Source organism: Mauremys mutica, unplaced genomic scaffold (assembly GCF_020497125.1).
Source record: "Mauremys mutica isolate MM-2020 ecotype Southern unplaced genomic scaffold, ASM2049712v1 Super-Scaffold_100316, whole genome shotgun sequence".
Taxonomy (NCBI): Eukaryota; Metazoa; Chordata; order Testudines; family Geoemydidae; genus Mauremys; species Mauremys mutica.
In genome coordinates, this window is record NW_025423312.1 from 85,745 (window position 1) to 156,816 (window position 71,072).

A 71,072-nucleotide genomic window follows, 5' to 3' on the forward strand; every position below is an offset into this window, starting at 1 on the left:
GTGGCCATAGGCGTGCGCAGCACATTTCATTAGGGTGCGCACCCAGGGAGCCCCCCCTAGCCCCACCCCATCCACTGCCTCCCACTTCCTGCCCCCTGGCTGCCCCCCTCAGAACCCCCAACCCCCCCTGCTCTTTGTCCCCTGACTGCCCCCTCCTGAACCCCCCCCACCACTGTAACTGCCTCCCTAGGACCCTACCTGTCGTCCTGACCCTTATCCACACCCCCACCCCCAGACAGACCCCCGGGACTCCCATGCCCCATCCAACCGCTCCTCGCCCCTGACAGGACCCCCAGAACTCCCGACCCATCCAACTCCCTCTGCTGCCTGCCTGCCCTGACCCCGCTCCACCCCCACCCCCCGAACCCTCAACCCATCCAACCCCCCTGCTCCTTGTTCCCTGACCGCCCCCTCCACAGGCCTCCCCAACCGCTAATCACCCCCCCCAACTATCCAACCCCCCTCCCCACCTCCTGGCAGCTCTGTCTAGTGGCTGCTCCCACCCACACACTCAAAGTGGCGGAGGAGGTTCCCTCTCCTTCGGGGGGAAGGTTGCCTAGTGGTTAAGACACAGGACTCAGGCTCAGGTGTTCTGGGTTTGAGTCTCTGCTCTGCCACAGACTCCCTGCTTAGCCTTGGGAAAGTCACTTCACCTCGTTGTGCCCTAGATCCCACCTGCCCAATGGGGCCAACACTGACCTGCCTCCTGGGCTAAATCCATCCATGGCTGGGTGATGTGGGGGGGAATGGAGATACCAACATGGGGAAATTTGGGCTGAATTTCTGCACAGCCGGAGAGTGGGCGCAAGCTCCACAGGGGGGATGGGAGCGAGAGGGGCTCAGGCCAGCTCCACACAGAGGGGGGTCAGGGCTTCAGCCCTGCAACTTTTGCCACTAAGGTGGCTGGGGCTCCCGAGCCGGGGACTTCAGCCCCACATCTTCTGCCAGGGTCCGGGGTTCTCCTCCCTGCCCCAGGGTGGCTCATCTCCCCCTCCATCCCCTGCCCCCACACCCAGGGCAGCTCCTGCTGGTATCTGGAGATTCTCCTCCCCCCACCCTCCCCCTGCCCCAGCCCAGCTGGGCTCCCAGGAGCACCCGCCGCTGCTGTGGCCGGAGCCGAGCCTGGCGGGCAGGGAGCAGCGATTCACGCGGGGGCCCTGGCAGAGCCACCAGCCCGAGCGGGGCGGGGCAGACCCAGGGGAGCGGGGGGGCTCTGCTGCTGCTGCCCCCCCCCACCGACCCCTGGGGCTGTTTGGGGGGGCTCACTCAGCCCCCCAGGAGCGGGGGGGAGCAGCTGAGCGGAGCCTGCCCAGCAAACAGCTGATCGCATCTGCGCCCAGGCCGCCCCTGGGGAAAAGCTCAGCGGAGGAGGCGCCACAAGCTGCCGGCAGCGGGTCATTCCCGGGGGGGCCGAGCACCCGCCTGCAGCCGCCGCAGCCTCCCCGCCCCTGGAGCCCCCACGGGGGGGGAGCAGCCTCTCCAGCCGGGGCTCAGGGCCAGGGCCGGCTCTAGGTTTTTTGCCGCCCCAAGCAAAAAAATTTTTGGCTGCCCCCCCCGCCCACCAGTGCCCCCCACTCACACCCCCTGTTGCCCCAGCACTGGGCTCCCCCCCAAATGTGGGATCCGCTACCAGCACACTGCAGCCGAGCCCTGGCCCAGCTGCGACTCTGTCCCCATGCGGGTGGAGCTGCTGGGCGGCGCGGAGCGGGAGTACTTCCAGGTGGCGGCGCGGCTACGGGGTGGCGCAAAGAACTCGGCCCCCTCCCTGGGCTTTGCAGCACTGCTGGTGGCCAAGGTGGATCAGTTCGCGCTCACCGCCCTCACCTCCGACATGCTGGCGGCCGAGGACCTGGAGAGCCCCCCGGACCTGCTGCTCTTCAGCCTCACGGTGCCCTGGCCCAGCCCTGGCAGGAGGGAAGGCGAGGATCTCCGGCTGCGGGGCTACCTGCTCAGCACCGACGAACCCAGCCGGCCGCTCACCTCCTCACACACTCCAGGAGCCCCTCGCCGCCATCGCAGCCCGGGCTCGGCTCCAGGAGACCCCGTTTCCCTCCCTCCCCGGCTCCTCACACACACTGGGTAGGGCCGCCCAGAGGATTCAGGGGGCCTGGGGCAAAGCAATTTTGGGGGCCCCTTCCATAAAAAAAAGTTGCAATACTATAGTAACATGTATTTGGAAATGTAAAAAATAACTAGTGAAAATTACTTTGTAATAATTTGAAAATACACCAAATACATTATTTAAAAACATTAAATGCTTTACTGGTCTGTATACATTTGCAATTACATAATGGGCTGTTGCTGGGTGATGGTGACGGTTGGTGCCAATGGGCTGTCACTGCCTGGAGGTGGTGCTGCTGTTGCCCAGGGCTGGGTGGGGAGCTGGGCTCTGGGGGGGTGCCCGGCTCACAGGGGCTGGGCTCAGGACTGTGGGGAGATGGGGTCGGAGGTTGTCTGGCTCAGAGGGGCTCGCCTCAGAGCTGGGGGTCTGGGGTGGGGGGGATGGGGTCGGAGGGTGCCCAGCTCAAAGGGGCTGGGCTTGGAGATGAGGGTCAGGGCTGTGGGGGATGGGGTCGGGGGGTGCCCGGCTCAACGGGGGCTGGGCTCGGAGCTGGGGGTCTGGGGTGAGGGAGATGGTGTCGGGGGGTGTCCACCTCAGAGCAGCTGGGCTCAGAGCTGGGGGTCAGGGCTGTGGGGGATGGGGTCAGGGGTGCCCACCTCAGAGCGGCTGGGCTCAGAGCTGGGGGTCAGGGCTGTGGGGGGAATGGGGTCAGGGGGGTGTCCAGCTCAGAGGGGCTGGGCTCAGAGCTGGGGGTCAGGGCTGTGGGGGGAATGGGGTGAGGGGGGTGTCCGGATCAGAAGGGCTGGGCTCGGAGCTGGGGGTCAGGGCTGTGGGGGGAATGGGGTGAGGGGGGTGTCCGGATCAGAGGGGCTGGGCTCAGAGCTGGGGGTCAGGGCTGTGAGAGGGATGGGGCCAGGGGGGTGCCCAGGTCCGAGGGGCTGGGCTCAGAGCTGGGGGTCAGGGCTGTGGGGGCAATGGGGTCAGGGGGGTGTCTGGATCAGAGGGGCTGGGCTCAGAGCTGGGGGTCAGGGCTGTGAGAGGGATGGGGCCAGGGGGTGCCCAGGTCCTAGGGGCTGGGCTTGGAGCTGGGGGTCAGGGCTGTGAGGGGGATGGGGCCAGGGGGGTGCCCAGGTCCGAGGGGCTGGGCTTGGAGCTGGGGGTCAGGGCTGGGCCTGGGGGGTAATGGGGTCGGGGGGGGCCTGACAAACACCTCCCTGAGACCCCCCCAATCCAACCACCCCCTTCCCTGGCCCCTGACCGACCCCCCCAGAACCTGTGCCCCCTCCCTGCCCCCTGAGTGTCCCCGGGACTCCCTGCCCCTTAGCCAACCCCCCGGCCCCGGCCGCTTACCCCCGGCTCGCCGCGCGCCTCAAAGAGCGGCCCCACACAGCGCTGCAGCCACATGGCTCCTGGAGGGGGCTGAGCTCTTCCCCGCTCAGAGCCGCGTGGTCAGGGGAGAAGCCACTCAGCCCGGAGCTCCCAGCCTCGCCCCCTGACCACGCGGCTCGGAGCGGGGCGGAGCTCAGGCCCCCCGCCCCCCCTCCGAGCCAGGCGGCTGCCGGGCTGTTTAGGACCCGGGCGCGAACAAGCGGAGGAGGAGCGGCCCGTCTTCTGCAGCCAGGCGGGGCCGCGCTACTGGTCAGGGGCCAGCCCTCTCCCCCAAGCGGAGCTGGGAGCGCGGCCCTGACCCGGCTGCAGGGGACGGGCCGCTCCTCCGCTCGCAGCGGCGGGATGAGCTGGGGCCCCAGCCTTATGCCACCCCTTACATTTTGCCGCCCTAGGCACCAGCTTGTTTAGCTGGTGCCTAGAGCCGCCCCTGCTCAGGGCATTGGGGTGCCGGGGCTCCCCCCATGCGCACGCCTGGGCCCGGGACACTCACACACACACTCTGTCCCGGGGCCCCCCTGGTGCCCAGAGACCGATCAACCCCCCGCCTGCCCCACCGCCCTTCCCCGCCTGCAGCCAGAGCCCCGCCCCTAGGAGCTGCCCCGCCCCCGGGCTGTGCCAGAGCCCCGCCCCCAGGAGCTGTCTCCCCCTAGGATTTGTTCTCCTGTTTCCTTCTTCCCAGCACCTGCCGCTCCCTTCCTGTGTCTGCAAACACCCCCCCCGGGAGGGCTGCAGCGCTCGCTGGGGCTGTCTCCAGTGGCTGAAGTTGCCTCCATCTCTAATCACCTGGGGGCGGGGGTGGAGGGAACGAAGGGAGGAGATGGGCCCAGGGTGTGAAAGCAGAATTAGGTTGCAGGAAAAGAAGGACTGTTTGGAAAGGTGGAAAGGAAAGGCTCCTGGGTGATCCCTCTTTCAAGTAGGGATAATAATGATCCGCTCCTACCTACCTCACGGTGCGTGGAGGCAGGGCCAGCTCTAGGTTTTTTGCCGTCCCAAGCAAAAAAAATTTTGGCTGCCCCCACCCAAGCCCTGGGCTCCCCACTGCACCTCCCTGCCACCCCAGCCCTGGGCTCTGCCCCCCACATACCCTATGCTGCCCCAGCTCTTGGCTCCGCCCTTTCCCCCCTACTGCTCCCCCACCGACACCCCCACCACCACCCCAGCCCTGGGCTCTGCCCCTCCACCTGCACCCCCTGCCACCCCAGGAGGTGTGTGTGTGTGTGGGGAAATTCCAGATCTTTCCACCTTATTCCAAATTCCTACTAAGGCGCCACTTTGGGGGAATGTGCTCAGTGGGGGAGCAGCAGCCCCCCCTGCTCCTCCCTAGCTACGCTCCTGCTTGTGGGGGCCCCTGCAAGACCCAGGGCCTGGGGCAAATTGCCCCACTTGCCCCCGCCTCTGGGCGGCCCTGCTAGCAGCTCTTCTGGGAGCGCAGGGGAGGAATGACTCCCCCTTCTCTAGCTTCTCCCCGTGGGGCTCTGGGGAGCAGGGAGGGTTGTGTGATAAATTCCATCCAACTCCCGCTTTGATCCAAGCCGAGGGGCGTCTCAGCCTCCACGATCCCCTTGGCAGGGCCAAACAAGGGATGTTTTCCACTGCCCAGGAGACCCAGCCAGGGACTCAAGGCAGCCCCAGACTTTCCCTTTCTCCCTTCTGGGAAATCAAGTTCAAGTTCTACAAGGAGCTAAAGAAGCCTCAACCCCACATCTGAATTAATGTCAGTTTCTCACTGCCCGTCAGAAACAAATGTCATTTCAATCCCAGGTGAGTCCATGTCAGTCATTCCTCAGCCCGATTCCTTCACCCTCCTGCCTTAGCTTAGGGCATTGCGCTACCCTGTGGGCGTTTCATGTCCCTCCTCAGTTTCACACAGAGACACAATTTCCTTTGCATGGATCCATGAACAGCAAAACCTCCCTGTGTCTCTTGTCTGAGCCAGGGCATTCGATTGTATTGACACCTTCTCTCCTGCAATGGCAACGGTCAGACAGAGGGGATGTGGCCACCTTCAGCCCTGGCAGTGAGATATTCACTCTCCTCTTTCTTCATGCTTATGTTGTTATTCCATAAAACATGAACCATGGAATAAAAAGCTGAGTTGGAAAAGAGAAGACTAAGGTTGGAAAAGAGAAGACTAAGGGGGGATATGATAGAGGTATATAAAATCATGAGTGATGTTGAGAAAGTGGATAAGGAAAAGTTATTTACTTATTCCCATAATACAAGAACTAGGGGTCACCAAATGAAATTAATAGGCAGCAGGTTTAAAACAAATAAAAGGAAGTTCTTCTTCACGCAGCGCACAGTCAATTGTGGAACTCCTTACCTGAGGAGGTTGTGAAGGCTAGGACTATAACAATGTTTAAAAGGGAACTGGATAAATTCATGGTGGCTAAGTCCATAAATGGCTATTAGCGAGGATGGGTAAGAATGGTGTCCCTAGCCTCTGTTCGTCAGAGGATGGAGATGGATGGCAGGAGAGAGATCACTTGATCATTGCCTGTTAGGTTCACTCCCTCTGGGGCACCTGGCATTGGCCACTGTCGGTAGACAGATACTGGGCTAGATGGACCTTTGGTCTGACCCGGTACGGCCTTTCTTATGTTCTTATGTTAAGGGCGTTTTGAATTCCAGTCCTGTGCTCCAAAGTGCTTGGTGTCAGTTGCACATTTTAGAACGATACTCTCCTTACCTGGGCTGGAGAGGACGGAGGCGCCCCGGGGCAGGCTGGGAGTTGTAGTTCCTGGCTCGTCTCAGAGCGGAAGTGACGAACCGGTTGCTCAGGCAACGCGCCCCCTCCCTGTGCACACTGGGAAGCGTAGTTCTCTCTCACACGCGGCCTCTATTGGAGGAGGGGCCGTAACTCGTCACTTCGCCGAGCCCCTCCCCGCTCCCTGATTGGCGGAGAGAGCGCGGGACAGAGACTCGGCGCGGGGGGGGGGGGTGGGAGGCCCCGGTTCCCTCGCCCCGAGGCTTCGCTGCCCCCCGCCTCTGGGCGCACGCTGCGGCTGTTGGGATTTGAATCCCGCGTGGGATCCGGGCTGGGGGGGGCACAGGGCAGAGGCAGCGCGGAGTGAAAGGGCTTCACTACCCTCCCCCAGCTAGGCCTGGGGGGCAGCAGCGGGGGGGGGGCTGAGCTGCCTGGTATCAGCCCCACAAGCGGCAGCCTGGGGCCGCGGGGCCCCTCATCACCCCCCCCAACCTGCCCCTGCAGTGTCCCCCCCCCGCTGTGACCCTCCCGCCAGCCCCATGCCCAGTGTCTCCTCCTTTCCCTTTGCCCCCCCGCCCTCCTCCTCCCCCCCGTCCTCAGCGCCCCACCCCCCCTGCTCCTCCTCTCCCCATCCTTGTCCTCAACACCCCACCATCCTCCTCCCCCTCAGCGCCCTGCCCCTAATTGATTCCAACCCATTCCTCCATTGCTGGGCCCCACTTTCCCATCCCCCCACTCCCCCAGTCCATCCCCAGGGTGTGAGGTTCCTCATCTCCCATCTCTGCTACCCCCCAACCTGCCGGGTTCCCCTTTTCAGCCACTGTGGGGTCCTCCAACCCGCCCCCACCCATCCACTCTGGGCTCTCTAAATCCCACATTCCCACAGTGCACCTTGGTAACCCCACCCTCCTCTATCCCTAATCCCCCTAGTCCCTTCCCTGGGGTCCTCCTGGACACCCCAACCCACAGTCCGGCCCCCACATACATCCCAGTCACTCATTCACACGCTGAGCTAGTCCTTCAGGGGCCCCCACAGCCCACCAAACTCCTCCATCCATGAGCCCCCTGGACCCGTGGCTGGGAAGTGGGGGAAGCTGCCACTTTGGCTGGGCTGGGTGTGGGTGTTAATCTTTTCCTGCCTTGTGTGTGCTGAGCTCACAAAGGGTTTTTGCTCCCTCGGGGTGGGGGGTGGTTTTGGCCGAAGGTGATGTGGTTTGGTAGCCCTGTGGATGCTGTGTGGTGTCTGGAATGGGGCGTGTGTGTTCCCATCATGCCCCTTCCCCTCTGCCTGCAGAGCTGAGGACAGACAGGTCTGAGGAGCAGAGCAGGAGCTCTGGGAAGGAGAAGAGCAATACGAACATGGAGTCTAAGATGAGGCCAGGTGACTTCTGTGGAGGGAGACATGCTGGACAGCACCAAGGATTGGGGAGACAACCAGGTGTGAGCCCAGGGCTCAGATTTCTAATTGTAGCGGTGATGGCAGAATGGGAGGAGGGTTGAAGCCGGAGCCCTGGGGTGTGGGAGTAGCGAGAAGAGGAGCCTCGCCACCATTGCTTTTGTGTTGTGTTGTGTTTCATACCAAGGGAAAAGAAGTCGCGGGGACGGAGTCCAGCCCCGAGGTGAGATGGAAAGTGAGCGAGAGCAGTGACAGGGTGAATCCTGTTGATGCCAGGCAAGACCTGCCCAGCTGGGATGAGAGTAGCTGTCTCTGTCGGTGAGAGAAGTATCTGGTTTGGGAAGGGCTCTGGTCACAGCCCCCCTGGCTCCAGGCAGGGACGTCCCGTTACCTGGGTGTGGGTTTCCGGACTAGCTGTGGCTTCAAGGGAGATGATGTTGCCATTTGCGAGGGCTGATCATCTCTCTGGCCAGGAGTGGTGTGTGCTCCCTAGCAGAAGGTTGGATCCATGAGGGTGACTCCCTGTTCTGAGTTTCTTTCTTCCTCCGAGGTTTCTCTCTCTGTGTTGGCCAACTTACACTCAAACTCTCTCTCTCCTTTCATGGACACCTTGTCATGGACTCTAACCCCAATAGCGAAGTTCGTTGTCTGACCGCAGAGAGACAGGCAACACCAGCAAGGTCCGATCAAAAGCTCTTTATTGACAAGTGCACGCGTCAATTGAGAACAGCTTGTATCCGAAGAGAACCAGCCAGCCCTCTTACAACTAAGTATAGGTTATATAGACAGTTCCGTCGCGTCACAAATTATTCATTTCACACAACCCATATCCCACCCGCCTTTGGTTAGTAACAAACCCTAATAACAAAGCACATCTGTCTTTCTTTATAATGTAAGCAAGTCGTGATGCCCCAGCAACTTTCTTATCAGCATGGTTGCCAAGCACCAGAAACTGGAAGACAGGAGTTAACAACGGACCTAAGACAGAAACAGGGAATGAATACAGGGAGGCTGACTCCCTATCAGTTCTTCAAACACTGTTCATAACCCAGCGCAGTTGGTTCTATGCCAGGAATGCAATTCCCTCACTTATCTCACTTTTTCCCAAGGCTTTGTGAAACATGCTGCTTCTCAGTATTTTTCCACGCTGGGATTACCCAGAAACCTCTGTTAGCCTGACTTCAGTCAGGTTGGCATAACTGGTTTTGTGCTACATCTTTATTCAGGCCTAACAACCTGTCATGTTCAGTTGCCTGCATCCTCTTCCTCTGCTCCCCGTCCCCCAGTCTCCTATGGGCTCAGCTGGGTCTATCTGCCCACGGGCAAGGTCTGTGCCATACTGGGAAGGATGTGTCCTGCCTGCCAGGATAAGGGGGTTGCTCCTCCCACCCCCTATCTTCGGGGAGACATCATTGCTGTAACTGGGTCACAGCGTGAGTGGCCAGTCATGTCTTTGGGGTTGTGGGGTCTGAGACTGAGAGGAGTGGGCTCGCGGTCATGGCTTTGGGCACAGGATTAGAGATGCCCAGAACCCCCCTTATCACCCGCTAGCTCCATTACTGCATCACCCAAAAGCCTCACTCAGGGTCCACTATGCCTCCTTGTGCTGGGCACTGCAGGGACAATCAGAGGGACAGCAGGATGCATGAGGAAATAGATGAGTGTGTGAGGCAGATGGGTGAAGGGGGGTGTGTGGCATACATTGGGGACGGACGGGGGTTGAGAGTTGGACGGACAGCGGGACAGATGGAGAGCTGCAGGGACGGATGGTGACGTCACAGGCTGGACTTGTGATGGGTTCAGCTCATGGCCGCTGGCCCTGTCATCTCCTGCCCCCATCTGCCCGTCTGACTCTGCCCCTGTCTCTCGCAGGCAGCACTCAGCAGAGTCTGGCCCTGTTGTTACACTGGTGCCTACATCCAGCGCACACCTGTGTGTTATGTGCTCCTGGAGAGCTCAGGCAGGGACAAGCGTGCGGCTCACGGCTGCTGAACCAGCTACTCCAAAACTGCCACAGATCTCCCCCTCCTTGGGCAGCAAGACCCTGGCCGGGGGGTTCCCTGTCCCTCCTCGCTGCCAACGCATCCTGCTCAGCACAGAGACTGAGGTCACCTGGCTCCGCCCAGCCTCTAGCTGGAGCTGCTCCAGCCCCGAATTGCTGGTATCCAGCCTGGCCGGAGTTGGTGCGATGTCCTAGCGGAGTCCGTTCTTTCTCCCCGGTCGATGACGATTTTCCCCACTGCAGTTAGTTGCTCTTTCTCTGCTTCCCCATAGCCCCTCCCCAGTGATAGTGACCCCTGCTGGCCAGGCACGGGAGTGTCCTGTAGGTGCCTTCTTGTAGGAGCAGTGACTCCTGGTGGCGAGGGGCAGCAAGGCCTGGCTTGTACCCCCCTAGCATTGCTGCAGCGCCCCCTGGTGGCCACTGAGAGCAATTGCCTATGTGACCCCACCACTGCCATTGCGCCTGTGAGCGCTGGTGGGTAGTTGAGGCAGGGCCCTGTATGTATATGAGCCATTGGGGCAGTGCCCTCTGTGTATCCCACTCTCATCTCGGTGACTCGTGTTGTCCCAGTGGGGCAGCCCCCTGTGTGTATTTACTCCCCCCAACCCCTGCATTGGGCCAGTGAGCACTGGTAGCCAGAGGAGTCAGTGCCTGAGGTGTGTTCTTCACCGCCCCCAAGGTGGCAGGGTGCCTGGGTGGCCATGTCAGGCAGTGCCCTGGGTATCTTCCAACCCCTTTGTGGCAGTGAGCCCAGCTCCTGGTGTGTGTCACTCCCCCACTAGGGATGTGCACTGGTGGCCAAGTATGGCAGTGCCCTGTGTGTAGCCCCCTCTCTCCCTGCCCCCGCCCCCCAGTGTGACCAGATAGAAAGTGTGAAGAATCGGGACGGGGTGGAGGGTAATAGGCACCTACATAAGAAAAAGCCCCGAATATTGGGACTGTCCCTATAAAGTGGGGACATCTGGTCACCCTATCCCCTCTACCCCTGTGCCAGGTATGGCAGGCACTGATCCCTGGCATCTCTGTGGGGCAATACCCTCTGTATATCCCCCAATTGGGGCAGTGACCCCTGCTGGTCAGGTGGGGCAGTGCCCTGTGTGTGTGTGTCCCCTATTTAGGTAGTGACCCCTGGTGGCTAAGTGAGGCAGTGGCCTTTGATTTCCTCTTCTCTCCCCAGCCCCCTCTCTCTCTGGGGTAGGGCCCCCAGTTGGGGCACTACCCGATGTGTATCTCTACTAATTGGAGCAGTGACCTCCCCGTGGTGCCCTGGGGTGGCAGTTCCCTATTGGTATCTCCCTCCCGCTCTCCTCACACCATTGTGGTAGTGGCCACTTCAGGCAGTGGCCTGTTTATCATCCCCCCCGCCCACCCCCATTGCAGCAGTGCCCCCTGGTGGCCATGTGCAGCAGTACCCTGCATGTATCCCCCCCAACCACTGCTGCAGTGACCCCAGGTGCCCAGTTTGAGTAGTAGCCTGTGTGTACCTCACCTCTTGGGGCAGTGACTTGTGGGGCCAGCACCGTCTGTGACGTCTGGTGGCCACGTAGGGCAGTGGCCTGTATGTACCATCTCCTCTGGAGCAGTGACCACTGGTGTCTTGGTGCTAAGATGCAGCCACCTCTGGGTTACATGGTGGGGCTGTTTACAGGACAATGGGGACAGCCCCCCCCCCCATTCCAGGAAGTAGGGGAATGTCTGGTGTTCGGGGCAGAGCGTTCCACCTTCTATTGAACTGTGCTGCTCTGAGCACCTTTCCCCTGCCGGAAGAAGACCCTCTGTGGCTCCAAAGCTGGTCCAGTAACAGGTATCACCTCACCTGCCTTGTCTCCCTGGTATTCTGGCAAGTGTCCAACTTCCCCTTCGCTGTTGGTTCTCAAACCTTCTCCAAGTAACCCCCCCCACAGTCCTTTAAGCTGCCAAACCTCCCCTGGAGCCCAACCCCGGGGGGGGGGGGCAGCCCACCTGAAAACCCTACGGCACCATGGGAGTGGTCGTGTCTCCTGCTTCCATTTCCTGCCAGCCGCTGCCAGGCCCGGCCCAGACTTCCCATTTCTGGTGTGAGTCCGGAAGCAGATGCTGCCATGAGGCGGTGCTGGGAAGGGTTGTGCTGGTGTCAGGAGAAAGCAGGAGGAGTAGGTGGGGTCTGTGCTCCTGCGGGGAGGTGCTGCCCTTGCTGTGAAAAGGCCCCACCCTTAGGGGAGATGTCATCTCCCTGCCTTGCCACGCTCTGCACCAGCCCCTGCTTGTCACGGGAGCAGGGCTGGCTCCAGGCACCAGTGTAGCAAGCAGGTGCTTGGAGCGGCCAATTCAAAGGGGCGGCCCGTCCGGTATCGGGGCAGCACGGCTGGGTCTTTGGTGGAAATTCAGCGGCGGGTCCCTCATTCCTTGTCTTAGTCTTTGAGCTGCCGCCGAATTGCTGCCAAAGAGGAAGGGAGGGAGGACTCGCCGCCGAACTGCCGCAGAAGAAGCAGTGTGGTTGAGCTGCCGCCGAAAAGCCACAGCTTGTCCTTTTTTTTTTTTTTTTTTTTTCCTCCTGCTTGGGCGGCAGAAAAGCTGGAGCTGGCCCTGCACAGGAGGAGCAGGCTCCAGTCTGCAGAGCTGCAGCAGGGGACCCCGCAGCCCAATGCCTGTCAGGCACCCCCGTTCTCCATGCCCCTAATCCTTGCTGACCCCCACACCCATCAGTTATAGAACAGGAGGCAACTTAACTTCTGCTCACTGTTCCCGGTGGGGCTCTAACAGAGCGCGTCCCGGAGCAACTTAACTTCCATTCGCTGCTCCCTTTATAGACGCAGGGTCAGAACTCTCACAGGCTGGGCAGCAAGGAGCTGATGCCGTTTGTCTCACCCCAGTGGATATTGCAGCCCTTAGTATAGAGGTTTGTTCTTTAAACATGGGGTCAATCTCTGTGGGGTTGGGCCACAGGACAGCCCCATGCCCCTTCCTGTGCTTCTAACCCTGCACTGTTCACCCTGCGTCCTCCCCCATGCCCCTAACCCTGTGCCCCCCTCTGGCACCCCTAACCTCTGCACCCCTAACCCTGTGCTCCCCCCTGCACTCCCTCCAGCACCCCTAAACCCTACATCCCCAACCTCTGGCGCCCCTAACCCTGTGCCCCCCGAACCCTAAACCTGTGACCTCTGACACACCTACACCCCAACCCTGCACCCCTTCTGGCACCCCTCACCCTGCCCCCTTAACCTCTGCACCCCTAACCCTGTGCTCCCCCCTGCACTCCCTCCAGCACCCCAACCCCTACATCCCCAACCTCTGGCGCCCCTAACCCTGCACCCCCTCCAGAACCCTTACATCCCTCGCCCCTAACCCTGTGCCCCCTACACCCTTAACCCTGTACCCCCCCAAACCCTAAACCTGTGACCTCTGGCGCCCCTACACCCCAACCCTGCACCCCCCTCCTGCACTCCTCACCCTGCCCCCCAACATCTGCACCTCTAACCCCTGTGCCCTCTCCTGTCCCCCTAATCCCTGTGACCCCCGTCTGGCACCAAACCCCTGAACCCCGTCTGGTGTCCCCAAGCTCTGCACCCGAAGCTCTGCACCCCTAACCCTGTGCCCCCCTCCAGTGCCCCTAACCCCTGCACCCCTAACCCCTGCCTCCTCCCACATCCATAATCCCTGCACTGTGCCCCCTTTTTCCCTAACCCCTGCACCCCCTCCTGTGCCCACTTGGGGAAACTGACCTGGATGCACGGAGTAGCTGGCATTGCTGCTCGCTCCCCCTGCCGCCCCTGAACACTGCTCCTCCGCACATCGCTAGGGGGCTGTGAGGGGGGGAGCAAGGAGCGACATCAGGGCGCCCTGCCTCCAGGTCACCTTCCCCACCACCTGGGCTGCATAAGGGGAGGACAGAGAGCAGCAGCCCAGGTGGGGAAGGTGACCTGGATGCAGGGAGCCCTGATGTCGCTCCTTGCTCCCCCCTCACAGCCCCCTAGGGGGGCACAGAGGAACATTGGGGGGAGCAGTATCCGCTCATCACCGCTCTCTCCCCCTTCTCTTCCCCTCCCTCCCCCCATGCTCCTATGCCGGGAGGGAGCAGGGAGAAATCTGGGCACCACCCCAAGCAGCGCTCCCCTGCCAGCCGGGAGCAGTTTCTGACTTTACACCAGCAGCACACACCTCTCTGCTACCGTACAGCACCGCCCTTGACCATGGTACCCCTGGGCAATTCCCTGGTGGCACCCACCCCTAAGGCTGGCCCTGGCTATGGGCTTCAGAGGGAGTGACCAGACCAGGCGGCCATGGAGAGCTCCAGCCCCTGTTCTCCCTTCCGAGCTGCTAGCAGTCAGAGGCCAGGGACATGCTTCCATGCTGATGACAGGTACTGCTCGATAACGATCCAAAGTACATTCATAGTCCTCATCTGAGTCAGATGCCACCCACCGAAGATTGATTTTCCTGTCTAGCGGTTCAGGTTCTGTAGTGTCTGCATCAGAGTGTTGCTCTTTGAGGACTTCTGACAACGTTTCACACCTTGTCCCTCTTGGATTTTGGAAGGCTCTTCAGATTCTTAAACCTTGGGCTGAGCGCTGTAGCTGTCTCTAGAAATCTCACATTTTACCTTCTTTGCGTTTTGTCAAATTTGCAGTGAAAGTGTTCTTAAAGTGAACAACATGTGCTGGGTCATCACCCAAGACTGCCATAAAATGAAATATATGGCAGAATGCGGATAAAACCATGGAGCAGGAGACATACAGTTCTTCATCAAGGTCTTCAGTCACAAATTAACACATTTTTTTAACGAGCGTTATCAGCATGGAAGCATGTCCTCTGGAATGGTGGTTGAAGTATGAAGGCATATGGATGTTAGCATATCTGGCACGTTAATACCTTGCAACGCTGGTTACAAAAGTGCCATGAGAGAGCCTGTTCTCACTTTTAGGTGACGTATATAAGACACGGGCAGCATTATCTCCAGTAAATGTAAACAAACTTGTTTGTCTCAGCGATTGGCTGAACCCGAAGTAGGTCTGACTGGACTCTAAAGTTTTACATTGTTTTCTTTTTGAGCGCACTTATGCAACAAAAAAAATCTACATATGCAAGTTGCACTTTAATGATAAAGAGATTGCACTATAGTACTTTATATTTTACAGTGTAAATATTTGTAATAAAACTATATATAGTGAGCACTGTACACTTCGTATTCTGTGTTGTAATTGTGTCAGCAACCTGCCCAGTTGCCTCGCTGCCAGGGGATGCAGACATTTCTGTAAGGCACATAAAGGGGCTATTTGGTGTTGAAGCAAATGCGAGGAATGTGCATTTATGAGAGGGAATTTCCATCTCTTCAGTAGCTGTACATCAGGGCCCCGATGGCCTAATAGATAAGGCATTGGCTTCCGAAGCCAGCGATTGTGGGTTCAAGTCCCATCTGGGGTGAAAATCTACTTTCTTCCTGTATATTGCAAGGTAAACCTTGGCCTTATATTAAACAAGGAAGCTGGGAGATGTTTGAGCACAAAGTCCTGGATCTTGGGAACAATCACCAAGGGATATTAGAAGGCTCAGTCTGGTGACTGAATGGATGCAACCACCCCCCCGCCCCATCCCAGGGTAGTCCCATCTGAGAACCAGGATCCATGGAGCAACATTCCCCTCCTGCCCTGACAGGTGGGCTGTGCAGATTATGGTGGAGGGCAGCAGGAGAGGAGGTTGCACTAGTGCTGCCTGGGCTGTATCTGCACCAAAGATAAATGGAGGGGGTCATGCAGCCTGTGCCTGAAACTCCACAGTGCTATAGTTCACTCCCAGAACAAGTCAAATCCTGCATCAAGGATGGTGAATTCCCATGTGAGCACACAGTGCCCCTGTCCACCACACATGCTGCACACACATCAACTGCACCAAAAGAGACACAAACTGCACACTGAGGAGATAGCTGGTTTGTTTCCAGGTTGGTTTTATTTCCAAAGGTACTGAAGTGTGGGGTCTCTTCTTTTTCCGTGGGCAGAAACACAATGGAGGAGAATCTCACATCCCTTAGCTGCCAGGTGACAGTGGCAGGAAGAAAATGCACTGCAATGAAATTTAAAAAAACATAATATTTAACAATGAGAAGTAATTAAATAAAAATAATCCAATGGACGCACATGCCGGTGGCTTGTTCCCACCCCAGAGAATGAGAAGCAGGGAGTGTGTAAAAAGCGGGTGGTTAAGTCTGAGGGAGCATATTCATAGTTTGTATAAGTTAAATTATAGCAGACCGCTACAAAATACTCCATTTGGTAACATCAGTACAGATTATAGAAATCTACAAGCAATACAGCCATACACAGTTAAGACAGGGTGTCCACTTAATACCAGAGTTCCCACAGCCAAATAGCTGGAAGTCCCTTCACAGTCACTGCTAAACAAAACAACATTGTGCAGAACCAAGAGCAGCCCTGCTGTGCCATTAGGAAGGCCTGCAGGAGACGCAGCAAATCCATCTAGGATTCTGTGCTTCTGCTTAGTAGTTACCAAGTGTGATCAATGAAAGGGTGGATGGGTAGCTCCCTTTTTTGGACACCCAGCCAGTAGCTATAAAATTCCTTTGAGGCCTTGTCTACACTATGACTTTAGGTCGAATTTAGCAGCGTTACCACCATTTAACCCTAGACCCATGCACACGACAAAGCCCTTTTTTTCAACTTAAAGGGCTCTTTAAATCGATTTCTTTACTCCACCTCCGATGAGGGGATTAGCACTGAAATCAGCCTTGCTGGGTCGAATTTAGGGTAATGTGGACGCAATTTGATGGTATTGGCCTCCGGGAGCTATCCCAGAGTGCTCCATTGTGACCACTCTGGACAGCGCTTTCAACTCAGATGCACTGGCCAGGTAGACAGGAAAAGGGTCGCAAACTTTTTAATTTCATTTCCTGTTTGGCCAGTGTGGCGTGCTGATCAGCACAGGTGACCATGCAGAGCTCATGCAGAGCTCATCAGCATGATGTGCACATTGCCGGGGCACATTGCCCGGCCTGTACTCTGTGAGAAGTCTATGACCATGTCTATGTCCTCATCACTCTTGTCACCGCACTGCTGTCACCTCCTTGCCTGTTTTCGCTTTTGCAGATTCTGGTTCTGTGCTGAGAAAAGGCGTGAAACAATTGTCTGCCATTGCTCTGATGGAGGGAGGGGCGACTGACGGCATGGCTTACAGGGAATTAAAATCAACAAAAGGGGTGGCTTTGCATCAAGGAGAAACACAAACAACTGTCACACAGAATGGCCCTCTCAAGGATTGAACTCAAAAACCTGGGTTTAGCAGGCCGTTGATTTCACAAAACAAAGCAGGTAAATTTCTTGTTTTGATCCATCTAGCGTTTACATCTTAGGCTGGTAGCAAACAGTACAGTACAACTGCTAGCCATTGTCATCTCCTGGTTGCTTGGCAGAAGATGGGAATGACCTGGCTGAGTCACTCCCATGTCTGTCCATGCGCCCCAACTGACCTCAGTGAGATCAGCTAAAAGCAAGAACTATTAACACAGAATTCTGTTCAAAGCCAGAGAAGTCTTTCAGCCTCCTTCCTCTTGCTGGTTTCTCTCCTTCCTTCTGTTCAAAGACAGTTCCCTGTACACTCCTAGTTTGCACAAACCCACCCACTGACCTGTGACTAACAATCTCTCGCTGCTAACTCTTCCAGGAAAACAGGCCAAAGAAAGTGTCTGCAAGCGCTGTACCGCAACCCCAATACTCTTTTCAGTTCCTTCCCACAGAACTTTCACTCCAGACCAGTCCAGTGCCTTGCTGTTGCTTGTCTAACCACTGCCAGAGGTGAAAGTAAGCAGGTACGGGCCGGTACGGAGGACCGGTAAGGAAAGGAGGCTGGCTGAGGGAGGGAGAAGCCTGCCCCCTGCATAAGAATAGTTTAAACTCAGCTGTTCCCTGAGCTGTTCAGCCCCCGGGGTTAGGAGCGCTTTCTGGCATTCTTGTTAATTTCACTCACAGTAGCTTGGGGGAGGGAGGAGAGTGTGTTTGACCATGGCAGGGGCAGTCCTCTTCTGCCCCCGGGATGAGAGGAATCTCTCCAATACTAATATACACAACAAATACAAGCATTTGGCTGCACATCTTAAATCCAGAGCTAATAAAAGCAGGTGGAAGGGGAAAATTCACTGTACTGTACTGTCCTGTCCCCTCTCCCTCTCCCTCTCCTGCAGACAAAGCTCTGCATTCCTCCCCCCGCCCCCGCCAGCAGGGGCTCTGCTCAGTGCCAGACAGGAAGAAAGCATGGAGCCTAGTGTCTGCAGCCTCGCTGGAGGAGGAGGGAAGACACAGAGAAAAATGTGACAGTCAGTTTTCACTTTTTCAGGCTTATTCCAATAGTAAAGTTTTATTACAGACAGTACTGATAGTAGTAATAGTAGTTTTATTTTCTCTATCTATGTCATGCAATGGGAGGGATCCATGAAGTATGTAGGAGAGGTGGGTTGCTTGCGATTGGACTATATGGGTAAGAAATGTAAATTACTTTCACCCCTGCCCAAACCCCAGGACTCCCAGCCACCTCTGCAGCTGGTAGCTCCAGGGGTGATTTAAAGGGCCCGGCTCCTAGCTTCAGCCAAATCCGCAAGCCCTTTAAATCCTAATTTAAAAGCCCCGGAATTTAAAGGCCCCACCTCTTCCAACAGAGGCCACACCTCCTCTGGTTGAGGAACCATCCCCTCCACTGGACTCTGGAGTACTAGCAAGTCCTTTAAGTCACTTTTATCCCTGACCACTGCACACATATGCTACACCATACCCTGAGCTGATTCCTGACTTGTATGCTCAATACAGCCTTGCTGATCTGTGGTACAATGGATCAGCATGTTGCCGGCTCAAAGAGCCTGAGGCGGAGCAACAGCAGGGTTCGTTGCCCGGTGTGCGTAGCACTAATTGACACACCAGGTGGAGAAGCAAACCAGGTTTATTTGAGCCCAAATAAGGTGCCAGGGAGAAAAAGCATCTCAAATCCTGCACACCGCGCGCAGGCGGGGTCCCAGCATTTATACCCCCCTTGCTTGTGTAAGCCTTTTGTTAGGTTTTCCCCCTCACCCCTCCCTTCCCAACAGCAGTTACTTTAAACATTACATCTCAGCGTGTTAGAAAAGTTCCCATTCGCAAGCTTATCTCTGGCCTTCACAGCACAAACGCATACAGTTTTTCCTCCCCCCTCTCCCCCTCCTTCCCGCCGCTTCTGCTGTTTTAAACTCCTGCATTTGCAAGCGGAGACAGCTGACAGTTACACATTTTGCTTGCAGTCTGTTAGCATCTTAGGCTGGTTAAAGTTCACAGCATGGAAGACCTCTGGTTCACTCAGGCCTGCAGTCACAACTTTGGTTTACTTAGGCCTAGTGACACCAACAAGCATGTTTGTTAACGGAAAGGATGGTGGTTCAAGCCCCTCCAGGGACAGCAGTAAGCTGTGCTACTTCCTTGCTCCCTGAGGCCTGCTGGGAGCCTCAAAGGCCCCATTTTGCTTCCTCTTGGCCTCAGTGCTTTCAGCTGGTGGCCCGAAGAGCGGGCTGGATGCCATTCAGAAACCCACCTCCCAGCAGCCGTGCCGGAGGCTCAGGCTTAATCCTCAAGGCCAAGCCCAAAACCTTTCAGCCGGGAACATTTCGCACCCTTCCTGCCCCCGCCCAAGCGGCAAGGGAGAAGCGGACGAGACACGCTGGCTTGAAGACGCCTCCCTCCCACTTCCCTGTACGCTGTGCAAAGCTCTTGGCCTGCTTCATGCCTTGTCAGGAAAGTGCGGCCATGCGGCCCAAGCCTGAGTCACGTCCGCAGCCTGGCCCACCCCGGATGACGGCGCGCAGAGCCACGTGCAAGGAGCAGATAAACAATATCCAAGAAAAAGAGCTGGAATTTTTCATCTTATTTTCACCTAGTCCTTACTAAGGAAAGTAGCAAACAATTGCCCTTTGTAAAGAAACACTGCACCGTACTACAGTACAAACCCAAATGAGCACAGCAGGAGGCTATCCCGGCTATCCACATCTGGCCCTGTTTCATTACAAACTTCCTTTCTGTAATGATGTTCTGGTAATAAGGGGGCAATCAGTTGTCAAAGGTAGCTCTTGCCATGGTAGCCAGGTTGCTACTCATTCTCCCCAAGTATAAGAACATAAGAACGGCCATACCGGGTCAGACCAAAGGTCCATCTAGCCCAGTATTCTGTCTACTGACAGTGGCCAATGCCAGGTGCCCCAGAGGGAGTGAACCTAACAGGCAATGATCAAGTGATCTTCCTCCTGCCATCCATCTCCATCCTCTGACGAACAGAGGCTAGGGACACCATTTTTACCCATCCTGGCTAATAGCCATTTATGGACTTAGACACCATGAATTTATCCAGTTCCCTTTTAAACATTGTTATAGTCCTAGCCTTCACAACCTCCTCAGGTAAGGAGTTCCACAAGTTGACTGTACGCTGCGTGAAGAAGAACTTCCTTTTATTTGTTTTAAACCTGCTGCCTATTAATTTCATTTGGTGACCCCTAGTTCTTGTATTATGGGAATAAGTAAATAACTTCTCCTTATCCACTTTCTCAACATCACTCATGATTTTATATACCTCTATCATATTCCCCCTTAGTCTCCTCTTTTCCAAGCTGAAGAGTACTAGCCTCTTTAATCTTTCCTCGTATGAGACCTTCTCCAAACGCCTAATCATTTTAGTTGCCCTTTTCTGAACCTTTCACGGAAACTGATGGACTACAAGACATCAGGAACAGTATCCCCGATAATGTCATGGCAAACCTGGTGGCTGAACTTCGTGACTTTGTCCTCACCCACAACTAGTTCACATTTGGGGACAATATATACCTTCAAGTCAGCAGCACTGCTATGGGTACCCGCATGGCCCCACAGTATGCCAACATCTTTATGGCTAACTTAGAGCAATGCTTCCTCAGCTCTCGTCCCCTAACGCCTCTACTCTACTTGTGCTACATTGATGACATCTTCATCATCTGGACCCAGAGAAAAGAGCCCTTGAAGAATTCCACCATGATTTCAACTATTTCCATCCCACCATCAACCTCAGCCTCGACCAATCCACACAAGAGATCCACTTCCTGGACACTACAGTGCTAATAAGCGATGGTCACATAAACTCCACCCTATACCGGAAACCTACTGACCACTATACTTACCTACATGCCTCCAGCTTTCATCCAGGACACACCACACAATCCACTGTCTACAGCTAAGCTCTAAGATACAACCGCATTTGCTCCAATCCCTCAAACAGAGACAAACACCTACAAGCATAGGCGCCGACTCCGTGGGTGCTCTGGGGCTGGAGCACCTACGAGGAAAAATTGATAGGTGCTCTGCACCCACCAGCAGCTCCCTGCCCCGTCCCCACATCCCAGCTCACCTCCGCCTCTGCTCTGCCTCCTCCCCAGAGCATGCCTCCACGTCCTGCTTCTCCCCACTCCCTTCCAGTGCTTGCACCATGAAACAGCTGTTTCGCGTGGCAAGCGCTGGGAGGGAGTGGGGAGGAGGAGGAATGCGGCGTGCTTGGGGAAGAGGCGGGGCTGGGGCGGGGATTTGGGGAGGGGTCCAATGGGGGCGGGGCTGGGGGCAGGGTTTGGGAGGTGCAAGCAACAAAAAGTTGGTGCTGTGCCTACAAGATCTCCATCAAGCATTCTTAAAAGTACAATACCCACCTGCTGAAGTGACAAAAATGGATTGACAGAGCCAGAAGAGTACCCTGAAGTCACCTACCACAGGACAGGCCCAACAAAGAAAATAACAGAACGCCACTAGCCGTCACCTTCAGCCCCCAACTAAAACCTCTCCAGCGCATCATCAAGGATCTACAACCTATCCTGAAGGATGATCCCTCACTCTCACAGACCTTGGGAGACAGGACAGTCCTCGCTTACAGTCAGCCCCCCCAACCTGAAGCAAGCACACACCACACAACAACAATAATAACCAAGGAACCTATCCTTGCAACAAAGCCAGTTGCCAACTCAGTCCACATATCTATTCAGGGGACACCATCATAGGACCTAATCACATCAGCCACACCATCAGGGGCCCGTTCACCTGCACTTCTACCAACGTGATATATGCCATCATGTGCCAGCAATGCCCCTCTGCCATATACATTGGCCAACCCAGACAGTCTCTACAGAAAACAATAAAAGGACACAAATCAGACGTCAAGAATTATAACATTCAAAAACCAGTTGGAGAAAATTTCAACCTCCCTGGACACTCGATACAGACCTAAAAGTCGCAATTCTTCAACAAAATAACGTTTCCAAAAAAATTTCCCCATGCTAATTTTTCCCCTAGTGTTACTCACACCTTCTTGTCAACTATTTGCTATACCGATTATCACTACAAAAAGTTTTTTTTCTCCTGCTGATAATATCCCACCTTAATTGATTAGTCTTGTTAGAGTTGGTATGGCAACCCCCATTTTTTCATGTTCTTTGTATATATATTTTCCTACTGTATTTTCCACTGCATGCATCTGATGAAGTGGGTTTTAGCCCACGAAAGCTTATGCCCAAATAAAGTTGTTAGTCTCTAAGGGTACGTCTACACTACAAGACTATTTCGAATCTACTTAATTCGAATTTGTGGAATCGACCTTATGAAGTCGAATTTGTGTATCCACACTAAATACACTAATTCGACTGTCTGAGTCCACAGTAACGGGGCCAGCGTCGACTTTGGAAGCGGTGCACTGTGGGAAGCTATCCCACAGTTACCGCACTCCCCGCTGCCCAGTGGAATTCTGGGTAGAGCCCCCAATCCCTGCTGGGGGAAAAAATGTGTCGAGGGTGGTTTTGGGTAACTGTCATCATTGAACCGTCAATCACGCCCTCCCTCCCTCCCTCCCTCCCTGAAAGCGCCTGCGGGCAATCTGTTCGTGCACTTTTCTGCTCAGTGACAGCGCGAGCGCCACAGCACTTTGAGCACGGATCCCGCTGCAGTTATGGCCGTTGTCAACTCCTCGCACCTTATCGTCCACCTCTTCCACAGTCAGCTGCTGAGAAATTGGGATACTTTTCAATGGTGCTGCGAGCACTGGTGGACCATGGGGGACGTTTTACCAACATCAACGTCGGGTGGCCAGGCAAAGTTCATGACGTGCGTGTTTTCAGGAACTCTGGTCTGTTTAGACGCCTGCAGGAAGGTAGTTTCTTCCCGGACCACAAAATAAGTCTCGGGGATGTGCAGATGCCTATAGTGATTGTCGGGGACCCAGCCTACCCGCTAATGCCCTGGCTCGTGAAGCTCTGTGCAGGCGCCTTGCACAGCGACAAGGAACTCTTCATGTACCAGTGAGCAGCGTGACCTGTGACTGTTCAGTTTCTTTACAGAGAAGCTGAAGCTGCCCCTGTTTCTTTACCAAGTGACTGTTGACTAGCATCTGCAGTTACATACCCCGCCCACCCCGCTTCCCCAACTTCCAACACACGTTTAAAAATAAAATACATGTTCCACTGTAACTTTACAAAGGTTTCTTTATTGATGACTTTGCGTTACAGGGTTGAAACTGGGACACGGACTGTGCTGGGTAGGGTGTGCGGTGATGTAAAGACCGCCTGTAAACTCGAGGAATGACAGGCTCCTGCTCCCAGAGCGGTCTGCAGTGCCGGACTGGATGTTTCAACGGAGCCTGCCATCCCTCCTTTTTGGGACTCTGTGTGCGGGGGCTATGTGGCCTTTTGGCGGGGGAGGACGGATACAGATTCCTCTGCTGCGTGGCTCTGTGGTCCAGGACAGGGACCGTTGCATGAGATCTGTAACCCCCCTCCCCCGCTACAAAGTCACATACCCCCCCACCCACACAGAACCTGCAAACCACCTCCCATACCGACCAGGGTGCGTACTGACTGCAGTGTGTGTGTGACCTGCTGCTGATCCTGCCCCCATGTCTGTACCCTGGTAAAGGTGATTGTCCTGTCAAATTACCAACCCTCTTCCCCCCCTTCAAACACAGTCTCCTCTAAAAGAACATGACGGAAAAAGTAATTAACAGAAAAGTATTTTTTATTATCAACTAGACAGTTAGGGGATGAAACTGGGATGGGGGCTTGGGTGAGGCGGGAAGGAAAGGACTTCTCAAAATTTAGTCTATGAGAGCTTTTCGGTACTTGAGCACTCTGCTGGGGTGCAGTGACAGTTTACACGGCCTCTGGCGCCCCTCCTTCTGGTTATTTTGGGTGAGGGGGGTATGGGACTTTGTGGCGGGGGAGGGCGGTTGCAGATACACTGCGGGGGTCTCTGTCCTCCTGCCTGAGGTCCTGCAGAACATGCACAAGGCGCAGGAGCATGTCCGTTTGCTCCCTCATTAGTCCAAGCAGCGTTTGAGTCGCCTGCTTGTCTTCCTCACGCCACCTCTCCTCCCGTTCGCTGTGTGAGCGCTGGTACAGAGAGAGGGTCTCCCTCCACTGGCTCTGCTGGTCCGCCTCGTCTCGGGAGCACCCCATAACTTCAGCGAACATCTCGTCCCCTGTCTTTTTCTTTCGCTGCCTAATCTTTGCCAGCCTCTGTGAGGGGGATGCTGTGGCAGGTCTGGAGACAGTCGAAGCTGTGTGATGGGAAAAAGGGAGTGAATTCCTTGCCAAGATAAATTTTTGCGAAGAATGAACACAGTGTAGTCTGTCTCTGTGAATTCTGGGTTGAGATCCCAGTGCCTGATGGGGCAAAAACCATTTTCGCGGGTGGTTCTGGGTAAATGTCGTCAGTCATCCCTTCCTCCGGGAAAGCTACAGCAGACAATCATTTCAAGCCCGTTTTCCCTGGATTGCCCTGGCAGACGCCACAGCGTGGAAACCATGGAGCCTATTTTGCCTTTTGTGCCTGTCACCGTATGTGTACTAGATGCCGCTGACAGAGGCGGTCCAGCAGCGCTACACAGCAGCATGCTTTTGCTTTTGCATGACAGCAGAGATGGTTACCAGCCATACTGTACCATCTACCACACCATAAATTGGTAATAAGATGGGCATGGTTAGCAGTCCTTTTGCACTGCACCATTTGCTGCTGTCATAAGTGCCCCTGGCTGCTCTTAGCCAGGGGCGCAAAAGCCAAAATTGGGAATGACTCCCTGAGTCAATCCCTCCTTTTTGGTATCTAAAAATAGAATCATTCCTGCCTAGAATATGGGCAAGTGTACTAGAGAACCACTGTATCAGAGAACCAGAGAGCACAGCTGCTCTGTGTCAGATCCTGCATAGATTATGAGCTGTATGCTATTCACAGGGAGTGCTCCTGCAACAACCCCACCTGTTCATTCCATTCTTCCCCAGCCTTCCTGGGCTACCATAGCATTGTCCCCCCACTTGTGTGATGAAGTAATAAAGAATGCAGGAATAAGACACAGTGACTTGTTAGTGAGAAATGAGTGGAAGGCAGCCTCCAGTTGCTATGATAGTCCAGATAGGACATTAAGGAGTGTGGAGGAGAGGAGCCCATCATCCCGCTGCTAGTCCAGGGTCAGTTGAATCTTTTCTTTACACATGAAGGGTGGGGGCTGATGGAGCTCAGCCCCCTGTTGCTATGATGACGATGGTTATCAGCCATACTGTACCATCTACCAGGAAAAATTAGGGCCAGGCGCCCTTGATTGACCTTACCGATGCTAGTCAGCATGGTTACCAGCCCTTTTGCACTGCCCCATGTGCCAATAGGCTGATGATGAGGACGGATACCAGTCGTATTGTACCATCAGCCATCCATAGCGTGGGGGGAGCAAGGATGTTGGTGTTGAGTGCTGCACCATCGCGTCTATCTGCAGCATTCAGTAAAGATAGGGTGACATGTAAAAGAGTCAAGAGAGGATTGTTTTCCCTTTCACTTCTGGGGGTGGGTGGGGCGCTGCGTAAATTGCCTAGCTATGCCCTGACCCACCGCGGACACTGTTTTTGACCCTAGAAGCATTTGGAGCTCAGCCAAGAATGCAAATGCTTTTCGGAGACAGCAGGAACTGTGGGATACCTTGCGTCCTCAGTCCCCCCTCCCTCCATGAGCGTCCATTTGATTCTTTGGCTTTCCATTACGCTCGTCACGCAGCAGCGTGCTGAGTCTCTGCTATGCCGTCTGTCCGGAGATTTTTTAAAAATACTTTGGACCAGGCGTAACATTACAGTAATTCCCCTAATTAGATGCAGGAGTCTCCGAGCGAGATCACCCTGAGGACGGTCACTGAAGGAGATAGAGAGCGCATGCTGCGTGAAAGCCAGCACAAACCAGGGCCCTATGCAGCCGTGCTTGGGGAGGCAATGCTCCCTGAGTACCTCATGAAAGCCTGGCGCGGAAAAGTGTGCTACCACGGAGCACCCAATAAGGCAGCTCTCCCCAGGAACCTCCTGCGGAGGCTTTTCGATTACCTCCAGGAGAGGTTCGTGGAGATCTCCCAGGAGGATTTCTGTTCTATCCCCATATATAGAGAGACCTCCTTTTCACATACTTCAGATTCCTGTTATATTAAGAATAAAAGCTTACATGGTTAAAGCACTTACCGACTGCTCCTTCCCCTGATTCAGGGTCCGGGTTAATGGCCGGGGACAGTTGGTAGGGGATCTCCGTGACGGTGATGAAGAGATCCTGGCTGTCGGGGAAACCAGCGTTGTAAGCGCTGTCGCCTGCCTCGTCCTACACAAACCCTTCCTCATCTTCCCCGTCCGTGAACATCACCGAGGAACTGGCCGTTGACACTGTCCCATCGTCAGAGTCCATGGTCGCTGGTGGGGCAGTGGTGGCAGGCTCCATAGCGTCCGTTTGCCGCTTTGATTTTTTGGTAGCCTTGTCTGGGGTCCTTGATTTTCACGCGGCGCTGCGTGGCATCCCGGCTGTATCCTCTGTCTCTCATGGCTTTGGAGACCTTCTCGTAGGTCTTTGCATTCCGTTTTTTGGAGCGCAGCTCCGAAAGCACAGACTCCTCGCCCCACACACCGATCAGATCCAAGAGTTCCCGGTCAGTCTATGCTGGGTCCCTCTTTCTATTCAGAGATTACATGAACTCCTCTGCTGGAGAGCTCTTCATCGCTGCCGGTGCTGCTGAGCTCGCCCCGATGTCCAACCACGAAATGAGATTCTAACTGTCCAGACAGGAAAAGGAATTCAAATTTTCCCGGGACTTTTCCTGTGTGGCTGGTCAGAGTATCCAAGCTCGGACTGCTGTCCAGAGCGTCAACAGAGTGGTGCAGTGTGGGATAGCTCCCGGAGCTAGTAAGTTCGATTTGCATCCACACCTAGCCTAATTCGAGATAGCCATGTCGAATTTAGCGCTACTCCCCTCGTCGGGGTGGAGTACCGAATTTGAACTAAAGAGCCCTCTAGGTCGAATTAAACGGCTTCCTAGTGTGGACGGTTGAGCGGTTAATTCGAATTAATGCTGCTAAATTCGATTTAAAGTCCTAGTGTAGACCAGGCCTAAGGTGACACACGTACTACTCGTTCTATAAACTACAATAGGGCCAGGATTTCATCCCATGATATCAAAATTCATCTTAGTAAAAGTATCAATGAATCAGTTTGCAGGATTTATATCAAGCATCCTAAAGTAGTTTACATATTGCTCTAATTAAGAGATCATCTCTCTGCTGGAGAATGTTATCTTAGGATAATGGTCTCCCGCTGCCGAAGCATTTATGGAAAAAATGTTGACGTGTGATATTTATTTTCAAAACAGAAGGCACTGATCCTCTCTCAATGTTCTGTTACGATGACTTTGTTTCTGTTCAAATTATCAGAATATATATCTAATAATTTTCTCAGCTGAATGTTGAAGCAGTAAAGTAACAGATGTTTCCCAAACAGTTATTGACCTGAAGCATCGTGATTCGTTTAGAACAACTTATTGTTTGATTCAGCCAGTCAGATCAGTTCAGTTTATCCATAAAAACACATGCAGAGAAAGTTGACAATGGTGATGGTGAGAGGGTGGGTTAGAGGGGCTGAGCTGTTGTCTTAAATACTCTTTATGCATCTGATTAATTAGCACAGATTTAATTTAATATACATCTGGTTTAAAATTGGAAGAACTTTATTACTTCTCTACTTTCTCTTCATGTAAATTCAAGCATTGCACTATGCAAACTTGGGACAGCTATAATGTTTTGTTTGTTTGTTTTCTCAAAATATCAAATCAATATAAATTGTGTTACTTAAAAAACATTGCTGTCATTTAAAAAATAAAAACATCAGGCCTGATCCAAATAGAACATGAAAAGCCCACTCAGCCATTCCTGACCGATGAGTGAGTTTTCCAGGCTGAGTGTGAGGACTTAAAGCAACAATTTCTGCAGAATTTAAGATTATATTTTAAAAAATATCTTTAACTCTTGTGTATGTAAAGAACCGTCAATCTGTGACCTAAATGTAAAATGATATTGTCCTGAGTCTGCAGGCAGCTCCAGTGCCTCAGCTTCTGCTGCTCACAAATTTCCCAGGAAAAGGAAATTAAGAAGATTGGTCAGCCTCATAGTTCCTATTCAGAACATTGTGGACAACAGTGTAACATTTAGATTTCATGCTGCTGCTGGGGAAAGCTATGAGAGGCCTCAAAAGCAGGCACTATAGGCGGGCAATGTTTTAAACATTTCAGACACCTAACACTTAAAGAACCTGAATCTCTAAATAGACTCAGGGAGGGCATTCTGATAAAAATCCCAGCACCTTCCCTCTTCTGACATTTGGGGAAGAGGAGTTCTCTGGGCTTCTCCCCAGGGCATCGCTCTGATCCCACCCCCCTATATTTCATATTTACTGCTGATTGATAGATTTAACCCTCCAGTTGGTTTAGTGCCTTTAGCTGGTTTTGTCAAGCTCTGTTATTGTCTCTAATTCCTCCATCAGCACAGGGAAAATACAATGAATCAGCCTGGCTGATTCTCCTCTGTGTGTCTTTAAAAATACAGTGAATTTAAAAGACACTATTATTGTTTATTTTTTGTTTGCACAGGTTCCATTCTGGGAGCTATGTATACAAGTCATTGTTAAACCCCAGGAACATCTGAGTTCAACTCCTTTAAAATAATGTTTGAACTATAAAGAAAATTAAAAAGTGATTTCTTTTGAAATATCAAGCTATTTTGCCCTTTTTCTAAAAAAATTCTCCGTGTCAACTAAGTCCTTGGATTGTTTGAAAACAAAATGTATTTTTGCATGGGGAAAATTTTATGTTCAATACCCACATGAGTAACTCATGGGTGCTGGGAATCCTTGCAAGGGGGGACACAAGGAAGCACTCTCCCTCCTCAGTATGCAAAATGGGAAAAGACCAATGGCTGGAGTAGCTTCCACTGCTCTAATACCCTATTAAAGTCAATGATTTAGGTACATAACTATAGGCACTCAAGTATGGAAATTTTGGCCTATGTGACTTGACCAGGGCCACAGTGGGAGCCAGTGTCAACGCTAGGATTAGTCCCTTGTTCTCAACCCTGAGCCCACTACATACCATGTTGCCTCTTCTATTTGTCTGCCCCTTTTTGTGGTCAAACGTCATGCTGGATGCTCAGCAGAAGAACTTGTGATGGTCCTAGTGTATCAACGGTAGCCTGAGTGGTGCTGCCCACTCCAGCTGCAAAATGATCTGGGGCCTTCCCAAAAATCAAAGAGCTTCTGGCTGTGATTTGTCAGTCCTCAAAGGCCAGCCCGGTGACTGTAAATAACTTACAATCATTAGGAAAAATCAGTGTCAAGATTCCAACTCTAGCACTCAGACAACATTGGTTCAATTTTCAAGAGATTACTTTTTATATTCCTTGGTTCCCCCCAAATCAGGAAGGGCCTGTGACCACAGGTCCTGCAGGGTACAAAGGGCAGGTCTACATCCCTTTTCTCTTTGTGCATAGTCCTGCCTGCTACCTTTTCAGTTTCAGTTCTGCTACCACAGTACTGATCAGCACATTCTTCAGTAGCATAGGGAAGGGCAGGCACCATCACACAAGGACTATTACACAGAGACCTGCCAAATGCACACAGCAAACAAATGAAAACAAGAGATGAAAATGTTATTTTTTCATTAATCCCTTTCAGTGACAGCAACCTCCGTGGCTAATTGTAACAATAGTAGATGCAGCATTTTCTGATTGAAATGATTTTCAAGTTGCGGGTGCCCCTTTATGAACAGTAATTGCCTAGATCTGTGACACAAGTAGTCTTCAATTCCATTAAACCTGGGGTTTTGCTCAATTACACACGATATCTTGGAATTTTTCTGGCATATTCATCATCACAAACATCACCTACAAGACTCCTGCCATAACAAGGGGTTCTTTATAGGGGTTTGAAATTATTGAAGTGACCCAGCACTTTTCAATTGTAACAGCTCAGGACAAAGTAGATCTCCCTGATCCCACTTATGTAGCTATTTAAATGTAACCTAGTTTTAAGGTGGCCTAACTTACTGATATTTTTTGACACGTTTTCAAAAAGTGGCCTCTATTTAAATCCATGCAAATATCTGTATGCACACTTTCTGAGCTCTGCAAGTCTGAATCTATCACCTGTGCATGCATCTGCTGTTACCTGAAACATGCACATGCTGCTATTTGCATGAAAACTTCTACACGCCTGAATAAAGGAGGATCCTTTGAAAATGTGGCCTTTTAATTATATTTAATACTCCACAAGAGTAGCCTAAAACCAACAACGGGATATAATAAGGCCCTGGCATCAAATGAATAAGGAACAATATAAAAAAATCAGCAGCACTTTATAAAGAGAACAGGAACAAAATATACAGTAACCATAAAACCAACAGATAAAACAAAACCCAGATTTCCCCAGGTTCAATCTAACAGGACAATTTTGCATTCATAACTCTAGCAATACTCATCTATTTCAGCATGTAATGATCCTGTTTAAAGTATTCAGGAGACAATAAACTCTGGCCCCGGTGCTTGCACATGTTCACTTTGATGAGTGTGGCTCACATATCTGGACCTCCCAGCTGTTAACAGCTTCACCAACCTCCCCTCTGTCTTTGCTTCTGTGTATGTCACTTCATTCGGGCTCTGCAAGGTGTCTGAAGTCCCAAATGCCACTTGTCCTTCTGTAAACCTATCCCAGCTGTATCCCTCCTCCAACTGCCTCCTTTGGGGTTCAATTCTACACCATTGAAATCAATGGAATTTTTTCCATTGACTTCAATTAGAGCAAGATCGGGCCCTCCAGCAATTTCCACCCAGTTCTTTCTATTATGATTTGTACCAATCAGGGTTCGGGGCCTCATTGTTCTAGGCACTGTCTAACAAAACAATGGGCCTGTGCCCCAAATATTCTGCAGCATCATCCAAAAGATGCCAGAAATGCAGTCCAGTGTATTACCTTGATAACCTCTGGTGTAATCTTTCTTAATATCTGTGGTTTCTAATTCTATCAATTACTAGACAATTAAATTAAGGGGGTTAAGTTACACAGTGGTTTCTGAGAGCAACGGTTTTGAAAATCCAGTTAAAAATTTATTTCAAAGGTAAATAAATGCATAACCTTTGCCTGAAACACAAGCAATATGGATTTTTTAAAATGTGTGCTACCATCTCCAAGCCTCATCCTCTCTCCAGTGAAATCCCTCTTCAAATGCCTGCACTTTTTCATTTCCACCCATGCCCTTTCCCTTTTTGCCTTTACAGGGCTATTAAATTTGTTAGTCTCTAAGGTGCCATTCTTTATGCTTAATGATGTACTTCTAATAAAGAATTTAATTCTAATTTTTGCCTAGAGTGACTCTGACTTTCAAATTATATTTAAATATAGGAACTTATGGAATGGTTTAGGAATACAAATAAATTAACATGTACAGAAATATGAAATAGAAAAACAAATAGGACAATTTCACTGCTCTACATGGGAAAAACCCACACAGAGCTTATTTCATCTTGTGAATTTTTCTGCAGACTAAGCTAAGGGGGGGAAAAGAAAGAGTTTCTCTAATTGTTTTAAACCATGGATGAAAAGACCTTAACATGATCACCCTTGATTAACATGCTTATTATATAATATATAAACAGGGAAACCAGGGAGACAACCCTGAGCCACGAAAATAAATTAGGAAGCTTTCACGACAATCAAAACAAAGCATCATTCAGAGTCTGTAAACAACTGAGCTCGCTGATCCTAAAACTCGTATTATAGGTAGACATGTACCTCTTTCTCTCTATTTGAAATAGTTAGATAACATCCTTAATGTTTTATTATTCTTCATGTCTCCACATTAATCCTTTTTATATTGATAGTTCCCAATGTATCCTCTGCCAAGAAATGGACTTTGTGCAGAGGAAAATCCATTTTCTAGTGCCAAAGATATTGATAATTAACATTTATGTCATGAAACTTGTAATACCAGTTTGCTAAAATAAAGCTAAGCTTTTCATTATTATTTTAGAGTTTAATTTAGTCATCAAAGGTTACTCAGCTTCATGTTTATAAATTATACAGGGCAGGGATTTAACTCCTCTTGATCGACCTGTCTTGGAATTATGACTGTACAAGTAAGGAGGTTCATAACCTTGTTTGAATATCTGATCCAGCCTTGCAAGAAGGTGATTTATGGGATCGACAAACCCTCATCATTTCAAGAATCGGCATCTGAGAACAAGATTTTCCTCTATAACACAAAGAGCAGAGAAAATCAGTTAAGTCTCTACTAGAAGCTACAACTTTGTTTATGTAAGAGTCATACAAGGTTACAAGGTCTGAGAATAGTCTGACAGTAAGAGTATGGATTTTAGAACAAATAAATAGCTACATACTGCATAAAAAATTGGAAGTTTTGAAACTACTTCTCTGATAATTCAGCACTAGCCATGCTACAGCGTGTTCTAATTTACCATTTGGTATATGCTTTTTGAAAATACTGAAAGTACATGCCGGTGGTCAACTAAATCATAGAAAATTCAAGCCCTATTTTACATGATGGGTGAGACATTGAAAACTGCATGACTTAGAAATGCCAGTCCCATTAAAAGTTAATGAGACTTATGTTCCTAAATCACTTACTCTCTTTTGAAAATCTCACCCATTTTCTTTTCCAGGGCTACTGCTGCCAATCACCAATATTTTAGCAAAGCTTTTGATACAGTCTCCCACAGTATTCTTGCCAGCAAGTTAAAGAAGTCTGGGCTGGATGAATGGACGGTAAGGTGGATAGAAAACTGGCTAGATGGTCGGGCTCAACGGGTAGTGATCAATGGTTCCATGTCTAGATGGCAGCCGGTATCAAGTGGAGTGCCCCAAGGGTCGGTGCTGGGGCCGGTTTTGTTCAATATCTTCATTAACGATCTGGAGGATGGTGTGGACTGCACCCTTAGCAAGTTTGCAGAAGACACTAAACTGGGAGGAGTGGTTGATACGCTGGAGGGTAGGGATAGGATACAGAGGGACCTAGACAAATTAGAGGATTGGGCCAAAAGAAATATGATGAGGTTCAACAAGGACAAGTGCAGAGTCCTGCACTTAGGACGGAAGATTCCCATGCACTGCTACAGACTAGGGACCGAATGGCTGGGTAGCAGTTCTGCAGAAAAGGACCTAGGGGTTACGGTGGACGAAAAGCTGAATATGAGTCAACAGTGTGCCCTTGTTGCCAAGAAGGCTAATGGCATTTTGGGTTGTATAAGTAGGGGCATTTCCAGCAGATCAAGGGATGTGATCATCCCCCTCTACTCAGCACTGGTGAGGCCTCATTTGGAGTACTGTGTCCAGTTTTGGGCCCCACACTACAAGAAGGATGTGGATAAATTGGAGAGAGTCCAGCGGAGGGCAACAAAAATGATTAGGGGGCTGGAGCACATGACTTATGAGGAGAGGCTGAGGGAACTGGGATTGTTTAGCCTGCAGAAGAGAAGAATGAGGGGGGATTTGATAGCTGCTTTCAACTACCTGAAAGGGGGTTCCAAAGAGGATGGATCTAGACTGTTCTCAGTGGTAGAAGATGACAGAACAAGGAGTAATGGTCTCAAGTTGCAGAGGGGGAGGTTTAGGTTGGATATTAGGAAAAACTTTTTCACTAGTAGGGTGGTGAAGCACTGGAATGGGTTACCTAGGGAGGTAGTGGAATCTCCTTCCTTAGAGGTTTTTAAGGTCAGGCTTGACAAAGCCCTGGCTGGGATGATTTAGTTGGGTTTGGTCCTGCTTTGAGCAGGGGGTTGGACTAGATGACCTCCTGAGGTCCCTTCCAACCCTGAGATTCTATGATTCTATGATTCTAATATTTTTAAGATAGTACATTTTTTGTAATTATCTGGCATAATAAAAGCACCAAAATTGTTTCCTGGAGAAAAACAAATCCAGAAACCCTAAAATACTGCAGCACTTCTGTTTCACTTTCTGTACCAATGATGAGAGGATTCTGTGAAGACAGACTTTTTTTTACAGGATCTGAAAAATTTCTATAGTAATCCAACATATATGCCCATATTAAGCACCATAGACTACCAAATTCCAGAGAAACAGAAAACACTCTAGACTTGTGCATGGAATGACTTTTATGTGTTATTTCAAATGCCCTTCCTGAAGTTCTTATGGTGATCTGCGGAGGGAGGGGGGAAGAATTCTGAAGATAAAAGTAAATTCCAGTGCCATTTCTATGATTGTGGAACCATGGGAAGCCAGGGGCACTGAATTTATCACAGTATTTACATTACTGTTACAAATCCAAATGTTTCACCTATTTTCTAGGAATACTTCACCTTGGTTAAAAAGAACCAAGCAAAATCACGGTGCAACGGTAATACAATTAGGGCATTACCGATGCACCCAAACTTGTAGATTGTGCAAGGAATATCAGGTTGCAACCTGTATAAGTGCAGGTAACTGTGCAAAAAGGGGCTAAAACTGTTTTTCTTTAATAATTGTATTCTCTGTCATGCATTGTCTGGGATTGAAGAAAGCACATGCCCAGCTTTCATTATCTGAAGATAACCTTCCAAATGTAAACCAGTGCAGACCTGTCTTCCTGAGTCTGCAAACTGGCAGTTCCAGAGCTTCTATTCCGCCTCACAATGCTGCCAAGCACTAGCAGCTTTGGTCAGTTTCACTGCTGTTATTCAGAACCCCAGGGGTGACGGTAAAACTGAGAAAAATGGTGCCTCTTTCAGGAAAAGTAAGTTCAAGCAGAATCAGGCACTGGAGCTATTCATAGAGAAGCTCAATCCCCGCTTCCCTCCTCCCATGGAGTAGGAGGAGGGAGGGGATTTCTCCCTTTGGGTCTTGAAAAAACAAGAGTGAAAAACCCGTCCCCTGTCTCCATCCGTCCCTGCCCCCTTCGTCCCCTCCGTCCCGTCCCTGCGTCCCCCCAGCCCTGTCCTCCGTCCCATCCTGTCTGCATCCGTCCCTGCCCCCTTCGTCCCCTCCGGCCCGTCCCTGCATCCCCCCAGCCCTGTCCTCCGTCCCGTCCTGTCTCCATCCGTCCCTGCCCCCTTCGTCCCCTCCGTCCCATCCCTGCGTCCCCCCAGCCCTGTCCTCTGTCCCGTCCCCTGTCTCCATCCGTCCCCTCCAGTTCATTTGCAGCCCAGCTCAGCCCCGGTCACTTTCGCCAGGCGGGGCCGGGCAGCTCCCCTGCGCTGCGATCCACGCCCCGGGCACCGGCTTGCTCCCAGCCGCGGAGCACCGGGCAGGCTGTGCGGGGGGGGAGGGATACTCGCATTGCTGACACCTGCCTGCCTCAGGGCTTTCTCCCTGCCCGCCGCGAGGATCGCGCTGGAGGGGAGCAGCGTGCCGCTGAGAGCCGTGTCAAATTGGCCGGGTGGCTGCCTGCAGACAACACGGGGAGAGAACCAGACAGCCCTGTAACGCAGCCGCTGCTCGGGGACCGGATCCACGCTGCTGTGCCACCGAGATCCATCAAGTGCCACGGGAGCGGGGGGGACACACCCCCCACCTCATTCACGTGCCAGGGGCTGCTCGGGCTGGGAGCCCGACGGAGAGTCCAGCTGGGGAGAGGCTCAAAGGGGGGGGGCAAAAACGTTGCACCAAAAATATGAAAAAGTTGCAAGACAAAGACCCTTTAATTACAGCTCAGACGGGCCCCTCCGGAGCAGGCGGTGGCTCAGGGCCAGCCGCGGTCCCGCCGCCGGGCAGCAGCAGCAGCAGCAGCGAGGCAGCAGGAGGGGGCGGCGCGAGACGGTCCCGGGAATTCCCTGCTCGCGCCGCTGCCAGGGGGAGCCGCTGCTGCTGCTGCGAGCTGGTGCGCGGGGGGTGGAGTGGGGGGTGTCCTCGCGGGCGGGGCTCGCGCCCAGAGCGCTGACACTGTCCGTTCACTGACCCAGCGCCTCGCGCACCTGTGCCGGGGGGGAGGCGGCGGCGGATGCAGGGCAGGGACGGATGGAGATGGAGACGGGACGGGACGGAGGGGACGGAGGGGGCAGGGACGGATGGAGACGGGACGGGACAGAGGACAGGGCTGGGGGGATGCAGGGACGGGACGGAGGGGACGAAGGGGGCAGGGACGGATGCAGACAGGGGACGGGACGGAGGACAGGGCTGGGGGGATGCAGGGACAGGACGGAGGGGGCAGGGACGGATGGAGACGGGACGGGACGGAGGACAGGGCTGGGCGGATGCAGGGACAGGACGGAGGGGACGAAGGGGGCAGGGACGGATGGAGACAGGGGACGGGAGAGAGGACAGGGCTGGGGGGATGCAGGGATGGGGCTGAGGGGACGAAGGGGGCAGGTACGGATGACAGAGGGGACGGGACAGAGGACAAGGATGGAGAGACGCAGGGAAGGGAGTCTCCCATCAGGTGACGGGATGGTGAGTGATAACAAGGAGGAGAAACCCCAGCTGAGCCAATAGAACCACATGGGACATTATCAGGAAGATCGAAAGGGAATGTTTCCTGGAGTTGTGCACTCCCAGAAAAAGCAAAAGCAAAAGCCTGTGAGACTCAGCAGAGGCCAGAGGAAAACTTCAGTAGCCACACAGACCTTATTACAAGTGAGAGAATCAACTTGGAAGACACACATTACACATGCCATGAGTGTGGGAAACACTTCAATTGGAGCTCACACCTTATCACACATCATAGAATCCACACAGGAGAGAAACCTTATGGATGCTCTGAGTGTGGGAAATGCTTCACTCATAGTTCAACCCTCATTTCACATCAGAGAATCCACACAGGGGAGAAGCCCTACACATGCTTTGAGTGTGGAAAAAGCTTCAATCAGAGCTCACACCTTATCAGATATCAGAGAATCCACACAGGAGAGACGCCCTACACGTGCTCTGCGTGCGGGAAAAGCTTCACTCAGAACTCTACCCTGATCGCACCTCAGAGAATCCACTGTGGAGAGAGACCCTACACATGATCTGAGTGTAGGAAAAGCTTCAGTCAGAGCACAAACCTTATTAAACATCAGAAAATCCACATGGGAGAGAACTGTAATAAATGCCTTGATTAGGGCTGGCCAAAGGTTGAGGGGGAGTTTTTTTGTTGTTTTTATCGCATTTGCTCATTCCTGCATTGTGGTCTTTGCTCCATCTTCACTGTGGTCTCTCAGCTCCAACACATGAGTTACCTGCTTCTGCATTTTGCAGCTCACCCTTCTTTGGGGTCAGTCCTGTGATCTTTTCTATCAACTCCTTTCCTTTTGAGTCGTAGGAGTGTGTGTCCCTCCAGCCAGGAATGTTCATCAGCTCCAGGTGGGAGAGAGGTTTGATCCCAACAAGCTACACTGAGGCAAAAACTACCTGTGCCTGACATCCACTAGGGCTGTACATGGCATTGGCTGCTCAAGTTAGTGATCTTGGTGTAAAAAGACAATTATAGTTGTAGTGCAGATGCAGCCCAGGTGCAGTGGTTGGCATTAGCTTTCCCCTTGTCCTGACCTAAACTCCATCACTTTTCCTAGTCTAAACAAACCCTGAGCATCACGGTTATACTGTTCCCCCATTTCAAACCAAGTGTTAGTCATCGAGTTCCCCCTTTGGAAACCAATTGTTTCATTCCCAGTTGCTCTGATGTTGCTTCAGGTTGTGCTGGAGAGCAGATATTTTTATTATCATTTTCCTCACTTAAAATATATTGAACTATAACAAAGAGCAGGAACAGGGCAGGGATAGGGGAAAATGTCATTTCACCCTTTGTAACAACAGATTTGAAACTGTTCAGTCTGATCCATCTGGTGACAGTTGAATTCATGGAAAACATGATCTTAAGGAGGCAGAATTTTGTTCCAAACCTGGGATCTTGTCCCTTAGAATCACTGAGGACATTAGGGTTTGTCCTTTTTGTTTCATCTTTTCCTCCATCCACCCCTCCTTTCTCTTCCTCTCTTGCTTCTTTTCTCCTTTCTCCTGTTCCCCTCCCAACACCAGGGTACAAAGGGCAGGTCTACATCCCTTTTCTCTTTGTGCATAGTCCTGCCTGCTACCTTTTCAGTTTCAGTTCTGCTACCACAGTACTGATCAGCACATAAGAATAGGAAAGGGCACACACACACACCCCTCCTGGTGTTGGGAGGGGAACATAGGAATGTTATGTGCTCTTATTCAGCACATAAGAATGTTATGGCACATAGGAATGTTGTGGAATAACATAGGAATGCCTTAGGGCACATAGGAAAGGGCACGCTGGTAGCACACGGCCAGGCGGACCAGTGTGCCTCTGGCTCCCAACGGGGCTGCGCACCTGTGTCTGTCTGTCTCCCCCGCAGCTCCACCAACGTGGCCTGATAGTTCACGCTTGCGATCTGGTCACCCTCCCGCTCCGTCCATCCTTCACTCCCTTCCCTGAGTCTCTCCATCCTTGTCCTCTGTCCCGTCCCCTCTGTCCATCCGTCCCTGCCCCCTTCGTCCCCTCCGTCCCGTCCCTGCATCCCCCCAGCCCTGTCCTCTGTCCCGTCCCGTCTCCATCCGTCCCTGCCCCCTCCGTCCCCTCCGCCCCATCCCTGCATCCCTCCAGCCCTGTCCTCCGTCCCGTCCCGTCTCCATCCGTCCCTGCCCCCTCCGTCCCCTCCGCCCCATCCCTGCATCCCTCCAGCCCTGTCCTCCGTCCCGTCCCGTCTCCATCCGTCCCTGCCCCCTCCGTCCCCTCCGTCCCGTCCCTGCATCCCCCCAGCCCTGTCCTCCGTCCCGTCCCGTCTCCATCCGTCCCTGCCCCCTTCGTCCCCTCCGTCCCGTCCCTGCATCCCCCCAGCCCTGTCCTCCGTCCCGTCCCGTCTCCATCCGTCCCTGCCCCCTTCGTCCCCTCCGTCCCGTCCCTGCATCCGCCGCCGCCCCCCCTCCAGCACAGGTGCGCGAGGCGCTGGGTCGCTGCCCGCGAGCGGAGGGGCGGGGGGAGGAGCCGCCCTGCGTCGCGGACTCCTCCTCGGGGACGTCATTGCCGCGCGCTGCCAGCCAGCTGCTTTGTTTGCGTCACGGCCCATCCTTTCCCCCCTCCCTCCCCCACGTGTTCCGAGAACGTTTGTTTTGGTGGTTGCCGCGGCGACAGTGGGCGGAGCCCGGGTGACCACGATGGTTGGGCGGGGGACAGAGGGTGGTGACGTCATAAGTGGGGCGGCCCGGCCGAGCGGCGTCACAGTTCCGAACGGACAGTGTCAGCGCTCTGGCGCGAGCCCCGCCCGCGAGGACACCCCCCACTCCACCCCCCGCGCACCAGCTCGCAGCAGCAGCGGCTCCCCCTGGCAGTGGCGCGAGCAGGGAATCCCCGGGAACCGTCTCGCGCCGCCCCCTCCTGCTGCCTCGCTGCTGCTGCTGCTGCTGCTGCTGCTGCCCGGCGGCGGGACCGCGGCTGGTCCCGAGCCCCCCCTGCTCCGGAGGGGCCCGTCTGAGCTGTAATTAAAGGGTCTTTGTCTTGCAACTTTTTCATATTTTTGGTGCAACATTTTTGCCCCCCCCCTTTGAGCCTCTCCCCAGCTGGACTCTCCGTCGGGCTCCCAGCCCGAGCAGCCCCTGGCACGTGAATGAGGTGGGGTGTGTGTCCCCCCCCCCGCTCCCGTGGCACTTGATGGATCTCGGTGGCACAGCAGCGTGGATCCGGTCCCCGAGCAGCGGCTGCGTTACAGGGCTGTCTGGTTCTCTCCCCCGTGTTGTGTGCAGGCAGCCACCCGCCCAATTTGACACGGCTCTCAGCGGCACGCTGCTCCCCTCCCTCGCGATCCTCGCGGCGGGCAGGGAGAAAGCCCTGAGGCAGGCAGGTGTCAGCAATGCGAGTATCCCTCCCCCCGCTGCACAGCCTGCCCGGTGCTCCGCGGCTGGGGGCAAGCCGGTGCCCGGTGCCCGGTGCTGGATCGCTGCGCAGGGGAGCTGCCCGGCCCCGCCTGGCGAAAGTGACCGGGGCTGAGCTGGGCTGCAAATGAACTGGAGGGATGGGGTGCTGAGTGGTGGATCCTCTCTGATGTCACAATGCTACAGCTCAGCCAGCACCAGGTGGCAGCAAATGTGCAGTGTGTATGAGGGGAGGAGGGGAACAGGGTTTCCCAGGGCTCCTGTTTCCCCAAATTTCCTAAAGAAGACAACAACCTAACTACATAGAATACACGTTAATGATGATTCCACACACATGATAATTAGTCACTGAAATTTGATTCAAGTCCCGCATGGCTTTTTTAGAAACAAGGGTTCCAAAAAAGGAGAGACCTTGTAAAACAGAAAATGTTGATGCTCTGGTGTATTTGCAGTTGTGTTAAAATTGAATACAGTGACTTTACATGTTGGGCAGGGTTTCTGTACGTGCTTGCATGCTAGGTAGCTCAGTAAGGCAGAACAAAATTGGGACTTAGCAGCAGTCAATCAGCAGGTACCCAGTGAATTGTGCCTCTCTGTTATAGGCAGTAGCCTATGTTCTCTCCTTCTGATTTTGGGGTGCTTATGTACTGTTGTTCTGGTCTTAATAAACAAATTGACAAGATATTGCAAACATTCAGCAAGAGTATTTTATGTTTTCTCTAACTTGTCTGCTTGTGTGCCACAAAACATAAAAGCCACAGTCTAAAAAAAAAAATAAAAATTTGAAGCCAAAAGTCCTTTCGAAAGAAAAAAAAAAGAAAGTTTTCCAGTAGAACATTTATTTCAGCTGGGAAATATTGATTCCTTGTAATTGAGACATTCCCTGGGAACACGTCCATCTCAATGAGATGTTGTTTGGCGGGCTTTGCCACCAAAATGGAAGAGAAATACTTGAAAATGATACTTGAAATGGTGATGTGAGTTGATAAAATTGGCTGTTGGGAGACAAGCAAGTGATTTAAGGAAGAAGTGAGAAGTTAACTCTGTAGTTGCTGGAGGGAACAGCAGTTGAACTTTGTAAAAATGCTAAAGAGGAAAGTTCTTGGTGTCTTTGAAATGTTTGTAAATAAATCCAGGCAAGAAATTATTTGATTGCAATTATTTGGCTATGAACAATGTAGTCGAATTAGCTAAAGCAATGTATCATAGAATCTCAGGGTTGGAAGGGACCTCAGGAGGTCATCTAGTCCAACCCCCTGTCAAAGCAGGACCAAACCCAACTAAATCATCCCAGCCAGGGCTTTGTCAAGCCTGACCGTAAAAACCTCTAAGGAAGGAGATTCCACCACCTCCCTAGGTAACCCATTCCAGTTCTTCACCACCCTACTAGTGAAAAAGTTTTTCCTAATATCCAACCTAAACCTCCCCCTCTGCAACTTGAGACCATTACTCCTTGTTCTGTCATCTTCTACCACTGAGAACAGTCTAGATCCATCCACTTTGGAACCCTCTTTCAGGTAGTTGAAAGCAGCTATCAAATCCCCCCTCATTCTTCTCTTCTGCAGGCTAAACAATCCCAGTTCCCTCAGCCTCTCCTCATAAGTCATGTGTTCCAGCCCCCTAATCATTTTTGTTGCCCTCCGCTGGACTCTCTCCAATTTATCCACATCCTTCTTGTAGTGTGGGGCCCAAAACTGGACACAGTACTCCAAATGAGGCCTCACCAGTGCTGAGTAGAGGGGAATGATCACATCCCTCGATCTGCTGGAAATGCCCCTACTTATACAACCCAAAATGCCATTAGCCTTCTTGGCAACAAGGGCACACTGTTGACTCATATTCAGCTTTTCATCCACCGTAACCCCTAGGTCCTTTTCTGCAGAACTGCTACCCAGCCATTCGGTCCCTAGTCTGTAGCAGTGCATGGGATTCTTCCGTCCTAAGTGCAGGACTCTGCACTTGTCCTTGTAGAACCTCATCATATTTCTTTTGGCCCAATCCTCTAATTTGTCTAGGACAAATGTATATAGTGCTATGTAATTAAAACCCTATTAGGCTCTAAGGGGCCACTATAAGTAGTGATGTTTTCTTTCAGTGTTTGAAAGCAGGAGTTAAAAGTAAAAAGCAATCAAAATTCTGGTAAAGTTAATTATCTCCCTTTTAAGGTAAGAATCTTTAAGCTGTGAATAGCTTTGGATCCAGAAGCAAGCCAGAAAGGATCTCTATTAATGCAAATTATCTAACTGATAAGGTAGAAGCCACTGAAACCTGGGCTGCCTATGAAACATATACAAGAAAATACGGGGTAATTCCCCTCTTTTGCCTGAAATCAACAAGGGTATTTGTATCTTTTAAGCAATGATTGACTGCCCAGAAGGGTAGACCTCTGTTTTTTTTGTCTTTCAGATAATCAGAGAAAACTGATGCCAGCTGAACAGCAGTCAACGTACCATGCATTTACTGGCACAATAGGAATTATGTTCTGTGTTCTATGTCCTGTCTTGTGGGGTTTGTCTTGTGGCCAGAATTGTTGTGTTTAATATTTTCATCAAATAGTCTAGTTTAAAATCAAACAGGAGGGTTAAATAAAAAAAAAAGCAGATACTTGTTTTATTCAACTTGGAATACAAAGTGTTTGGATAAATCAGGAGAACGTGATATACTAAAGTCTAATACATTTACTTAAGTAAGAAAAAGAAACTTCATTGGCCAGATCTTTTAACTGGAAAAATCGTTATTAAAATTTGCATACCAACAGTCGTTGGAAGCAAGGACATGAAAAGTTAACCCACTCCCCATATTGCACATGGGATCCTTCTGGTTACCTCAGATTTCTAGCCAGAGGGCTGGGGAGGGTGGGAAGCCATTGGACACAAGAGGTTGTACTGAGTGGATTCCTCAAAGTGGGTGTGCTTGTCCTGGCTTGTTGCTCCAAAGCTCTGTAATAAAGTTATATTACTGGAAGGGTATATGTGGCATACATTGAATAATAAGACTAATGTACTGTATAGTGGCAATGTTTATGTGTTCATTGTTGGGAAAAGGTGTATGAGTGAGGAGTGGAAGTTTCCTTTGTAGGTTAAAAGAAGCCAAGAAGGGGAGAAGGAAAAAGAACAGAACGAATTAACTGGGGGAAAAAAATAGCTAGTATGCTCAGTCTAAAGATAAGACATTGGCCCCATTCAAGGACACTGCTCGCAGCTAAGACTTAGCTGACAACCAAGAAAAGGGGGGGCTTGAATGTGCCCAAGCAGCTATGAGATCTGCAAAACTCTGCCGGGCATTAATGAAATGAGTTAGGTTTCTTTTCTCACAAGTAAAGAAGCGCTGCCCAAAGACCCTAGCAGCCCTGCCACTCCTTGGAACCAGGAGCCTGGATCTATGTAAAGGTCCATCAGCGAAAGACTGCTCTGGCTCCACACTGGAAAGGCCCTTTCCGAGTCCTGTTAACCACCAACACTTCCATGAAGTGCCAAGGACTACCTGCCTGGACCCATGATTCTCACTGCAAAAAGAACCCTCCACCTTGGAAGGATTCTCCTACTGATGATTGGCCTATTTCTCCTTCTAGCTTTGCTGTGCCTTCTGGACAGCAGGGAAAAAGGACAAGGTGAAGTGCTAGTAAGCTCTCCCTTGTCCACTGGCAGACCTACTGTGCCTTTGGATTTTTCTAGAAGAAGCAAAACCATGACAGGGTGATGTGCTGGTAACCTCTCCCCTGTAGGATGCCCTACCACGATTGTTTCGGGGAAAAAGAAGGGACACTTGCTCCACCGAAATTGCCAAAGTCCAGGAATTCCTGACTAGAAAGGACATTAAGAACTCAGCCTGGTGAAGAAACAAAGAATTATACACTGGCAGAAAGAAATTTGTGGGACCCGTGCTTGGGAATGTGGTATTGATTGGATGTTGGGGTTTATTCTACAGGCCGTGCCCTGTGTTTTGGATAAATCCTTCAGCATGTATTGCCCTCCCTAATTGGATTTTAAATGACAAGTACCAAGGCACCTTGTTGCCACTGCCCCTGCCATGTCCTCCATTACACTGTTACCCCTGTAATATATCCAAATACAGACAATGCCATATATTTGATAAAACCAGTGGCCAAGGCCTTCACACTTTAGTGATTTATTTAAAGATTGTTTGGAAAAAAATATTTTTAAAGTTCAGGATATCCCATATAAGCAAACAATTGAGTGGAGAATAAATGGATCAGTGGAAATAGAAATCTATGATATCACTACAAATGAACCGCAAGAATCTGTAATTGAAACAGATGGCTTCCATAGGAAAGTAGATATGCTGGCTCTTCCTGGAGTTTGCAATGCGTTACATGAAAGAGTCCCTTATCGTTATTTCGTCACCCAATTAGTGAATAATCAAATGAATACCCAAAGAGTTTGTTCTGCCACTGGATCTTTTACCTATATAGAAATTATTCCAGTGACTTATAATGTAACCTGTACCTTATTGCAATACACCCCCTCCTATGCTATTAATGTTAATGCCCCTTGAAAGTACCTGAGGATAGTTAAAAAACAGATGTGATATAGTACTACACCAAAGAGAGATGTATTAGGAAATCGATGGACTGTGATTAATATTACACTAGGGACTGTTAAGGTTACATTGCCCTTCTCCAGTTTCCAGATCACCTCTACATACCCAAATTGCTCACAAGGGGCTGCCATTAGATTAGCACAAGAGAGGGCCTGGGTTATTTCCTCTGGAAGAAGAGGGAGTTGACCAGATCCCTATGGGATGGGGCCAATAGTGCAGCAGCAGTTCAGAATATTTTAAGAACCAAGACCATGATGAGAAATTGGGCTAACTAGAAAAGACCACTAGCCTTATTTCTGGAGCTCAGCTAACCCAAGTACAGGCTGGAGTTGGTGAGTTACATGTCATTTCCGCCCTTAGTTCTATGACCCAGAAGTTGCTGACAGAGATGGTATTGACCATCACTGAGGCTGGGAAGGCATTGCAGTGGGATCTAGTATGTTCATAAATTCAGGATTTCCTGAATGACCAGCTAATGGCCATTCAGAGTGACCTTGAGCACCAGGCTTGGCCCACTGCCCTTACAGACACATCAGGAGTACCATCTGATCTGTGGCCATGGAGACATACTTGGAGACTTTCTAGGTGGAAGTGTGGACATTCACACTGCTCCTTCCAAGCATTTGGACCGGTTAGGGTGGGTGTGGGCTCCCACTTACCGAATCCTGCTGGGTCCATGGGGAGGATGCATATGGGACTAAATTATTCACCGAGACATCTGGGAAATTAAACCACTTGGTATACCTACCTGATTTATAGTCAGTGTCCCAATCCCTTAGTTGTTAAATGAACATTCCACTCTTTTGTCCATGCATTCATTCCTGGGTTGGGGGTGACTAAGCTCAAAAGAGCAGTTGTACATAATTCTACAGAACTTCATTGCTTTTTGTCTTTAAAGTTTGAGAAAACTCGCCAAAAGTTTGTTGAGTATTCTCAAAGGGGGGAATTGTTGGTGTCCGTAGGCCTAAGTAAACCAAAGCTGTGCCTTTGGGCCTGAGTGAACCAAAGTTCTTCCATGCTGTGAACTTTAACCAGCCTAAGATGCTAACAAACAGCAAGCAAAATGTGTCACTGTCATCTGTCTTAGCTTGCAGCTGCAGGACAGTTTGAAACAGCAAAAAGCGGCGGGGAGGCGGGGGAGAAGGGGGAGGAAAATCTGCATGCGTCTGTGCTGTGAAGGCCAGAGATAAATATGCGAATGAGATCAGTTCTAACAAGCTACATTATAGTGTTAAGTGTAACTGTTGCAAGGGGGAGGGAGGAAGGGGGAAAAACAAGGGGGGTATAAATGCTGGGACCCCGCCTGCGTGCGGTGTGCAGGATTTGAGATGCTTTTTCTCCCTGGCACCTTTTTTTTGAGCTCAAATAAACTTGGTTTGCTTCTCCACCCTGGTGTGTTAATTAGTGCGACGCACACCGGGCGATGAACCACCACTGTTGCTGTCCTCGGGCCCTCTGGGCCGGCAACAGGGGGAAATGGGGCAGAACCTGACGGGGGAGGGGGGTGACAGAGAAATGTTCAATAATGTGAGAGAAAAGGGAAATGTGAAAGGATTTTATCTCCATATTTGATAATCACAGACAAAAAAGGGCAAAACTGGAGATAATTTTCTTTTCAATGTTTGAGACAAGTGACAAAACCTGAGGTGATTTTATTTCCAACTGCGAGAATGAGAGAAAATGGCAAACAGATGCTGACTCATGTCCAGTAATTTTTAAACTGGCCATTCCTGAAGCTGATCCAAAGAGGGGAGAATAACTGGTGGGCTGAGCACCTTTGTGGGGTCTCTCGGGGCGCAGGGGAGACCTGACAAGATGCTGAAGATGTTCCATCCTGAAAAAAAGAACCGTTCTGACGTTTGTGTGTTTCCCTCCAGCAGCATCCGGGCAGGGGAGCCTGGTCTTCCCTGCTGCTTCTGCGGCTACATGAGAAGGTTTCTCGTTGGAGATGGAGGGGCTAAATCTGGGAGGAAAAGATCTGTTTTTTCCAGTGTGTTCCAGTTGAATAAGTATCACAAAAACAAATACAAAATGTTTTTGAACTGGCAGAATGAATCGAACGATCAAGTCATTTAAGGCAACCTATTTAAAAATACGTAGGCACCTAAAGATGGAGATAGACAACTAGTGAGACTTTCAAATGTGCCTCCATGCCTAACTCTCATTAATTTCATCTGTGTCAACAGGCACCTATAACTGAGGGACCTTAGCGCTGTAGCAATCCTGGCATGCAGCAGCAGCAGAACTGCAATTGTCTCTGCCTCAGTTTCCCTTAGCTGGTTCAGGGATGGAACTTATATCTGTCAGTCTTTAGCTATGTCTACACTTAAAAGTTCAAAGCACAGTCATGGCTTTGCAGCACTGTAACTTGCTGAGCTTGCGGGTGACAGTGGTGTGTTTTTAAACCCCCTGAGTGAGAAAGTTGCAGCGCAGTAACTTGCCAGTGTAGACAAGCCCTTTGTCTGTAGCTCCAGTCCTCCAGCTGACTGACTTGTGTCTCTTCGCTTTCGGGTCTGAAAGGAGTCTGGCCCCAAGCAAAGTGCTGCTGGCTCAAGTGTCCCAGGGGTTTGGGCCTTTGACTCAGGGCTCTTCTAACCTGTAGCAGGGTGGTCACCCACTCCTGCCCCGAGGAGCTTAGAAGAGCCCAGCAGAGGGCTGGGGCTGGGGCAAGCAGCTCCCAGGCTGATTGGGGAAGTAGGCACAGCTGGCAGCCATGCCTCGAACAGCCCACAGCCGGCCCCTATAAAAAGGCTTTGAGGGATGGGCACAAATATACTCTCTCTGTCTGTAGAGGGAGAAGGGCCTGGCTGCTAGGGAGCTGAGCAGGTACCTGTGGGGAGTAGGGCTGGGGAAGGCCAAGGGAGCTGGGGAGCTCTGGCCTGGAAAGCCCAGGGCCGGTGCAAGGATGTTTCGTGCCCTAGGCAAAACTTCCACCTTGCGCCCCCCCCGCACCTCCTCCCTGAGGCGCCCCCCCATGGCAGCTCCGCACCCTCCGCCCTGAGGCACCTCCCCGCCCCAGCTCACCCCTGCTCCATGCACGAGCACCCTGAGCACGCCGTCGCTGCTTCACTTCTCCCGCCTCCCAGGCTTGTGGCACCTAAACTGATTGGCACCGCAAGCCTGGGAGGTGGGAGAAGTGAAGGAGCCACGGCATGCTTGGGGAGGAGGTGGGGCAGGGGTGAGCTGGGACAGGGAGTTCCCCTGCGTGCTGCTCCCCCCCTTAATTGCTGCAGGCGGCCCTCCCCGCGCTCCCCTGTCCCAGCTCCCTCTGCCTACATGCCGGCAGCGACTAGGGTGGCCGAAGATCCGGCCGCCACAGTCGCTGATGAAAAAAATGGTGCCCCCCCAAATCCTAGTGCCCTAAGTGACTGCCTAGGTCGCCTAAATGGTTGCACCAGCCCTGGGAAAGCCTCAGGCTGCGGCCTAGTCTAAAGCCACCTGGGTACTGGGGTTGCAGAGGGAAGCCCATGGGTAGGCTGAGGCAGCAGGTCCAGACCCAACCTTGCCTATGATGAGTGGCTTACAATGCAGTCTGCCCCAGTGCGCGAGGGTGAGTTGGTGACTGGCAGTAGCCTACAACTGAGGTGAGGTGGGGGTAGTGGGTGGGAGTTCCCCTGAGTGGGGAGACCTGGAGAAACTGGGGGTACTGCCAGGGGGCAGCACCCACTGAAAGGGTCACCCGGGGTCTAGGAGGGACATGGGGGCCAGCGGTAGCGTGACACTGGCTGACAGGGGGGGCTCGGGAGGCTGGACACTAATTCCCTGAGATGACCAGCAGGAGGTGCTGCTGGGTGAGTCTGTGCCAGGTTACATAACCCCTTTTCCACTGCTCCCCCTTCACAGGTTTCTTACTTTATTTTTGCCCCATTGAAAAAAACAAGGGAAGTTACAGCAGGAACACAAAGGCAAAGTCCAGTGTTCCTACTCTTGTTGCCACCCCTGGTCAGGGAGCTCAGCAGTCTCTATCTACCCCCAGTGCCGTCCATCCCTGGGTGGTAGGGGGACCCAGGCCCACCCTCTCCTGTGGGTCCCAGCCCAGAGAGCCTGAGTGATGCAGTCAGGGACTGTGTTTAAATCACCTCCTGCTTCCTGCCACAGGGTCTTGGGTACCTCCTGCCTGGTAACCTTCTCTGATCCCCTCTGGCAGAGAACTGCCGTCCGTGGGCAGCTCCTCCAGACCTCCTCTCCCCTGAGTCTCCCTGAAGCTCCCCTGGGCTGATCCTGGCCAGAGCTGAGACAGTCTGCAGGGCTATTGCCCCGAGGGTGTCTGCCAGGGCAGGGGCTGCGTCACCTCCCCCCAGGGCTCTGTCAGTGGGGGTCATACAGGCTGCGAGTCCGTGCCCTGGGGCCCTGGTCTGACTCCCCTCCTGGCCACCACTGGCCACTCTGTGAGCAACACGGGTCCTGGCGGCTGGCCCAGGCTAGGGGAAGTTCCAGGCACAGCCTGGTTCCTGGGAGGACTTGACACCACGGCACAGCCTGGCAGGGGCCGCCCGGCTGGGTGCAGCGTGAGCCTGAGTGACTCTAACATGTATCTAAACTCTTTGTAAGGGAACGTCTACGCTGCGGCTGGGCCTGAGCTCCCAGTGGGGTAGAGAGACCCACCTGTGCTAGCTGAGCTCGAGGTCTTGCACTAAAACTAGCAGTGGAGCTGGGCTAGCACAGGTGGCAGCTCAAGCCAGCTCCCGGGTACGTACCCCAGGAGTCCAGGCAGGCTTGTTCTCAGGCAGGAAGCCCGAGCTGCCGCCTGGACTCCCCGTTATACTGCTATTCTTAGCATCCGAGCTCAAGGCAAGCTAACACTTCTGTCTGCCAGCACTGGGAAGCTCACTCCCAGCTGGGTGTAGACATAACCTGAGTGTGGTTTAAATGGTTCAGATCCCAGGGGCACAGAGATGTGGTCACAATTCAGTCCTGACACTTGCACCAAGGCTGGAGGCAATGAGGGTGGGCCACTGAATCGTGAAATCACTGGGGTCAGGGACTGCTCTGCTTGTAGGAATATCCCCAGAGACCCCTCACCTGGGATATGTGTGGCTGGGAGATGGGGATACTTCCCCCCTGTGATCAGTGGCCATTCATACCTCATTCAAAGGCTTTGCCTGCACTGGCTTCTTTTCCCTAATATGTCCTGTTATATGGGAGCATCCAAATGCCCAGCCAAGATGGGGCCCCATTGTGCTGGGAGCTGGACACAACAGTAGTGAGAGACCATCCCTGCCCAGGTGTAAGGGACCAGGGTATAGGCAGTCGCGCCTAGTGGTCACAGCTGGGCTGAGGTCTGCCTGCCAGGGATGGGGATCATTGGGCCAGAGTTAGAGAAATCACAAGGCCAGGCTCCATGAACAAGAGTCGGGGTCAGACTCAGAGACCAGAGGCAGTACCGGGTTAGAGCCAAGAGGCAGGAATCGGCGTCAGGGATCAGGAAACAAGGCAAAGTCCAGCAGAGTAGCAGGTGGTTGCCCAGACAACTTCTTGGGGCAACCCCCGGGGCTAAGTAGGGGCACTTGGCCAATCAGAGGCCTGCAGGGTACTGTCACTCTGGGTCTCCTGGGCGGTACTTCCTGTAGTGCCTACTCTCCCCAGTGCTCCCTGGTGCTCAGCTGGCACTGCAGGAGTATTGGCCAACCCAGGTTCCAGTCCCCGGGTCTTTACACCTGGATAGTTTATTACAATTTCGATAGAGCCGAGAGTGCCACAGCTCTCAGCTGTGGTCTGGACGGCTTCTGGCAGTTCTGGGTTTTAGCCGCTAATCCTGCTCAGAGCCAGGGCAGGTGAGGACTGTAGGGGAAATCCCTTCCCTTCTGGTCTATGTTGGGCAGCAGAGAAGCTTGTTACCTGCTCCTCACTGCCCCGTGGCACTGTCACTTCATCCCACTCACTCACTCCGCCGTCTGGTTTGCTATTTCTCCTGTTCCCAGGCCAAGCTACCATGACAGGGAAGCACTCACAGGTGGGAAGCACTGGTGAGACCCCAAACACATACCCAGGCTTCTCTGATTCACATCCTCTCGCAGGCTTTGTCCCCGACCATTTCTTGTTTCTCTAGATGAGACATTTTCACAAATGTCAGAATGCCTTGGTGCTCAACACCACGATACAACCCTTTCTCCTCCCCAAAGTGTTTTAATGCCCGTTCTCTCGCCCAGCCTCACTCCTGCCAGGCATTACAGACGTGTCTCTCGACCCATTGCACAGATTGGGATGCTGAGGTACAGAGAGAGAAAATGACCTACCCCAGGTCACACGGCAAAGCGATGGCAGAGCTACAGAGAAAAGCCAACAGCTCTCACTCTCGCTGTCATCAGCAGACAACAAGCCCCCTGGGGGAGGGACAGAGCCCAGCAATTGGGGGGGTGTGTGTGGAATTTTCATCGACACAGTTTTCAAGTTTGGTTTGTGGAATCATGAATCAATTTGGATGAAAATTCTTTGCAAAACTATTTTGTTTTCCAAACCAAAAGCATCTCCCGTTTGTGACGTCCCCTTAAACTGTCTCTTCGCACACAAAGAGGAGACACTTTGATTTAGAAACGAGATAAGATGCGTCAGTCAGGGTACGTAGTTGCTCCCCTTACTGATTTAAAGCTAATAAAATACCAGTAAAATTGACTCTTTCAGCCCTTACACAGCAGACCCCACTGATGGCATCTAACCGGGGCCGGGTGGGGCCAGGTCACCCTATCAAACATTCGGATACCCAGGGGAACGGGACAGTGCGAGGCGGCAGTGCTACCTAGCGGCCACAGGACAAATCGCCGGCTGCTGCACCTGTGTGCACTGGTGGTTCGGTTAACATGGAAAGCTGCATAATGCAAGGTTGGGAAAACGGGGGTCTGCTGCACTACATCATCATCTGCAATGACTCAACCCGATAGGACACCTCCTGTGCTACACTGCTACTAGTGACCTCTCAGACAGGTCCCCACAGCTCCCCAGGAGGCAGCTGTGAGAGGCTTGTTAACCCTAACCGACAGAGGGAGAAACGAAGGCTGAGAAAGGCGAAGGGCCTTGTCTTACATCCCAGAGCCTGTTTGCACAGAGTTGGGAACAGGACCCGGGTGTCCTGACTGTCAAACTAACCATCAGTCTGGAGTTTCACACACTGAATGATCAGAACAAAGTGACCTCGAACGAGCTACAGACCAACCACCATTCACACTGATTATTCAGCACGTGTTGTAGAAGCACTAGACCATCCGAGAGAACCAGGAACGGCTCAGAGACAGCCAATGGCGAGAAGGAAGGAGAACAATTCACCAAGCAGATGATTGGTTCTGGCTTATTTGCTGGGCCTTAAAAGAGAACAACAAAGTCCTGAGTCTCCTCCCTGTCACTAGATCCCCTGCTCAGCCAATCAGCATTGAGACTCTGGCGGAGGCTGAGGGTTCCCCAGACAGCCCAGGGATGGCTCAGGTCACCAGTGAGGATCGCTCTCAGAGCAGTCTTCCTGTCCCATCTCTTTGGGACGGCCTCCCTCCACGAGGGCTAAAGAGCAGCCCCCTCCTCGCCAGTCGAGGGAGGGAAGTAGGAAAAAGGGAAACCAAAAATGATGAACCCCAATGTCCCCCTGACTCTAATGGACTAAGGCCTAGGTGGTAAAAAAAATCTCCCATCTTAACTTAGTGTTTTCCACGCCTTGAATTTGGCCAGCACCAGGTGGGTCAGGCTGCCTAGGTACCAAACCTCTCTGGGGCTCTTACCTGCTCCACAGGGACGTCTGTCTTCTCGCTCAATTAGCCGTGGGAAAGGGGAAAACTCCAAGGAGGCTCCTCCTGGCGCTCACAGGCATGACCCAGAATCCTCTCTCAGTCCTCAAGGAGAGACCTACAGAAGGAGACTCTCCGCAGCAAAGCCCCGGGGGTCTCTGAGATCTCCCCAGCCCTGCAGCCTGTCCTACCTGGCCGTTGTCATGGACGCTCTGTGAGGTCACCGCCTCCCAACCTACTTTCACCAATCAGCTGAGGCGCTGCAAAAGGCCCTTGTGATGTCACTGCCACACCCACCCCTGCCCTCCAGGGCTAATGTCCTGGCCAGCCCCTTTGCATGTTTGAGCTGCTCTCCCTGTGACACCCCCACGCACTGCACTCAGGGTTAGTGCTGGGGATCAAGCAGGCAGCACACGGAAACCTCAGAGGCTCTCAATGTGCCACACTCAGTTTTGCAGAGATTTGGAGACTAAGTCCAGAAGAGACGGTTAGATCATCTCATCTGACCCCTCTGCACATCACAGGCCTCCTGTATGGTGCAGTAGCGAGTTTTGGACCAAAGCAGACTCCAGAAAGGCACCTCCTCAAGGGATGGAGAAAGCACCACTTCCCTTGGTAGTCTGGAGGAAATTGATGCTGTGGGGGGCACGGAATTCACCCCAAGGCCACACTTGTGAGTCTGTATCATAACACACATGCACAACAGCACTGCACAAAGTTTGTGCACGTCACCTTAGCTCTGATGGTTCCTAACGTGTAAAGGCCTGGTCTCCATGGTGTTCTTTGTGCTTCTAGAACTAGTTTGGGGAGAGATGCACTAATTTATTTGTTATAGTGAGGGGACCCCCTGGGGTGCAACCTGGAGCTGGGGTAGCGCTGAGCCCTCTGTCTCCCCAGCCTGGGCTCCCTCTCTCACAGCTGCTGGGAGAAGATGCGGATCGCTCCCGGCCCTACACTCACTCAAACCTTTGCACAGGCAGGGACACACCCAGCTGCAGGGACTAGGAAGCTTCTCCCCAGCTCCCCAGCCTAGGTCCCTGGTGCTGCAGCATCTTGCCCTGGCCAAAAGCCTGACGGTATCAGTTTATTCCCCAGTCTGCCCCTCCCTCCAAGTGGAGAGGATCATGCACCAGTCTCTGGTCCTGAGCAGGTGCCCCAAGCACATCTAGCAAAACACAGGGCTTTAGGGGGAAATAGAACACACAGTTAGTAACTATGCAAAGATAGGCTTGAAGTGATTGTAAGCAATGATCAGAGGGGTAGCCGTGTTAGTCTGGTTCTGTAGAAGCAGCAAAGAGTCCTGTGGCACCTTATAGACTAACATGTTTTGCAGCATGAGCTTTCGTGGGTGAATACCCACTTCTTCAGATGCATCTGAAGAAGTGGGTATTCACCCACGAAAGCTCATGCTGCAAAACATCTGTTAGTCTATAAGGTGCCACAGGACTCTTTGCTGCTTCTGTAAGCAATGAGCGTACAGCTCAATGCAGGTTACCCAAGAACTGACCCAAAAGAACCCTCTGCTTTGGCTTCAGCGGCAGATCTGGCCCAGAGCTGAGGGCAGGTGCTTCCCTGGGGCTGTGAGAGCTGAAGCTCCAGACTCACTTTCCTGCTCAGCCCCAGCCCTTTCCCCCAGGTCTCTCCCCTCACGGGCAGGCTCCGGCTCAGGGGCTGGCTCCAGCCACCGCAAAGAGTCCGAACCCTCCCCGCCCCGCAGAGCTGGGCACAAAGGGGGCTAATGCAGATCTCTCCTCATACAGACCCAGCTGGGGGCAGCAACAGCCCAGGCACCCACCGGCCCCCCAGCAGCTGATTTGTGGAGCAGCCCCCAGACTCCAAATGCCCTGCACCGGACACACCCGCCGGGCTCACAGCTCCTCCCCACCCTCCCATGGTGTGATGGGCTCATGCAGGAGTCTGACTCCTACCAGCTCAGTTCAACTCTCCGTGGGACCACCTGGTACCCTGTTGGCTTGTGGCCAAGCCCTGGAATCTCTGCTTCTTTCTCTGGAGTTGTGCAAGAGCAAGTCTTTCCCCTCCTGCTGGTGAGTAGCTCTCACTGGAGCCAGGCCTCGGTCTGGCCGGCTTGAGGCAATGGCAGCAATGGGCTGGGCCCTAGAACTTGACACCCTGGCTAGAGATGCTGCCGTCCTGTGGGGTGACCTGAGGGCTGCAATTCTCGCAGCTTCACCAGATGCCCACGGGTTTGGCCCTTGCACTTGCTGCCGCGCTTTGGCTCTTGCCCACAGGGCGCGTAACGAAAGGAGGGCCAGGCCCAGGCTTGATAGCCAGGGACAGGCAGGAGGGAGGAAGAGCCCCAGGCTGGAGCCCAGCACAACTTCCTCCTCTGGGCCCCTCGAGCAGAGGCAGCTGGTGCTGACAGCGCCAAGGGAAGCTTAAAAGCCACAGAGCGACCGAGGGTGGGGCAAGAGGAGGGGAGGACCATGCCCGCGTGTGGGCTGCAGACAGCCACAAAGACACCAGCCAGCCTGCTCCCTGGCACACCAGACACCCACTGAAAGGCACCCGCAGACCAGCATGGGGGGCAGCTGCTGATGCTCTGTGGCCAACAGCGGAAGACGGTAGGAAAGCAGGGCCTGCCCTGCGGCTGGGGCCTCTTACCGTTCCCGCTCCAAGGTTGCTCATTTTGGCAGTGGGGCAGGAGATTTTACCCCAAGGGGCTTTTCCCCAGCTGGCGGGAAGCAGAGAAACACACAGGCTCCAAAGGTGCTATTTAGCAAGCCCCCTCAAGCGGCGGGACAGGCGCACATTTGGAAGAGGGAAACTGCTCTGCACGTTAGCCGGGCATCCGCCCATTTCTCTAGCACGTCAGGAATGGCAAAGGTGCAGGACTTTGTCAGGGAGGCTTAAGCATGGGGGATTGGGGTGCGCCAGGCTGTATAGGTGCGATTTAGTGGCCCCGTGGCACAGGAGGGAGGTTGAGGAAAAGGAATCCTGCTGGTAGGCAGTGGCCTTGGAGAAAAAGAGGAAGGGAACTGGGGACTTATTTTTTTGGTCTCTCTTTTGCCTTCCTGCCTCCTTGCCCTTGTGGGGGAGGTGTAAAGGCTTTCAACAAGCCTGGCTAGCTCAGCCTGTAGCCCACCAGGCTCCTACTCTGCGGGTCTATGGTTTGAGCCCTTGTCTGGCCACTCACCCCTTCAATTGCCTTGTGCGCCACGAGCTCAATGGTTTCCAGAACCACACGGATTCCCAGAAGCACTGGCAATTTCCTGGAAAAACCCCTTTCTCCTGCCAAGTCCTTTGGAATCAGGAGAGAGGAGCAGGCCCAGGAAGCCCCGTCTCCAGCTGACCACAAGCACTGGGGGGCCAGGTGCTGGGAAAGCCAAGGGGAGCAGAGACAGCAGAGGAGAGAGAGGGAGAAGCAAAGGGTCCCAGTGTAAAGGGGGGAAGGGTCCCTATATTGTGGCACATTTTTCTGGCTTATACACCCCCCCAGTGGAATGGGCCAGCTAGGATGTGAGTCCTCACTCCCACTCCCTTTACCCAGAGGCTCCCTGACCTCGAGGACTCCCCTTCTACTCTGTGTGTGGCAAAGTCCTCGTAACCCTGGTAAGGCTGGGCCCAGGGTGTCTGGGGGTTCCACCTCCAATCTTGTTGTGGTCACTTACAACAGGGGCTAGGGTGTCCCCACTCTGGGGTTCTCTCTCTGCTCTGGCCACTCCCCTAACCAGTGGAGCTGCTGCATCTGCACCTGGATCCAACCCTCTAACCAGGATCCTAGATGATTTCAGCTACTACTGGCTGCGATGGGAATCGAGGCAGCACAGCTAAAGGTGGGGGCCTGAGAGCATCTCCAGGCAGCTCTCCGCGTTTCGCAGGCAGGGCCAGATTAAGGTCAAGAGGGGTCTAAGGCTAACGGGAGGGAAGGGCCTAAGCATGAATTACATCTAGCAGGGAAATTGGGAAGTCACCACACGGAGTGCGGTTCAGTTGAGGGTGAGTCCGTCAGCCAGGCAATGCAAAGCACCGTCTGCTGCCCTTGAGTCCTACAGCCAGGATAACAGCCCTTTAGTGCCCTGCCCCCGATAACAAAGTGACTTGTGAGCCAGCACCAGCCAAAAGTGGCCATTTGGGCAAAGCAGCCCCCTCGTGCTGAGCACCGAGGCAGGGTGGGTGTGTCCATGCAGAGGAGGTCGGCTCCTGAAGTCCTGTTCCCAGCTCAGCACTAGGACTCGGGGAGAGCTCACTCAGACCCTGCTTGCATTGAGACTCTCCTAGTTCAACGGAGGGTCTCAACAGCACCTGGGAGGTGAGTCCCAGCTGGGGTCAGGCCTGCCGACGGGGGAGCAAAGGGGCCATTTCCCAGGGGCCTGGGCGATGTCACAGGGCCTGGCGGGGCCTTGCCGCACAGGAGAGATTCACATGCCTCCTAGCTGCAGAGGCGGCAGGTGCCCCCCGCCAATGTTTCTCCATCCCGCCGCTCCTGGCTGGGACTCTCCCGCTAGATGTGCAGAGCAGGGGGTGGGGGCACCAGACAGCAAGTGTGAAAAATCAGTGGGGAGGGGGGGGGGGTAATAGGCATCTATATAAGGAAAAGCCCCAAATATCAGGGGGTGCTGATGTCAGGGTGTCCCCTGCCCCGTCCCCATCTCTGCAGAGCAGGGGAGGGGACACAACCTGGCTCCGGAGAACTCTACTCTGAATGGGGAGTGTGTGACTGGGGGCCTTTCTTAAAGAGACAGTGCGCTGTGTCTGAGAGCGCCCCAGCTCCCAGCCTCTCTCTCTCACACACACACACACACACACACATTGTCCTCTCTGTGTCAGTCACACACACTGTCCTGTCTGTGTCACAACCTCTCTCACACACACTGTCCCATCTATGTCTCTCCCACACACACATATTGTCCTGTCTGTGTGTCCCACCCCCTTCACTGCCCCTTTCTTGCTGCCCCTGGGCCACCCCTTCCCCCCAAGCTCCCCCTGCAGACACAAACAGCCTCAGGAGCAAGGAGATGATTTGTACTCACGGCTTCTGGCTCGTTCACTGCACCCCGGCCCATGGGTTTTGTCCTTGGCATTGGAGAGCGTCCCCACTCCCCCAGCCCGCTGCTCCGCTCAGCAGTCTGGGAATTGTCTCTTGGCACAGTCAGCTGCAAGGGACACGGGCTGAGGGATTCATCTCTCCAGCGTCCACCTCACAGCTCCCAGGCGCCACTTCTGTTGGCCAAAAGTAACTGCCTGTCCCGTGTGTCTGACTGATGACTCCAATTCTCAGGTAATATGTTCACCAGCAAAGCCCAGCAGCAGTGAGATCCTCTGCCTGAGCCCATCCCCCAGCGCTGCCAGCCTCGGGCAGCCAGACAGCAGGGAGACTGACTGCTTAGAAGGAAGTTTACGGCTGTGGAACCAGTTTGCCTTACACACTCGTGACAATGGATCTCATCACTGTCTGAGTCAAGCTCTGTGACAATACTGCATCCGATTGCTCCAGAAGTGACCGGCTGCTTCCCCAGCAGCATCTCTGCCCAGCACACCTTTCCCATCACAGCTGCAGCTCCTGGGCTGGTCCCAGACGGCCACTCCCCAGATTCACTGTTGAATCTCAGCTCAGAGCCACTCTGCTGCAATAGACTCCTGGCTGCACTGCCCAACCACATGGACCAGCCGCAGAACGAAGGAGTGTGACTGACGGCTACGAAGCTGGGCCAGACATGGATTCTCCAGCCAACGGGAGCAGCGCCAGCCTTCCCCTTAAAGAAAATCATTTCAGCTCACACCATCCAGCTGCAAGAACGTATGAATCCCCCAGAGCAAAATGCATTAAATCTCTGCCACATTGCACCCAGCTGTAGGGCAGCCCGTGTAACCAGCCATATCCCTGGCATGCGCTCCACTCTCACCACAGCTGGAGCTCCAGGCCCGGTGTCGCAGCACTTAGGATGCTCTGGGAGGGGGGATGCGGCGCACTTGGGAGAGGAGGCAGGGAAGAGGCGGGGCGGGGAGATGGGGAAGGGAGTGGAATGGGGTGGGGGCAGAGCAGGGGCAAATAAAGGCAGGGTGGGAGAAAGGACTTGGGGAAGGGGGTGGAATGGGCCAGGAGCTTGGGGGAAGGGGTGCAGTGGAGGCAGGGCTGTGGGCAGGGCCTTAGGGGGAGGGGTGGGGACCGAGCACCCACGGACAGAATGGACGTCGGCCCCTATAACAGATGCTGGCTCCCACAGCTGCAACCAGTAAGGGAGCCAAGACCTGCTATAAAAGGAGAGAGCACAGAGGCAGTGGGTGGGCAGAGGCAGAAAGGGCTGGGGTAATGGGGATCCACACACACACACACACACACACACACACACACACACACACACACACACACACACACACACACACACACACACACACACTGCAATTGTTGTACGTATTTGATTCCTTTAACCAATTTTAGCTCTCACATTTTTATTGTGAACAAACCTTTAGCTTTTCGACACTAAAGGACTAGCCTCAGCATGATTCTGGGATAAGATCTAAGTTCTACATTGACCTGCGTGTGCGGTTTGAGCTTTGGGATCTGACAAACTTTTTTTCAGATGAGATTGGTTGTAAAGAACCACTCGTCTCTGAACCCAGTGGTTTTGGTGGTGATATAGAAACTGGAATGGCTGGGGAAACTGCTTTGATGACTTCTTGTTAGCCAGTGGGGTGAAGCAGAACTTGCTTTTGTTGCTGGTTTGGTAAATCCTAGGGAGGATTAGCCACCAGCCTCGGGGCGTCTGCCCTACTTCTCAGCAGTTCGGCCTGAATTTGGCACCCTCAGTTGTGTCCCACAAAGCCACCACGGTTACACCGTGAAGGACATATCAAGACTGGTGACATCACTATTATCACCTGACTCTGCACAGACTGACCTGGTGACTGGGGGAAGGGTCAGAAACATTCTGTGCACATTTGTCCGTCTGTCCCCTTCTCCTCCCGTCCCAGGTTCCGGCTGCAGATTTCCCCAGACACTTGACTGCAAAGCACACAGGTTCAGATTAAAACATGAACCAAGATTACTAACTACAAAAACCAGAAGTGAAGTGATATCAAACAGATCCAAGCAGATTACCTAGTAAATACACAAAACTGCAAACAAAGCCTAAAAGACTAGGAAGATTGGGTCTGATTTAGCAAGTGCTCACCCTGACTGATGACCCACACAGGCTTGCAGATGCTGAAGGCACAAGCTGCACTCGCTTTCCAGCTTGGGCTCCCCACCCCCGCGCCAAGTCATTTTCTTTCGGAGCTTCTCTCAGGTGTTCAGCAATGGGAGAGCAACGAACAACCGATGATGTCACTCCCTGCCTTAGAGGGCTGTTCCATGTGGCCGAAACTCATTCTTCCAAACTTGGTTCCCAGCCCAGTTTGTGGAGAAACACGGAGACCCAAAATGGAGCTCAGTGTCATGTGGTCCGGTCACAAGTCCTTGCCTACCTTGCCGAGCCCATGGCTCAGAGGCTGCCTGGAGCATTCTCCAGCAGGCTCACCAGGTCGGGGATAAGATTCTCCTAAGGCCTATTGTTTCCCCTGCTGGCCCTTCCCAACCAGCTGTCTACACTGGAAGCATCTTTCCTAGTGGCTGTCACCAGGTGTAACCACATTTGAAATAAAGATACAGCGTCAATATTCATAACTTCAGCTACCAAACTGGTACATGCATACAAACAGGATACTCATGTTCAGCAAATCAGAACTTTACCAATAACGTCTGACACGACCCATCTTGTACAAAGTGCATCATCATGATGACGAATCTGGGGTGTAGTATCAAAAGCAGGTTCTCTCTCCCTTCCCCCAGCAGGTTGGCAGGAAGACCCAGCAGTTCAGCAGCCAGGGCTGTGGCAGGGAGGAGGGGCTGACCAGGACTTCTCCTCTGCCTGGCCTTTGCTGAGACCAGGCAAAACCAGAGGGTCACTGATCAGCTCCGGGTCAGCTGCTGTTGGAACCTGCTCCCAGACATGGACAACTGGAAAGTTGGGAACCAAATGCCCCTGCTGGGTGTGGGGATTAGGAAATGGACATTTTACTATGGCCAGCCCTAGTCAGGGCACTGAGAGAATTTCCCTCCTATGTGGAGGAGTCTCTGATGTCTAGTGTGGTGTTAGCTCCAACAGAAGCATTTCCATGCTAAGGACATCTGAGAGGCTCTTCCCTGTGTGGATCTGCTGATGCTTGATGCCATGTGAGCACCAAATGAAGCTTCCTCCACATTCAAGCTCCTTCTCCTCTGAATTACCTGATGGGGAATAATGTGTGAGCTCAGATTGAATCTTTTCCTGCATTTATTGAAGCTTTTCCCACAATCCAAGCATTTATGGGTTCTCTCTTGTATGGACTGTCTGGTGTCAAGCAAGGTTTGATCTTCAAATGAAATGTTGATGTTTGCAAAGTTATGAGCTGGGACTGAAGCTTTCCCCTTCATCCAAGCATTTATGGGGTTTCTGTCTTGTGTGGATTCTCCCATGATTAATAAGGTTTGAGCGCTGACTGAAACTGTTCCCACAGTCCAAGTATTTAGAGAGTTTCTTTCCCGTGTGGATTCTCCTGTGGCAAATGAGGCCTGAGTGCTGACTGAAGCTTTCCCCACACTCAAAGCATTGATAGGGTGGCTCTCCTGTGTGGATTCTCCCGTGCTTAATAAGGCTTGCTCTCACTGAAACTTTTCCCACAGTCCAAACATTTCAAGAGTTTCTCTCCCGTGTGGATTATCTTATGCTTAATAAGGCTTGAGCGGTGACTGAAACTTTTCCTACAGTCCAAGCATTTATATGGTCGCTCTCCAGTGTGGATTTTCCCATGGCTAAGAAGGCCACAGCTCTGACGAAACTTTTCCACAGTCTGAGCATTTAGAGGGTTTCTCTCCTGTGTGGATTCTCCTGTGGCAAATAAGGCCTGAGAGCTGACTGAAGGTTTTCCTACAATTTACGCATTCATAAGGTCTCTCTCCTGTGTGGATTCTCCCATGCTTTAAAAAAGGCCAGACTGCCGACTGAAGCTTTTCCCACACTCCAAGCATTTCTAGGGTTTCTTTTCTTTGTGATTTGTCTGCTGGGCTGTGGTTTCCTGGGGACCATTGCCTCCTCTCCCACATTCAATGGATTCATCCACTTTCTTCCATGGGCTGTTTCCCAGCTTCCTCTCTGATCTGTGCCGATGACTCCAGGCTTTTCTCTGTACCCAGCACTGGGAAAAATTCCCTTCAGTTCTTCTCAGAAACCTCCCCCGCAGTTCCACTTCCTCAGGACCTTCCTGCTGTGGATTCCCCTCCTCGTTCTCACTCATTGTCTCCTCACCTGCTGGGGGAGAGAGAGGGAATCCAGGCAGGAGTCAGTGCCTGGGAGGGTAGAAAGGACACAAAGGGGAGTAGCAAAGAGGGAAAACACAACGCAATCACTGAAGGGGGCTTATAGCACATTTGGGGGATTTTCAGGTTTTTCCTTCCCTTGCCAGATACTTTCTGTGTCAGTGTCACTGACTCCTCACCTGTGCAGGTGCCTCTTTGGGATGTTAATTTCCTCGGAGGCCTGGAGATCCAGGACGCAGGGCCAGCTCCAGGCACCACCGAAGCAAGCAGGTGCTTGGGGCGGCCAATGGAAAGGGGTGGCACGTCTGGGGCTTTGGTGGCAATTCGGCGGTGGGTCCCTCAGTCCCTCTCGGAAGGAAGGACCTGCTGCCAAATTGCCGCAGAAGAATGAAGCAGTGGTGGTAGAGCTGCCGCCGAAGTGCCGCCGATCACGGCTCCCCCCCCACCCACTGCTTGGGGTGGCAAAAACGCTGGAGCCAGGACCCACGGCTCTTCCCTTGCTTTCAGCTGGGCGATCAGGGCAGGTTTGGGAATGGGGATTCCTGCTCAGGGGGTGAAATCAGGTATGAGCACAGTGCCCTGAGGACTGGGGCAGTATTTGTCACAAAGGGCGCGTCTTGAGTTTAACCTGAGCCCAGGGTTTGCTGGGGAGTTGTGGGATGTGAGCAGATGGGAACGTGGTCACTGAGCCCCCGTGGGACCGGCCGATGTCTGGAGGGAACGGGAAGTTCTCACAGGGTTACTGGGAGTGTTCAGGGTCTGTGGGCTCTGGGGGACTTGCTGAGGCACACACAGCTCTGGTGCTAAACCCCTGCCTGTGTCTGAACCCCCAGAGCTCTCCCCACACCTGGAGCCAGTCCCAGGAAGGGAGGTGCACAGAGATGCTGTGTGTGAGTGAGAATTAACACAGAGAGGCTAAGACGCTGCTCCTGCCCCTGTGACAGCTGGAGGGACGGGGATGAATTAGCATGTCCATTAGGTCAGTGCCCCCCACTCAGTGCCTGCTGCCCCAGCCACAGCCCCACTATTCATGGGGAAAGAAGCACAATAGGGTGGGTCTGGGAGGGCCCGAGACACGTGCTTCCTGCTTTCAGAAAGGGGGGCTGGCAGAATATGGTCAAATCCTATCAGACTTCAATACATTTAATACATTATTATCCTGTGACATTATGAGTGTGATATAATATCTCACTGAAAGGTGACAGGGCCAGAAAGAGGTAATTAACTCACAGACTGACCCGACCCATGGCCGAACTTTAGAGACTGCTTAGGAAGATCTGGAAATGAACAGAGCTTTGAAATGCAGCCTGCATTGTTAGAGGTAGAAGGGTAGATGTTTGCTCAGGTCTTGTGATGTAAGCAAACAAGTCTTGTCTATTGCTATAGCTTTGATTCAAAGGAGAGTTAAGCCTATTGTTTTCTTAGGCCAAAAGGCTGCAGGAAATGTATAAGAACCCTGGAACATGATCCTTCTTCATCTCAGAGCTGCTTTGGGTTTCAAGAGGGGGAAACCTTAAGCCACTGACTGGAGTCACCCTGAATATGGACATTGGACTATAGCCTATGGACTTTATCTAAAAGGACTTTTGGCAACTACAAGCTCATCTCTGCTATGTCACTGAACCTCAAGAATTGAATTTGTCTGTATGTATATTGATCTTTTAACCAACACTCTCTTTTCTTTTTTAATAAATTTTACTTTAGTTAATAAGAATTGGCTATAAGCATGTATTCTGGGTAAGATCTAAGTTATCATTTGACCTGGGTCTGGGGCTTGGTCCTTTGGGATCAGGAGAACCTTTTCTTTGATATGATGAGATAAGATTTTCAGTAATCATCATCATATCTGACATGTGTGTCTGGATAGAGGCATGAGGCTGGGTACCTTAAGGGAATTGCATTGTTTAAACTTCTGAGTAACCAGTGAGGTACTACAGAAGCTGTTCTGTGCTGGCTTGGTAAACTGAAGTATTGGAACATCCACCAGCATTTGGGGTTTGTCTGCCCCGTTTTGTTTGCAGTTCACCCTAATTGAGTGACCTCAGTTGGCTCCCACGGGCAGCACTGTCACATATCCCTTATCCTTCATTATGCAAAATGCAAACATAAAATCCTACTACTGTAAGTGCCCTGTAACCCCCATATTCCTCATCTTGTATAGAATTGTGATGCTCCGTGTAAACCATGCCCTGTAAGGTATCACGGGAAAGGTTAGGAGCTGCCAAAAGTCATTGTTCTCTCTGTCTAGCTATGTGTATCATCAGTGCATGTGAAATTACAAGGATTGGCTGGTTTTCATGGAAACATGCAGTAAGTTGTGGAATCAGCCAAATATGAGGTTCCCCAGAAGTAACAGCAAGGAAGGTAACCAACACCCGGGCGGGGTGTGAAACAACCTATCACCAGCCATTGTCCAGCAAGGAAGCCACCATTCAATGAGTCACCTGCATGAGGCCACAGCAAGGGAATTGCTCAGCCTCGCTGGGAGATTCAGCAATGCCCCCCTCCCACCCGACATGCCTGGAATGGTGCTTCCCAAGCACATGGATGGAGGGTATCAAAACCAAAATCAAACCCAGGGGTCCTTCACCCACCTCCAATGCGAGCAACAAGGACACTGAAGACTTGAGACTCCAGCTGAGGGGACTGGGCCAGATTTCAAGGGAGAAATCTGGATGCTACGGACTGAAAAATCCAGGAGGGGGAGAAAAACTGCTTAGTCTAGTTGTCGCCCAGTCTATCAGGGATGAGAGTTCAGACCGCGGGCTCATGTTTTAGTTCTTTTGGTAACTAACTCGGACTTTTTGCCTATCACTTAATACCAATTAAAATCTATGTTTTGTAGCCAATAAACTTGTTGTCATAGAATCATAGAATCATAGAATCTCAGGGTTGGAAGGGACCTCAGGAGATATCTAGTCCAACCCCCTGCTCAAAGCAGGACCAAACCCAACTAAATCATCCCAGCCAGGGCTTTGTCAAGCCTGACCTTAAAAACCTCTAAGGAAGGAGATTCCACCACCTCCCTAGGTAACCCATTCCAGTGCTTCACCACCCTACTAGTGAAAAAGTTTTTCCTAATATCCAACCTAAACCTCCCCCTCTGCAACTTGAGACCATTACTCCTTGTTCTGTCATCTTCTACCACTGAGAACAGTCTAGATCCATCCTCTTTGGAACCCCCTTTCAGGTAGTTGAAAGCAGCTATCAAATCCCCCCTCATTCTTCTCTTCTGCAGACTAAACAATCCCAGTTCCCTCAGCCTCTCCTCATAAGTCATGTGCTCCAGCCCCCTAATCATTTTTGTTGCCCTCCGCTGGACTCTCTCCAATTTATCCACATCCTTCTTGTAGTGTGGGGCCCAAAACTGGACACAGGACTCCAAATGAGGCCTCACCAGTGCTGAGTAGAGGGGGATGATCACATCCCTTGATCTGCTGGAAATGCCCCTACTTATACAACCCAAAATGCCATTAGCCTTCTTGGCAACAAGGGCACACTGTTGACTCATATTCAGCTTTTCGTCCACCGTAACCCCTAGGTCCTTTTCTGCAGAACTGCTACCCAGCCATTCGGTCCCTAGTCTGTAGCAGTGCATGGGATTCTTCCGTCCTAAGTGCAGGACTCTGCACTTGTCCTTGTTGAACCTCATCATATTTCTTTTGGCCCAATCCTCTAATTTGTCTAGGTCCCTGTGTATCCTATCCCTACCCTCCAGCGTATCAACCACTCCTCCCAGTTTAGTGTCATCTGCAAACTTGCTAAGGGTGCAGTCCTGTTTAACTTTACCAAGTGACTGGTAAATTGCCCAGTTATCAAAGACTGGTGTAGCTCCACTTTCCAGTGAGGAAGTGGTGAACCAATTACTAATCCACACGGCATATTCCTGAGGCGCAGTGCTGGGAGCTGGAGGGATCTGGCTGGCGCCTCACTGTGGGATTCACGAGTGGCTCCGGGAGCATCCATGCAATCAAGCCGCTCCACATGCCGTTGTGCTGCGGGATAACAGCGCCTGGAGGGGTTGCTGCTGGTCACTAGCAGGGCATTGTGGGAGACAGCCCAGGCTGGAGAGGGTTCGGGGGCACAGCAGATCCCATCACAGCGTGTCCCCCCAGCACCCACAGGGAATATCGTGCCCCTAGGAGGAGCGTTTGGGCTTTGCTGAGATGTGTCATTTTCCAGCCTGTGCTCTGTCTCTTGTCCTGTGCACACCCATGTCAATCAGGCCTTGCTCAGCTGGGCTCAGCAGAGACCTGACTGGCTACACCCCGTGACGGGACTGAGGGGGGGCAGTGCTGAGCGTCACAGGACCTGGTTTTGGGCAGCTAGAAAATCCCAGGAACACCATCCCTGCCCACCCTGGCCAACAGCCATTGATGGACCTGTCCTCCACAGAAACACAGAATCATAGAAAATGAGGGTTGGAAGAAACCTCAGGAGATCATCTAGCCTAACCCCCGCCCCGCCCCCGCTGAAAGCAGGACCACGAATCTCTCTAGTTCCCTTTTGATCACAGGACCCTGCTCAGGAACAGTGAAGTTGCAAGTTCTAACAGGAAACAGCTTCAGAAAGAAGGGCAGCTCCTCTTCCTCCTCCCCTCCCGTGGGGATGAGCAGCCCCCCAACTGCCTCCCTGCCCCGGCCTTCTTCAACCCATCGCCCCCTTCAGCCTCCCCCAACTGCCCCCATCGCCCCCTTCTGCCTCCCCCAACTGCCCCGGTCCCCTTCCCCTCATTGTCCCCCTCAACTTTCCCCTGTCCCCCAGGCTCCTCCCCAGCTGCCCTTTCAGTCTCCCCCCTATGTCCAACTGCCCCCTTCAGCCTCCCCCCAAACCCCTCACCCAGCTGCCTCACCTGACCCCCCCCTCACACACTCCCCTCCCTCTGCCTCTCCCCAAGTTCCCGACTCCACCACTCGCAGGGTCCCTTCCCCACAACCATCCGCTTCCTCACCATGGGGAACAGGGGCAGAAAATGCTTTTTAAAAAAGCTTTTGCAAAGTAAAAAGTAAAATAAGCCAAGCAACCCCCTCCCTTGCTTTGTGCTGGTGCCCAGCTGTGGGCTTGTGTGTGTTTGTGTGTGTGTGTGTGTGTGTGTGTTGAAGGGGGGGGGGGGCTGTTCTGAGCACACTCCGGTCAGGGAAGGGTGGAGTTGGCCAAAGGGGCAGGTTGAATCTTTAGCAGAGAATTCCTTTCTCCATGGTGTTAGCTAAGCGTTGCTGTTAAATGTCAGCTGACGGATGCAGCATTTGAAACAATCTGACTCTAACCCCCCTGCCACCTCCATTGCTGTAGTTCTCAAACCCTCTGCTCTTGTGATGTCACCACATGACATGGTGTCTTATTCCCAGAGCATCTTGTAGGTTAGACAGGACTTAAGTTTATGAGGTAAACACTGAAGCATAACTCCTTCCCTTCCCGCTTTTGACTTGGGAAAAATAAATCCTGTTCCCTCCCCCTGCCCCCAGCCCAGCCCCACCAGAGCTGCTGTGGCCAGGAGACAGGTGCCCTCTCACCTGGCCCTGATCTGCTGTGGGGACAGAGAGCTGGGGGGGAGTCCTCTCTCCCTGGGGCAACCTGCACCCCAAACCCCTCATTCCCAGCCCCACCCCAGAGCCAGCATCCCTAGCTGGAGCCCTCACACCCCTGCACCCCAACCCTTTGCTCCAGCTCTGAGCCCCTCTGCGGGGCAGGAGGCTGAGGGGTCTCACCAGATGTCCCAAAGGACGGCCCAGGCCACCATCAGAGGAGATCACTCTCAGATCCAGCCCCACCTCTTGGTGAGGACCTCCCGCAATGAGAGCAATACCCCTCCCCTGCCCACACTCACACACACCCATCCTCGGTAGAGGGAGGGAAGCAGGGGAAAGAGGGAAAAGAAGCAAGAGAAGAGGAGAAAGGAGGGAGGAAAGAGGAAAAGGGAAACCAAAAAGGACAAACCCCAATGTCCCCAGGGATTCCAACCATCAAACCCTAGGTAGGAAATCAAATTCTGCCACCTGAAGCCAGTGCTGTCTGGGCCTAGAATGCTGCCTGCGCCAGGTGGATCAGACTGAACAGGTTCCAAACCTCTCTGAGCCTCTTACCTTCTCAAAGGGAAGTTTCTTTTCAGCACAGTCAGTGGTAGGAAAGGAGAAAACTCCACAGAGGTTCCTCCTCATGCTCACATCCGTGAATCCTAATTCTCTCTCAGCCCTCGAGGAGAGACCTCGCGAAGGAGACTTGCGGCAGCAAAGCTGGGGGGGGGGGTCTCAGAGACTGGCCTGGCCCTGCACCTCTGTCCTGCCCGGCTGATGTCGGGGTCTCTCTGTGAGGTCACCTCCTCCCCACCACATTTGCCCAATAGGCCGAGTTCCTGCAAAAGGCCTTTGTGATGTCACTGCCACACCCACCCCTCCCCTCAAAGCTGATGTCCTGCCCCTGGCTAGCCTCTTTGGGTGTTTGAGTTGTTTCCCCTGCATCTGGAGCTGCCAACTTTCTGACCCCACAAAACTGAACACCCTCATCCCGCCCCTTCGCCAAGGTCCCGGCCCGCTCAATCCATCTCCCTCCATCGCTCGCTCTCCCCCCGCTCACTCACTCGCTCGTTTTCACCGGGCTGAGGAGGGCTGGGGAGGGTCCCTTTTCAACTGGGTGTTGTCGGGACAGACCTGGGAAGGAGGCTGCCTGCCAAACACCTTTAAGAGGAGCTGTCCCTCCCTGTCAGAAAATCATCTCCCTCCTTCAGTTCCTTATCCCGGAAGAGCCGGAGGATTGAAAGCAGCAACATCAAACCCCTGTGCAGCTAGCAGGAATGGACACAGACACTCCCTTGTATCTGAACAGAGGTTTAGTTTTACTCTTGGTAAACTACAAGGCTAAAGGGACGGGTGGTGGCACCAGATCTAAGGAATGAAACACAACACAATCATCATCGTTATGCCCATCGTTGCCCCTTTATTCTTCCGTTGTCTCGCTCCGAGCACCGTCGCCCTCTGTCGGTTCAGTGCGAGTGCCACACTCATTGCTTCCGACACACAAAGACTCACACACACATCTTGCACGCAAAACCTCACCAAGGAGATGCACCTGCTGGTTCCCTGCACCCCTGCTGTACAGAATCCAATCCCAGAGAAAGCTTGTTGGGCCCAGAGCTGACGAGGAGCCCAGGGCTGGAGTATTTAACCTACAGTGACGGCACTCGGAGGAAAGATGCTGAACGAGTGCAAGTTAAACATTGGTAGCTCCGGTTTCAGCCCCTCACAGGTCAGTCCATCCCTCCAGGAAAGGGGCACATCTGATTCTCAGCTGGCTCAGTCTAGCTGCGTAGTTCTTGTTTACACCCAGTCAGGTCTGAGGCTTTTTTCGCACCCTGTGTTTAAGGAGACCGTCAGAACCGACTCTCTGCAATAGCAAAAGCAGGAGGCTGTTTTATTGCTCCTGGCCCAGCACAGACAGACAACGAGGGAAATGGTCTGTGTTGGAGGATGAGGCTCCCTGCCCTTGGCCAAAGATCAGCACCTCCCTTTGCCCTTTGTCACTCGTGAAGCTTTTCTTTCAGCAGCGAGCCCTAGAGCTCAGTTGCTGGAGCGCTGCGTTTGTCACTGACGGTCGGGGAGCTCCACCATCACTGGGCTCTTCTACCAGCAAGTCCAACGAAAGGACTGATTTCCTCATGTGACACTCCTGGGCTTGTCTGAGGGGGTGTCCACACTGCACACTGAGCCTGTCTCTGTGTGGCCTGGGCTTGGTGACTTGTGTTGCCAAGCCGGGGTTTGAGCATCCAGACGGCAGTGGAAACTCAGGCCTCAGGCTGTGTCCATCCCACTAGACCCCCACTAAATCGACCCTGGTGCATCGATCGCAGCAGACAGCCTCAGGGCCGCCCAGATGATTCCGGGGGCCCGGGGTTTTGGGCAGCGGGGGGCCCCCGCTTCAGCGGTAAGTTGGTGGCGGGGGGGGTCCTTCCGTTCCTGGACCCGCCGCCAAAGTGCCCCAAAGACCCACGGCGGGGACCCCCCCTGCCGCAGACTTACCGCCGAAGCGGGACCCACTGCCGAAGTGCAGCCCCCACCGCGGGTCTTTGGGGCACTTCGGCGGTGGGTCCCAGAACGGAAGGACCCCCCCCGCCACCGAATTACCGCCGAAGACCCGGCTGCACTCTGGCGGCGGGTCCCGCTTCGGCGGTAATTCGGCGGCGGGGGGTCCTTCTGTCCCGGAGAGGAAGGACCCCCGGCCAGCGAAGACCGGGAGCAAAGAAGCTCCGGGGGCCCGGGCCGGGCCCCACGAGAGTTTTCCGGGGCCTCTGGAGCAAGTGAAGGACCCTGCTCCAGGGGCCCCGAAAAACTCTCGTGGGGGCCCCTGCTGGGCCCGGGGCCTGGGGCAAATTGCCCCACTTGCCCTCCCCTCTGGGCAGCCGTGGACAGCCTCACGGCTGTGCTGCGCATCCACCCTGCCCTGCTCAGCCCCGAGTCAGAAATTCAGCTCCTGTGGGGCGTGTCACCCTCCACAGCTGAAGATGCTCCCCGAGTCCCCAGTGATTTCTGTGCCAACTTGTCTCCAGCCTGTTTGGGTCCATACGCTCCCTGCGGGGAGGCTGGGAGTGGTCTAGTGACAAGCTCTGGTTGCTCAGGCCTGTCAGGGAAGGCGAGCGCCGGGGAACATTGAGACTCCAGAGACCCCTCAGTGGAAGCACAGGCGGTGGGTATAATAGGCGGGGAGGCTAAGCCTCCCCTGGCACAGCTGCCGCCAACCAGGCCCCGGATGCCTGGGCCCTGGTGCCCAGCCTGTGCTCCATCTCTTCCTGTATCTGCTTCCCCACTTCTCCCAGACCCATCTGCCCACCACTGCCTGGCCGTGTTCCCCCTCTCCTCCGCTGCACCCCCTCTCTGGGGTCCCCACCGCTCACCGTAGCCTCCTCTCCTCCACCCTCTCCCCGCTGACCCATGGGTCAGTCCTGGGGCCGATTTATTCAACATCTTCATTAATCATCTGGATGATGGGATGGATTGCACCCTCAGCAAGTTCGCAGATGACACTAAGCTGGGGGGTGGGGTAGATACACTGGAGGCTAGGGATAAAGTCCAGAGTGACCTACACAAATTACAGGATTGGGCCAAAAAAAATCTGATGAGGTTCAAGGAGGACAAGTGCAGAGTCCTGCACTTAGGACGGAAGAATCCCATGCACCGCTACAGGCTGGGGACTGACTGGCTAAGCGGCAGTTCTGTGGAAAGTGTTGTGAGGATTACAGTGGATGCTAACGCTTATCAAGCTTCTCAGTGTGCCCTTGTTGCCAAGAAGGCTAACGGCATATTGGGCTGCATTAGTAGGAGCACTGCCAGCAGCTCGAGGGAGGTGATTTTTCCCCTCTATTCAACACTGATGAGGCCAAATCTGGAGTATTGTGTCTGTTTTGGGCCCCCCAGTACAGACAGGATGTGGAAAAAACGGAGACAGTCCAGCAGAGGGCAAGGAAAATGATCAGGGGGCTGGGGCAGATGATGTATGAGGAGAGGCTGAGGGAACTGGGCTTATTTAGTTTACAGAAGAGAAAAGTGAGGCGGGATTTGATAGCAGCCTTCAACTACCTGAGGGAGGCTTCCAAAGAGAATGGAGCTTGGCTGTTCTCAGTGGTGGCAGATGACAGAACAAGGAGCAATGGTCTCAAGTTGCAGTGGGGGAGGTCTAGGTTGGATATTAGGAAACACTATTTCACTAGGAGGGCGGTGAAGCACTGGAATGGGTTCCTGAGGGAGGTGGTGGAATCTCCATCCTTAGAGGTTTTTAAGGCCCAGCTTGACAAAGCCCTGGCTGGGATGATTTAGTTG